This window comes from Castor canadensis, chromosome 7, assembly GCF_047511655.1.
Source record: "Castor canadensis chromosome 7, mCasCan1.hap1v2, whole genome shotgun sequence".
NCBI lineage: Eukaryota > Metazoa > Chordata > Mammalia > Rodentia > Castoridae > Castor > Castor canadensis.
Genome location: NC_133392.1, coordinates 137,217,854 through 137,288,871, shown reverse-complemented (window position 1 = coordinate 137,288,871; position 71,018 = coordinate 137,217,854). Strand labels below are relative to the sequence as shown.

The following is a 71,018-nucleotide window of genomic DNA, read 5'->3' as shown; positions in this document are numbered from 1 at the left end:
TTGGAGATTACAATATTTGAGGGAGACAGGAAATAAGCAAGTAAAGTACTATTACTTCAGGAAGTGTTAAGTGATAAGTGAATGAAAGAGAAATAGCGTGAAGAGATTAGAAAATGTGGGAGGAGTGGTTTAGATGAGGTGATCAAGGAGGGCCTGCTGAAAAGGTAGAATTGCCTCTTGGTGGGGGGGATGAGCCATCCAACATCTGTGCAAAGGCCCAGAGGTAGGAATAGACTTGGTGTATTCTGGAAATAACCAAAATGCAGCATGGCAGGAGCAGCGTGGGCAGGAAGAGGGTGCCAGATGGGGTCAGGATAGACAGGTCAGTTTACATAGTGACACCTCTGTTGACAATGGTAAGGAGTTTGACTTTTGTTCTAAGTGTGATATGATGTCATCTTGAAACCATTGCCTTCTCCAAGATAAAGCAAATGGGCCACAGGGAGGTGAAGGGCTTGTCCAAGAAGGAAGGTGTTCCATGGTAAAACTGTCTTTGGGGCCGCCCTTGTTTTCTTTCTTCCACCTCATGTGCTTTTTTCTAGCTAACTTTGGAAAATGAGAGGGGGCAAGGAGAGAAACTGAGCAGCAGTTGGTGACCTTTGCTTCCCCTGTGGGGTGGACAGTTGGCCTTCTAAGAGGGATAGGGAGGAAGGTGTGGCAGAGGACAGGAAGGGCTGTGGCCCACTGCACAAGTGAACAGGAAGTGTAAGAGCCAGGAGTAGCTCTTACACTTCCATCCTGCTGATGGAAGAGCTGTGAGTTTATAATGAAGTGGGTCAGTGATGTACTGGGAGGACAGTCAGCCTGGGAAGGGAGCAGAGGAAGAAAAGTCCTGTAAGAAGAGGTGGGAGGTTCAGGGGGCACTGCAGGGTGCCAGGAGGATGAGGGGGAAATGATTGCACACATGCCCAATCACCTATTTTGTTTTTCCTAGAGAAGGTCCAGTATAATGCTATTTTTAATTTTCAGCAAAGGTGGTTATTTATGTGTTTAATTCATAGAGATTTAAATTGTACAGGCTCTTACTTCCAGGTAACATCACTTTTATGGGCTGAGTTGTGTCCCTCCAAAATTTACATGTTGAAGTCTTAACACCCAGCACTGAATGTGACTGTTTGGGGATGGAGTCTTAAAAGAGGCCATTAGATAGGCTACAGTCCAATCTGACTGATGTCCTTGTAAGGAGAGGAAATTCAGACACCAAGAGAAACACCCAGACTACTCATGCACAGATGGACAACCACAAGAAGAGGCAGCAAGGGAGTTGCCAGCTGCAAGCAAAGGAGAGAGACCCCAAAGGAGACCACCCCTGCCAGCACCTCCATCTTGGACTTCCAACTTCCAGAATCATGAGAAAGCCCTTATCTCTTGCTTAAGCTGTCCAGTCTGTGGTGTTTTGTTATGGCAGCCATAGCAGACTAATATGATCATGATTAAAATATTTCCTTTTTGGTCACGCTATAACCTAACGCAGCCTATGACACTAACTCAGGACTGGGCCTTGCCCAACCTGGCCTGTACTCACCTTTCCATCATGGCGGCTCTTCCTCTCCTGCTCTACTCATGTTCAGCGTTCTAGCCATGCTGCCCTTACATTTCTTTCTTGTCTCCAGGTTCACTCATATTCTGTTCCCTTTGTCAAGAACATTCTTCCTCCCCTTTCTTGATCTAGATAGGTCCTTATTCCTCAGATTTAAGCGCCAATGTGCCATGTTTTGTTAGAAAAGTGTTCTGGGACCACACACACTGACTTTTCCCATGCCCCTTGGATATGTTGTCTTAGGTGGGTCCTGTGGGTGATAGATCCCGAGGCAGGAAGTTCATTGGGAAACATTCATGGGAGCCATTCCCTGTTGGTGGGGGGTGGGGGAGGTGGGCATAGGAATGGATAGATGGAGTTGTGGAAATTTGATAATGTCACAACAAAGTACAAAGTCAACCCCATAAGGAGCTATGAAGCTGGGACTGCAGGGACCCATTATTAGAAATAAGATGTCACAGAGATGGGCCCTGACCATTGCTGGGTGGTTGAGGGCAATTCCTGGGGAACTCAGGTGAGAGCCATCAACACCCATCCTCATGACACTGGGAGAACAAACACCTCAGTTCTGAGGGGGGCTCGGGGTACACAGCATCTGCTATCTGTGTTCCCCTTCCCTTCACAGCACTCAGCGCCAGTTGCAAGAACAGAGTTCTGTGGTTAGTTTCTTAATTTTGCCTGCCCTGCTAGGTTTAGAAAAGAGGGAAATCCATGGTGATAGCAGCTGCTCCACTGGGCATAGAGCAGCATGGTGGATGCATAGATGGAGAATAGCTTAACCAGGAAAGGAAGAGCAGGGACATCAGGAAGGTCTAGGAGGAAATGCTTATGCAGCCAGAAAAGTCTTGTCATTGGTCATTATTGAGGGAGAAGGGAACAGAGTGTGAGGGGAATCGAAGTTCATTTGCTGCCTGCTATGTGCTAGGCGCGTTCCTATTTAATTCTTATCACAACCCTGGGACCGAGGATTGTTGCAGCTTTAAAAAGGTTGATGAGAGGTCGGACATGTCTTAGAGGAGGCTGAGTAGTTGGCTGCTAAGAGGCCCCTGAGCCTGGCATGAAGTTTGTGATTTTATTGCAGAATAAATATGGCCAAGGCTGGCTGCTTGGGCTCCAGGCCAGGCATCCTCTCTTCTGTTCATGAAGGCTTTTGCCAGTTAATTAGATTTCTGCTACTCAGCTGCCATCTCCCCACAGTCTTGCCTTCCTGTGACCATAGCCGAAGTACCATGACTGACAATTGGGGTCTTCCCACATGCTTTGGGAAGCATCACATTTCAGGCCATCTCTTGGTTTATGCCAACAGATGGCATATCTCAAGGGTCTATGTGGATTTTACTAACCTAACTCTCAGAAAGGAGCCTAACTTCCAGGGTGGACCATCACTTCCACATGTGGCTGACAGGTCAGGTTCTCACTGCTCTTCAGATGAAGGGCTGAAGCTTGGAGACTTCAGTCACTGCTTCAGTTGAGCTGAGGTGTGATACAGGGATTCTGGCTCCCCGGGAAGGGAGCAGAGGGACAGGTAAGGGCAGGAAGGTCTAAACTGAACAACCGTGGGTAACGAGGAATTCTAGACAGAGCATATTTTGTGATCTTGTTCTTAGGGTCTCCCAGGCCTTGGTGGAGATCACTGTCAGTTCAGTCCAGAGACACTGGATTATCTGAGTCCTGTGCCTGTCTGGTTAGAGCTGAGCCGCTGCTCCAGGGACCTCTGCGAGCTGAGGCTACTATGGTGTCCCCAGTAGGAGCTGGCTAGTGCTGCTGCCTATGATTGGGTAGGTTGAGTCTAGGGGTTGAGATGGGCTGAAATACAACCCATTTCCACTCACCCATCTTGGCACCCTGGTTTGGGCCAGTCATTGCCTGGAGGAAGGAACACCCCCTATGGGAGAGAGCAGTGGTGTGTAATTCTACCAACTTGATAGGGAGCATTTTCCTAGTTCCTACAAACCTCCCTATGTGCTAGGGGCTGTCCGGTTGTCCTTGTTCCTTAGCTCATGTCAGCTGACTTTCTGAAATGTATATATACATTCAAATACTTGGCCCTGGCCCCTGCAGGGGTCAACAGAAGCCATCTGGGTACATCTGTTGGCCCAGGGGTGAACAGCAACCTGGCCTAGAAGTCAGATGAGTGGGTTGTGTACAGAAGGATTTGAGCTCTGCAGACCCCTCTCAGGTCCCCAGCTTTCTGGAAAGCCCTCTAGGCAGCCAGCACAAGGTCAAATGCTTCTGTGCAGCAGATCCCTGCAGGGGGATTTGTTCTGGGAAGGGAATTACATTTCAATTTGATTTAATTCAATGAGAATGACACCAAATTGATCAGCTGGTAAAATGCTGTTTGATGGGCAGATCTGCTCTTTCCAAGTCAATAGGAACCACCAGAAAAAATCAGTCTTTCTTTTTCAGACAGAACCAAAAGTTTCAGCCATTTCCTTTGCCTTTTAAAAAGGGTTCCAGCTCCCCGAAGGTGGAAAGCCTTTTCCTGATAACTGTGGAGGCCTGAGCAAGTTGATTACCCACCAGGCACCCTTGGTACAAAATGCAACTTCACTGTTGGGGTGTGTGGGTGCATGGGTGTGAATACTCGTTTCTTGTATGTGTGTGTATGACGATATGCATGTACACATAACCAAATAATATAATCACTCATTTTGTGCCAGACTTTTGTGTGATCTTTGGCTAGCTCTCAGATTTTTCTATCTGTAAAACTGACATGTAGCTTCCTTGGTCCATTGGCCACTCCCTTTGAGATAGCAATAGGAACAACCATGGTAGCCTATGACCACTGTGCCACTGGTTCAACAGACAATATTCTCATCATTTCTTTAACAGTTACTATATGCTAGACCATATTTTTTTGGCAGTACTGGGGTTTGAACTCAGGGCCCCATTCTTGCTAGGCAGCTGCTCTACAAATTGAGCCACTCCACCCGCCCTAGGCCATATACTATTGAATTTACACTATACCATATGTTATTGAAAACATCATATGCATCAAATCTCATAATCTTTGTAGTAATTCCAGCAGTGATTCCAGCGATAAAACAATGCCTTGCCCACACTAAGAATTCACCAGATTTTGTTAAATGTGTAAAAGAAATGGCCAAGCAGTGATGGCTCACACCTGTAATCCTAGCTACTTAGGAAGCTGAGATTGGGAGGATTGCTATTCAAGCCCAAGCAAACAGTTCATGAGAACTATTTCCAAAATAACCAGAGAAAAATGAATTGGAATTATGGCTCAAGTGGTAGAGTGTCTGCTCTGCAAACATGAAGCCCTGAGTTCAAACCCCATTCCCACCAAAAAAAAGAGGTAGAAAAGGCTGAAATGTCTGTCAAGGCAATTTCTATTCTACAATATCTCTAGCACTTACCCTAGAAATGTATAAAACTCAAATCTCAATGAGCTAAAAATGTAAATAATCATCTTTGTTGAAAATGAGAAATAATATTTGATTGGGCCTGGAAACAATTAATTACTCCCATCCTCACATCTCAGGTCTAGCATGTGATGGAAACCACAGACTCATGTGACCCCTGCCCTAGGGCTTGACTCAGGGCAGAGCCACATGGCCTGGTCTGAACCAATCAGCATCCTTCCCTGGGATATTTCAAACTGCAAGCCAGGAAGAGTGGCCAGAGAAACAAACCCGAGACTGGAAGCAGCTGCTGGCCCTTCCTCCATGCATGAAAGAGTGATTCCCAATGCCCTGTCAACACAGCCTGCCTGTAACATGAGCACCTTAGCACTGTAGTCCTGTCATGGCATGGTCGTGATAAGTAAATCCATGTGTGTCTGAGTCTGGGTTGAAGCAGATGCACAAGTACTGTTTGTTTCTTTGCACCACCCCTTGAAGCTTCTTCCTTCTCTGCCTCCTCCCTTGTCATCTCAGATACAGGTGTCCCTCCTCCTGTCCAAAAGCCATCTCCACCCCCTTCCCTCCCTACTCAGGACCTTGCTTCCTCACTCCTCAGCTGGAGAAGGGAAGGCTGTGCTCACCTTTAGCAGGGGATTCGGAGCTCTGACAGGCTCATCCCCCACCCCTCCATGCAGTCACACAGCTTGTGCCCAAATGCCTGTCACAGAGGCAGAGGCTGAGCTGAATACAATGAAGCCTCTGGCGCCTTATAAACTGAAGAGGGCTCCATAAAATGTGTAAAAGGGAAAGGGCTGTCTGCATGTAAGGGATTGTGATTGTGGTTTTATTAGCCAAATAGATAACCCTCATCATGAAAGGAGCCTTTCTGAATGATGGATGGCTCTGAGGCCCCAGAGGGACATGGGGATTTCTCAAGGCCGCCAGTCAAAGAAGTTAACCATATAACATTTCTCTCTCCATAGCAACCAGCCTGGCCTCCTCCGCCTGGCCCCAGCCCTGCGCCTCTGGAAGTCCCTCAGCTCTAGTGGCTGCTGCCTGCTGCAGCCCGCCATCTCTAGGCTGGCTTATTGGCAAGCCCCAGTTGTCAGAAAGGACGGGAGGGGTGTGTGGCAAGAACCTATAGTCCAGGGCCTCTGGCTCCCGAATCATTCTGCTCAGCACTGCCTGGCTTCTCTCAGCCTCTAGCAGTCACCCAGGAGTGAGTGCCCCCAGGGGGCCTAAGGAGAGGAGAAGGAAGCTAAAGCAGGGTCCTAGATACCAGGTACTGGACAAGTTCGTTGTCACAATGATCCAGAGGCAGGGAAGCACACCCCCATGGTAGAGATGAGAAAATGGAGAGGGTCAATGAGGTGAAGAGACCCACCCAAGGTCACACATCTAACACGTGGCAGAGTCACCCCGATGGTCTTGACTCCCCAGCCTGCTCCCCACACCATCACTAACATAGCCAGAAGGGAAACAGAGCGGGGAAGATCCTGCAAGGAGGGGGTGGTCTCAGCAGGCAGGTCCCTCAGAAGGCCTTGCGTGGCCTCCCATGCCCCCAGTTCCATCAGGATGGCCATCAGTCTGGGAACACAGACACCCTCATCCCTGCTCCACACAGCAGACAATAGGGATGGCAGCTATAGACAGCTCCTTCCAGATGTCTGGCATGAACAAAGAGAGGAAGGTTGGGAGAATGTAGACACACACACACACTGGCCCAGAGAAAAAGCAGTGCATGGAAATGAAGAGGGACAGTCAACTCACAGCATGAGCTCCTAGAGAGGGGGAGGTAGGAAGGCCTAAGACCCACAGCAGGGTTCCTCGAACTTTCTCCATACAGGACCAAGGGGAAACATTCTCAGTTCCCAGTCCCTACGACAACCAGCCAGCTGACCCCACCACAGTACAAAAGCATCCTCAGACAATGTGTTCACACAGGCCTTGGCTGTGTCCCAATAAAAACTTTATTTATACAGCAGGGTGCAGACTGGATTTGGCCCATGGACTGTAGATGACCAAGTCATCTACATATGCTCAGATGCTCAGATACTTTGGGAGGAGCCATGGAAGGGGGTGACAAACTTTGGAGAGAAGGGAGATCTCATCATCAGAACTGCCCACTGTGTGGTCACAGAGTAGGTACGCACTGAACACCCACCTGAACTCCTGGACTCTGACACAGAAGGAAAGAAGGCTTTGGTAAATTTGCAGAGAAATGTTGAGATAGGGAGCTTAGGGCAGGTGGTCTTCGCCCTCTGGAGAGAAAAGAAAGAATGAATCAGGTGATGTAGCAGAATCACATCCTAGCAATACCAAAAGCAGGGTCCAATGGGGTTCATTAATGCCCCCCACTCCAGAAAAAGAAGGTCTCTACTAGTGAGTGGAACTCGGAGATGGAAGGCAGCTTTGAACTCTGTTGATAACACACAGCCAAGTTAGTTACAAATGTGTAAAACAGTCCTGAGCTCTGAGCCAAAACTTTGCAGACAGAAGCCAACTGGCTTTCCAGCCCAGCACTTTCAAATCACTGGACAGGCAGTGCACCCAGAAAGGGCCACCAGGGATAGGTACCTGTGTGACAGATGGCATTTTCTCCACCACATGTGCATCTCTGTCTAGGGTGAGAGCTGTGTGCTGTACCCCCTCTCTGGTTTCCTTGGACCCCTTGTGCCTGAGTGCTGAAGCTGAGACAATAGCTGGGCTTCCTACTTCTGTGTGCTTTGAAATTCCCTTAGCTCCTGCCAGTTTCCAAGTTGGTCCTCTAGCTGAGGCCACCATGGTGGCCATGAGGCTCCATGCAACTCCATAGGACAACCAACCAAGGGCCACAATAGACACAGTCTTTATAACCACCCATCCTTAAGAGATGGATTTTTGGTTTTGGCTGGTTGGTTGATTTGGTTTGGTACTGCAGTACTGCAGGTTGAACCCAGGGCCAAGCACATGCTAGGCAAACACTCTACCATTGATCTACACCCCCAGCCCCTTTTATATTTCATTTTGATGCAAGATCTCGTTAAGTTACAGTGACTGCTTCAAACTCATGACCCTCCTGCTCCAACCTCCTGAATTACAGACATGTCCCACCCACCCCAAGCTGGTAACCCCCTATTCTTATGGCAGTTTTATAGAAGAGGGACTTGAAGCACTGAGAGGTTACACAAGGGCTGAGCAACCCAATTCCTGACCCAGAACCCCTCTATGTCACACCAGGATGATGAACTCAAATGCCCCCAGGGCCCAGATCTGTAAGGTAAGCAGGCCAAGGGTGGGCATAAGTGCCCAGGCACATGCTGTGTAAGTGGTAGAGGCCATGGCAAATGGAAGGGATATCTGTGTGAGGGGACAATCCTTAGAGGTTCACCATATTGCTAACCCGGGCAAGAAGCCAGGAAAATAAGCTTGATATGGCCAAATCTTCTAGTTCTTCAAGAAAAAACAGGACCCACAGAGAGACCCAGAAGAATCCAGACAGACCTTGCTGGATCCCCCTTTAATCCCATACAGTGTATCAGACCTTTTTGTCCAATCATTTCTGCACAGTTGTCCATTTTTCATTGAATCTAAGAATAAAAATGCATTGTATTTTTCTGGGTCTTTGGATCTTCATTTCTAAAAGCTCCCTTGTCACATAAAACTTTGATTAAATAAATTAATTTTGCTTTCAAAAAATAAAAAAGAGGAATCAAAATCCAGGGTATTAAGTGAAATCTCTTAATTTTTGAAAACTGTCTTAAATTTTTTAAATGTTATGAGACCAAGCAAAACACACTTCCTCGCACACTCCCCCTCCCCCATCCCTTTATACCATCTCTATCTCATCTCATGAAATTCATAGGCCAGCACCTAACAGGTAGATAAAACTCATCCCATTTAACAGATGAGGTCACTGAGACTAAGAGAAGAAGGGGACTTGCCTTGACCTTGTGGAGTCACTGAGACTAAGAGAAGAAGGGGACTTGCCTTGACCTTGTGGAGTCAGTGCTTTCTCTGAATCCTGAACGCCCCCATCAGTGCCAGTCTACTGCCCAGATGGACAAACCCCAGGATGCATAATCTCTCATATGTATCCCTGGTGTCTGTCCCCCAGCACTGTGTGTGGGGTGAGGACTGGACTCTGATGCAGCACTGAGAGGAGCTAGGCCCTAGCTAGGTCCCTTCAGTGTCAGGCATCATTCCTACTTGGGCTCAGCTGGTATTGTCAGCTACTTCCCAGGGGCTGTCACTGACTGATGGGGGGACAGTAACCCCAGGAAGCCTGGGTCATTGAGATAGCAGTCAGCAGACCAGGTGGCCAAGTGCCCCAGTTAAAATAGAAACAACAGGAGCCCAACTGACCATCCAGAACCTGCGCTTCTGCTTCTGAGGATGGTTCCTCTTGACTGAGCCTGGATGTCGAAACCATCTGGTCCGACTTTGTTTTGTGAACTTTATTATAAACATACAAGAGGATGTGAGCCGAATGCTGGTTCAATTAGGAGAATCTGTAACTGGCCAAACCCAGCAAGTGTTTATAAACCTAGAAGAAGGTCTCTGGTGGCCTGCCACGGGATTCTGGCCTCAACTTTGACCTGCACAACATTTTTATTAATGATAATGACTTAGTTGAAAACATAATAGGCCTGTTTACAAAATCTGTAGTTGATTCTAAAAGGGGAAAGAAAAAAAAAAGGATAGCAGATTACAAAAACATCGACAGGATCCAGATGGCTCTAGACAGGCTGGGCAGATGGGCTGAATTTAACAAGATAAAATGAAACAAAGACAAATGTCAGGTCCTGAATTTGGCTTCAAAACAATAACTGCTCGAGGACAGGATTGAAGTGGTGGGATGACCATGAGTCTTAGCAGCAGCTCTGACACTGAAAAGTAAATCCAGGATGTTCATCACAGTATTATTTATAGTAGCATAACACTGGAAGCAATCTACATGTCTAGTAGACATGGTTCATCTGGACACTTGACAACTATAAACCTGTTAAAAACAATAATGCATAAGAATATGTTTAATGCCATGGGAGAATATTAGCAATGAAATATAAGTAGCTTATAAAGTAGTATGTATAGTGAGAGCCAATTTTTATCTTTAAAAAAAGATTGAATAGGTTTATTAAATATATGAGGCACCTCTGCCCTGTAGCCCAATTACATAAATCCAATCATCTATAGGAAGGTGAAACTGCTGATCCGTTATTTCAAAGACTTGTAAGCTAGCAAGGAATGATTTGTTCTGGATTAAGAAAATGTGGTATCTATACACAATGGAATTCTATGCAGCCATGAAGAACGAAATGTTATCATTCGCTGGTAAATGGATGGAATTGGAGAACATCATTCTGAGTGAGGTTAGCCTGGCCCAAAAGACCAAAAATCATATGTTCTCCCTTATATGTGGACACTAGATCAAGGGCAAACACAACAAGGGGATTGGACTATGAGCACATGATAAAAGCGAGAGCACACAAGGAAGGGGTGAGGATAGGTAAGACACCTAAAAAACTAGCTAGCATTTGTTGCCCTTAACGCAGAGAAACTAAAGCAGATACCTTAAAGCAACTGAGGCCAATAGGAAAAGGGGAACAGGTACTAGAGAAAAGGTTAGATCAAAAAGAATTAACCTAGAAGGTAACACCCACGCACAGGAAATCAATGTGAGTCAATGCCCTGTATAGCTATCCTTATCTCAACCAGCAAAAACCCTTGTTCCTTCCTATTATTGCTTATACTCTCTACAACAAAATTAGAAATAAGGGCAAAATAGTTTCTGCTGGGTATTGAGGGGCGGGGGGAGAGGGAGGGGGTGGAGTGGGTGGTAAGGGAGGGGGTGGGGGCAGGGGGGAGAAATGAACCAAGCCTTGTATGCACATATGAATAATAAAAGAAAAATGAAAAAAAAAAAGGAATGATTTGTTCTGACTAGAGATATGGTCTACTATAACTAAAGAGATTTTTATTTTAAAAGTCATAGCACTTGTAACATAAAAAACCATTTGTAACATTGGATATAAAGAGATTTTAAGTATTTAAATTATTGTAGCCATTTGACCATAAATGAAGTAGACTGCAAAGTAGACTTGGTCTTTGACCATTGAAGGTGTAACTGCTGTGTTTTCTAAGACTGATTTTAGGCAATTTATGTACTGTGTACCAATGATACATAAAATAAAGCACTTTTTCCACTATATACACAAAAAAGAAAGAGATTAAAAAAAGGGTATGGGAAGATATATACCAAAATGTGAACCTGAAATTCTCTAGGTAGTGCTAGGGGTAACCTGGGGATAGGGGAGGTCGCAGTAAGTCTGTAAAGTGTATGAAGGTTTTAGAAATCTAATGCAATCCTTAAACATCTAAAACCCTAGTGTCCAAGGAGTTGACAAAAGAAATTCTGCTATACCTTGGTACATTCAGGACTTGAGTCTTGAGTCTAGTTCCAGGAGGCTCCCTTTGCAACTTGGTAATAGATGGTGAAAGCAAACATTCTAAGTGATTACAGTGTGCCATGCAGTGTGCAGCTCTTTAAATCAGTTAACTCACTCAGTAGATATAATGTCTCATGGCTATCCATGATATGGATACCAGTGCTTCACAGACAGATACCTCCACTTTACAGAGAAAGTTCAGAGAAGCCAAGAAACATGCCAAGACCACACAGTTAGTGAACAGAAGTACCAAGATTTGCTGGAGACATTACACTCGGAAAAAGAGACAGCTTCCTTATAAATATTGTGCTGCCAGGCATGAAGCATTACCCACAGGCCCAAGCAGGAAATCCTCTGTGTTAGGAGGGTCACCAGGGGTTCTAATTGACTAAGGGTTTCCAGGCTTCTTGGAGAAATTGGGAAGGCACCATTGGGATAGAATGTTGGACCCATAGGGACTGAAGTCCATCCCTGAATTCTGGAATTGTGACCCTCTCTCATAGAAGGTGAAGAAGGTTCTGGCTCTCAGGTTTGGGGAAGTCAAAGAACATAAGATTGGGGTGGGGGAGAAAAGTTAGGGATGTGATCTCAAAACAAAAATTAGTCATGGGCTGGAGGTATGGCTTACATGATAGAGTACCTGCCTAACAAGTCTAAGAAGGAGTTCAAACCCCAATACCAAAAAAAAAAAAAAAAAAACTCATATCCTCCCCACCTCAACCCTGCCCAGCCTCTAGGGAACTTGGTTTCAGCTACTTCCATCAAGAACTGAACAATCTAAAATATGTGTCACTCCTTGGTAGCCAGACCATATCAGATCAATCAAAGGGTTCGATAAGTTAGGCAAATCACCACTGGTGGGGGGGTGCTGTTTTCTTACCGCCCCCCCGCCTTGTTAGAGCAAGCTTTTTCTCTCGCTCCTGGTTATTATCAAACCTAAATGGGCTTAACTGGGGGTGACTGGAGATTCAGAAAAGACATAGGATAGACAGACAGACAGAAAGTGGAGTCAGGTGTGTTGGGTGCTCGCGTGGAGATGCCCAACCCTTATTGCTTCTTTTCTCTGTCCTTTAAGGCCTTACTCCTTGCAGTTCTTTAAAACCTTGCTTCTAAAGTCTTCTTTAAAACCTTACTTAAAACCTCTTTCCTTAAACTCACACTCTCCCATGTTTTCTCTTATCTGTTCCTTAGCTTAATCACTCTTAAAGACTTTTCCCTCTAGGAAACAGTCTCGGCCCTGTGTCTTGCACTGTCCCATGTTCTCTTTGGCTTTTCTTTAGCTTGGCTTTTCTAAGGTATATGTATAACATTCTTTCTTCAGCTTAGCTTTCTAAAGCCTATGTTAAAGTTCTTTCTTTAGGTTAGTTTTTCTAAGGCCTATGTTAAAGTTCTTTCTTTAGCTTTCTTTTTTCTAAGGCCCTTGTTAAAGTTCTTGGTGCAGACTTTCTATCAACTCCTCTTTAGCAATTCTTTTCCCTTCAGTAATTCTTTTCCCTTCCAAAAGCTTCCCACACCAGAAAGCCCAAAGCAAAAGCAAAAGCCAAAGTCCAAACAACCAAAGGCAAAAAGCAAAAGCCTCCTGCCCTCCTTCATCGGGCCTCATACCCAGTGGTAAACAGGGTGGAGCTGCGGTTCTCGGGGAGGGGTGTGACATTGTAACAGGAGAAAACTGCATTCCTGCTTCTCTGAACATAGACAATTTAGGAGATACAGCTATTCTTTTCCGTTTGTGGCTGGGGCTGTGCCTATCTTGCCCTACAGATAAAAGCAATTAAGCTGCATCTCACCTTGCTTGTGTCCAGTTCTCTTAGGCTTTCCATAATCTGCTCTCCACACACTGGGGTGGAAAGCCTGGGAACTCAGGGAGTAGATCAGGAGACCAAGGCATCTGCAGTCCTGGTAGAGGGAGTGGCAGTTTGGAGCACACCATTCCTCCTGGGTGACCATAGCCAAGTACTGAGGCTGACACTTTTTCTTCTTTTTTGGGGGATGGGGAGTGGGTGGTAGGACTGGGATTTGAACACAGGGCTTCACACTTACAAAGCAGGCACTCTACCACTTGAGCCATAACTCCAGTCCATTTTGTGCTGGTTATTTGGAGATGAGATCTCATGAACTATTTGCCCAGGCTGGCCTCGAAACTCAATCCACCTGATTTCAACCTCCCTTGCAGGAAGGAATACAGGCATGAGCCACCAGTGCCCAGCTTAGGACTGGCACTTTTAAGTACTTTCTCCCATCTTGGAAGCACCTCGGTTTAATCTAAAGGAGGAAGAGATCTGTTCATTGTGAGTCCAGAGGACAAGGATAGCTCTGTTGTGGAAGGAACGAGAGCAGTACCTTTCAGGTCCCAGCTGGTGACACCCACATTGGAGGGGCATGGGCCTCAGAGAGCAGAGTGCCAGCAGATGTTGGATGGTCACTTATCATCAAAAGCAATGTAGAAGGTATTTCCACCCTAAACCTTGAAGGCAATGACAGTCAGGACTTTCCATTATTTCCCCAGGTTTTTGGCACATATGTGGATTACAGTGAGTGCTCAGAAAAATTACCAATTGAATTTATGATTGATGAGTTAGACCAAAATACCACTAAGCACCCTTATGGAACTAAGTCTATGATCTTGGTGAATATTTATAACTAATGTCTGTATTTTTTTCTTTTTAGACAAGGACTCTCTATGTAACCCAAGGTGGCCTCAAACTTGTGATCCTCCTGCCTCAGCCTCCAGAGTGCTGGGATTACAGGCACACATTATCATGCCCAATAAAACATCTATTTTCATAACTCATTTCTTCCAATGTCTGTTCCTTCATTTATCCCAGCTGCAGTCTCACTGGGCAGGTCACTCAGTGCCCCTTCCACCATCTCACTCTACTTGCCTCACCTCAAGGTCCCATACGGCACCTCTGATGCCTCTGTGTGGCTTAGCAAAGCCCCAGAAGTTGCGTGTTCAGTTGTTTCAGATGTTTTACATTTACAAAGCATGCAGCTATGCACATGGCTATGGAAATATTTGTTCTCTTGGCTATTTCTTTGGAGTCCACTTTGCAAAAGAAAATCATTGGATGTCTTCTCCCAATCAGTGACTATCTACTCTTTTTTTTTAATTTTTATTTTAAATAAAATAAAAATTAAAAGCATGCGCAGGGGCCATGCTAATCTTCTCTGTATTGTTCCAATTTTAGTATATGTGCTGCCGAAGCGAGCACGACTATCTACTCTTAAACTCAAGCTTTTCCAGCTTCTGTGGGTTGTATGATGGTGCAGTCCCACTGTGAGCAGACAATGGACCAAGAAACTTCCAACTCAGATGCTTAGCTGTACTAAAACATTCCTAAGGCCACTGAGGATGGCAAATCCACAGGACTGCTCTTCAATTCGTTTATATCATCCTTGAGTCAGAAAAGCCAGGATAAATATGCTCTCCTTCGCATTGCCTTCCAGAAGCCCCCAGCTGCAACACCTGCAGTCTGGAAAATAGGTCCCCAGAGAATAGCTCCTGCCACAAAATGGTCCTCACGAAACTCATTATTTCCTTTCTTCTTAGATGTTATCATGGTGGCTTGGGGGTGTGGGAAGACTGCAAAATAAGTCACACAGGCATTGGGGCATCTGTAAGAGTGCTCACTTCAGATAGTAAGGTTTGCCTCAGACACATGGTCATGAAAACTGTCATGGCTGGGCCTCCTGACCCAGTATGAATGGTCACAGAGCAGCCTGGCCAGAAATCAAAATGGTTTCCTGACACTTACTGCCCATAAATTTGCACCCTTTGGAAAGATGGATTGCTCTCTAGCCTCAACAGCAGGATGCAAATGCAAGCCCCTTCCTATCAGTCCAAAGTCAGCTCTTAGCATGGCCATCCCTTCTTACTAGTTGAATGGCTACATGACAGGACTCAGGAGGTGCTGGAATGTGCTGAGTCCATGTGGGGATGGAGTGTGAGTATTTCCCATAAGGTGGGATGGTTCCACATTGACACTGATTCCCCATGCTGAGACAGTAAGCACGCTGGTGTGCTGCCGGTCCCCTGCATTTCCCATGATGACACCTTCCTCGGGTTTTTGCTTCATTACTATTTGTGGTGCAGAAGGCTTTTCTTGCAGTATATTCCAGGCTAATTTTAGAAATTTGTTTTCACCTTCCGACATTGATTCCTGGGGCAGCTTGCAGGCTGCCTGGAATGAAAAATCAATGGTGACAGATTCAGAGTGGGCTCCAGTTCCTCATTAGTCCAGAGCTCTGAGCAGCCCCTGTCCTATCTCCTCCCTCAAGGCCAGCCCTGGGCAAAAATGGGCAGTTGGGAAGTTTGCTTTTGGTGCCCTCAGCCTTTCTATCCTGAGCCCTTTCAGTCTCCTTGCTGTCTCCTTCTCCTTGGTGGATAATGTGAAGATGGGGTGGGAGAGAGGAGGTGGACAAGACTCACTGAGCACCTGCCCATATGCCAGCCACTAAGCTAGGCAGTTTACATGCAGGGTCCCATTTAGGTCTGTCAGTGATTCACAGAGACTGGGACTGCCCCTGTTCCACAGAAGAGGAAACTGAGGCACCAGGGGCTCAAAAAACAAGCCTAGTAAGGTGGAGCTAGAATCAGAACCTCTCCAGCTCCACAGCCCATGTTCTCACCAGTGCACGCCATTACACAGGTAACCACTACAGTGCAGAAATCTAAGAGCAGGTGTTTAGCATCCCCCAGGGACACTCAAAGTGTTCTTGGCCCTGCACCGAGCCACCCCTGCTCAGCTGAAGGATCTGCTGAGTTCTAATGAAGTCTCCAGGGACTGTGCTCCTGAGTCTTTTCTCCACCCATGGGAGGCAGCAGAACGAGTCAAGGAAGTTCTAATTGAGAATTCTCAGATCCCCAGAGCAGAATCATAGTCCTCCGGCCAAAGGTCACTCCCAAGATGTGCAGAGCAAAAAGTGGATGCTGGTGATCTTTAAAATGTTCTAAAGAGAGCAAAGCAGATTCCAGAATGGAGAAGGAGGTGAAGCCAGAGGAGTCTACAGCATCCTGGCAAAAGAGAAATGCAATGCAAGCCACATGTCATGTTAAATTATCTAGCAACTACATCAAAAAGTTAAAAGAAACAGGTGAAATTAATATTAATAATATATTCATTTAGCCCAATGTATCTCAAATAGTATTTCAACATGTAATCAATATAAAAATTTAAAAGCCAGGTGCAGTGGTACACATACCTGTGGTCCCAACTACTCAGAGGCTGAGACAGTGGGATCACTTAAGCCCAGGAGTTCGAGACCAGCCTTGGGCATCATAGGGAGATGATTTTACATTCTTTTGTGGTAATTTGTACCAAAAAAAGGCTGAGTTCTTTGAGGTCCTCACAACACATTTCACTTTAGGCTGGCCAAATTCAGTGGTTCAATAGCCACCCATGGCTAGTAGCTACTATATTGGACAGTACAGGGATCGATCCAAGTTGTATTCCATGTCACTCAACCTTCCTTGGAAGTGTTCCAAGAGTTTCCTAAGTTTTTGGTTCTAATTTCATTTGTAGTGGGTTTTTTCTATTCAAAAACTAATGTAAAAAAAAATCACACTTAAAGATATCCCATCCCAAATTTTATCACTTTGAAGACAATCAGTAGGAAGACTTGTGTTCATATTTGAGAGGAAATATTATTTAATTTATCCTCTTACAAGATAAGCTTATACTAATAAAACATCTCTGAACCTATTTTAAATATAGTAACTTATATTGGATTTCAACTAAATAATAAAATAACCATCACCATTTTATTGTAAATTTACCATGTGCTGAGTACTTTTTGAGCGTCATTTCATCAAACTCTCAAAGAAACATTAAGGCAACATTAGTCTCTTCATTTGCAGAGGAAGATACCAACCAAAGTAGCAGATCTTGATTCAAAGCCAACTCAGTCTATCTTCTAATCTGAAGCTCTTGAACACTTAAAAACAGAACAAACAACCAGACCAGTATGAACTCTGAGCCTTACAAACCTCAGGCTACCTTGCATTGATACCTCCCTATATTTTGGACTCACAACCTCAGTTATCTACTCTCTTGCCAGGTCCTTAAATCCACATGCCATACCACACATGTATTAAACAGAACTTATGTATTAGACAGTATTAAACAGAACTTAATTTTAGCTGTGGTCCCTTTGCAGCCAGAATAAAGCATTTGAAATCCTACTTAGTCCCCCACCACCTGGGGAGAGGCTAGATTTTACCCTTTAAATGATATGAAGCCAATGAAGGGTTCCAGCTATAAGGCAGTGACAAGAAAGATCAGATTTGCATTTTAGAAAGCTCATTCTGGAAACAGCAGGGAGGATAGTTTGGAGATCGTTGGACTGGGAGAAAGGAAACCAATTTAGAAGCCATTAGAGAGGTGACAGCAGGTATGAGAGGGGGCCACAAATGATAAAATTACTGGGTCTTGGTGATTGAGTAATCACTGAGTGGGGGCAACAGAGAGAAAGTTGAGGATGACTGGTTTCTGGTTTAAGTAGTTGAGTTAATGGTGGGACTATTTAACTGAAATAGAAAATATAGGAGGAAATCTGAGTTGAGTGAAATGAGTAGACATGATGAGTTTAGATTTTAGTATCGAAGTTGACATTGTAATTGATTGCCCAGCATCCATTCAACCCCTCTGCCAACTGTCACAGAAATGCAATCTAGTTCCAGGGTGGGCCCTGACTCATATAACCCAATTATGGTAACCCAGTCCATGTCAGTGACTGGTTTGGAGCAGAAGCCTAAGCCAACTAGTGCATACTATTCCCCTTAGGATTTCACTGGTGTAGAGCCATTCGGACCAAAGGAATACATCTGTCTCCAGTTGTAGAGAGGACTTCTCTCCTGATGAGAACGCTATCTTGATTGCTACTGACAGCAATCCTCCAACCCAAGAGGCTCGGGATAAGGCAATTCTGGAACTAGACTGCAATGGAGAGATAGAAAATTTAGCCCTTGCTGACTTCACTGAACCACTGGATCAAGAAACCCAGAAGGTCAGCCTATCCTCTTATATAAGCCAATAAATTTCCTCTTTGTCACTCTTTTGCAGTGCTAGGGATCAACCTCAGGACATTGTGCATGCTAGGCGAGAGCTCTACCACCAAACTGTTCCCCAGTCCCAATGTCCTTATTGTTTAAGCCCCTTTGAGTTGAGACTTTGCTACATACAGCCCCAGTATCCTAACTGACCCAGATGTGTTGACCTGAAGTGACACAGTACATGGAGCCTCCTGGAGCTGTGCAATGAAGTTCTAGAGTAACCTGCGGGACACAAAAAAGTAATGCCTATAAGACACATGGCTCTTAAGTTGAAGATCAGGGAGGAGGCCAAGCTGGAGTCACAGATCTGGTCCTCAGGTGGGATTTAAGCTGAAGAGGTAGATGAGACTGACCCAGGAAAGCACAGAGACTGGAGACAGGAAGAAGTGATTCCCAGTCCTGAGAATCGCTAGCACTGGGAGGGCAAATTACTCTATAGAAGATAAAGGAATAAAAAGAAGTGAAGGGGGAGTACTGGATGTGGGATGGGAAGTAAAAGATGGTGACCATGGAAATAGAGAGAGAACAAGAAGGGAATAAATTAGAGAGCAGGGATGGAGCTAAGTGGTGAAGGAACACTGAGGACAGAGACACTGATAGAAAGGATATTAACTAATGTGCAGGTCAAGATGCTTTAACAAGATCCATAAAGAGAGTGGCTTAAACAAAATAGAAACTTCTTTCTATCCTACACAATGGTCCAAAGTGAGACGTAGTCCAGAGCAGTGGGTGTCAAGGGTCCTTCTGTTCCATGGCTCAGCTGTCCCATAGGGTCTTGTCTTGGCCCATCATTGGCACTTCCAATTTCAAGCTCATAGAAAGGGGAAAGTAGACAATGTTCCCTGCAAACCACTTCCATGTAAGGATGTGATCTAGAAGTTATGTACTTTCTTTTGACAAGAACTGAGGCATGGCCATACCCAACTGCAAAGGAGTTTGGGAAATGTGGTCCCAAGGTAAGTGGCTGTGTTCTTCTCTAAAACTGAGGGGGGCCTTGACTGAAAAGAGAGGATGGACATTTGGAGACAGAAAGCTCAGCTCCTGGGTTCTAGGTAGGTGTGGTAGGCAACTAGGTATCCCCTCTTTTCAAGTGTATCATCTAGGCTTATCTGCATTAATTCCTTACCCCAGAGAAATGATCATCTTAGAAGGCCCAGAAGAATTTCAGGCTCTCCAACTACAACACATCAGCTGCCACTTCTTGTCCACTCAGGAGATGATCATGCGGCCCAGTTAGTGCTTTGAGACCTGTTGGCTGTGCCCACCCCTCCTCTCCTCCCTGTTTCCTGGGCAGCCTATTAACTCAACTCTGGAAATTTATACCAGGACCAAGCAGAAAGGAAGAACACATCCCATTTAGGGGCCTTGCATTATGTAGGTCATGATTCCCCTTTTTATTTTTAACCACTGACTTTCTCCTCAGAATGCTGTCTCTTGGCCTGGCCTCCACATAAAGCCATCTCTTTTTTCCTCCTCTTCCCATCACCAATACAACCTCTGCCTTGTTCCCCAAACCCAGTAGTTTGGCATCTGCCCCATCACTCAGCTGAAACTCTGGCACTGAAGTCATTAAATTTAATGGTCTCTTTCCGGCCCTCTTCCTCCTCCACATGGCTGGGTCTTGTTAGACACACTTGACGCCCCTTCCTTGAATCCCCACCTGCCTGCTCTGCTGTGATGTGCCACTCTGCACACCTGCCCTCCTCTGCATGCTCCTGCCTTCCCTATTTTCTAGCCCTGGTCTCAGTCTTTTGTCTCCTCAGGAGACAAAGGCCAATGCAAAATCTGCACAGGATCAGTCATCCTGCAAGCCTGGTAGGTTGGAAAAGACTAACTTGAACTCAAATCCAGATTTTTTTTCTTACTTGCTATGCAACCTTAGAAGGTTACTTAGTCTCTCTGAGTCCATGAAAAGCAATGATACAAATACTTCTCTTTCAGGCTTGTATTATCAGGCTATGTAACTGCCTAATAAACAACCCCCCAAATCTCAGTAGCTTGACATATTATAGTCTAATGAAAGTGAACAGAGACTAGGGACAATTACCTAAGATTATACAGAAATATGATTCAGGGTCCTCCATTAGATTTTTTGCTTCAGCATCCAAAGAGAAAAAAAGAATGAGCAGCATGTGTGTAGAAGATTGCATAGGATATTCTTGAAGAGCCAGACACACAAGTAGCATCTTTTACTCCTACCCATATTCCATTGACCAGAGCTATCACATGACTCAACCTGATTGCAAGGGATGCTGGGAAATGTAGTTCCAGGTGAAAGAAGAAAGGGGACTTGATGAACACATAGTATCCTCTCTACCACAAGGTTGTTGTGTAAATGGATATCATAGAAGTAAATGACTTTTCTGAAACAGAGTAGTTGCTATATGAATAATGACCATTAGGGTTTTTTTAAATCTTTTCTCTTTTTTTCCCTCACAGTTTGTCAACTTTTCCAAGTGTTGGTCTGTGTAGACCCAGTCTAAGATAAATAAGGAGACTGAAGAAACAAAGAAGGAAACAACTGGATAGACAGAAACAAAAACTGAAGTTCGGGCCAGGTTTGGTGGCTCAGGGGTAGTTGTAGAGCAGACACAGTGTGGCCAGGGCTGGGAAGGAATGGGGAACTCAGGGGAACCTGAGCCATAAGGGGCTTAGACAGATCTGAGTTTCCTTGGAAACCATTTCTCTGGCCCTCTCTGCACGTTATCAGCCAAGCTGGTTGTAATCAAACCCCCACGGGGCAGAGAATGAGCTCTCAAACTGCTGTCCTGGGGTTCCATCCAAATTGCTTGAGTTTCCTATTTAAATTGGTAATTTCCCCACAAGTGCTCCCCCTACCCATCCAGAGATTGCTTGGGAAGGAGAAGTTCTGGTCATATACCCCCTCATCAAGCCCAGGGTCCCTGGGAGGGCCTCCAACCAGGTCTGGGTACTCGGTCAGCACTGAAGACCTCTGCAGACTGGGGCCTCAGAAGCATTCATACCAGGCCAGGATCCCTGCCTCAGCCTCTGCCCCAGAGCAGGCATGAGCAGTAAGGAGAAAGACCAACACAGGCCACAGTGGTGACTCCAGAATGGTGGGCATCACTGTCCAGATTGAATGGAGTGGAGGGGCTTTCTCTTACACCTTTTGCAAGGACATACTTTCCAAATAAAGAGATGGTGGTTGGGCCAGGCACCAGATAGTCTTGAGGTACTCAGAGCTGAAGCCCCAGGACTAGGGGACAGCAGGGAAAAGCCCAGAGCATGCAGCAGGGAGATTCCAGGATTCAGTAGGCCCTCACTTCAGTTCCATCGGTCACAAGCCAGCTCAGTCCCTAATAGGACTACAAATAAGGGAGACTGGTCTTTATCCTTTCCTTACAGAATAAGCAGAAGGCCCATCTTAGATGGCATGTATACACATGTATGGACACGTGCATACATGCATATTAGAGGGATTTGTACATGTGTATAGGTAAATGGACACATCTGTGTCCTTGATGACCTATAAAGCCATGTTTAGTAATGCCCTGCAGGCACACCAGGTATGTTCAGGAGGGATGTAGGCAGGTTCACAAACATACACAGGAATCAGACAGAGCACAGGGCGCACATCCTCAGTGAACACACAAGTCCCAGCCACCATTACAGCATGGTCACTGACCAGCACACAGGCTCAGGCACACAGATCTGAGACTGAGGAAGAGGCTGGATCAGGAAATGGACCTTGCTTACAGGTGGCTAGGCAGGGCCAGCATGGATTCCACATTGCTACATAGAACCAAGGAGAAGTGGCCAAACTGGGTGTAATCTGAGCTTGTACTTGGAATGAAGCATGGACAAGAATGCAAAGCAGAATGTGGAGCATCTCTGTGGGCTGAGGGTGTACCTTATGGGTGAAGCAGGTCCCCAGACTGCAATGAAGAACTGAGACCAGGAGGAGCCCCTGCGGGGAGGCCTTGCTCCCACAGGTCAAGCTGAATGTCAAGGATTCATCCCAGGGCAGAAGGGGTCAAACCAGGATCCTGCCATTTGGCCCAGGTACCTGCAGGGAGAGAAGGACTGCGCTCATGAGTTGTAGGTGTCCAGGGCTCCCAGTTCTCAGATCCTGTGTTCAGGGAAGCACAAGTGGTACCAGCCCAGCCCCTCTATGCTGCTATTCACCAAAAGCTAGGCTAGGGCAAGGTAGGTTCAAGGTCTTGGTGAGAAGAGCTTGTACACGAGGGGACTCCTGGTGTCTATTGCTAGGGCCTGAGAAAAGATAGGCCAGGCACCCCCAGTTCCTGAGGCAATCAGACTCCAAACTTCAACTCCCCCTGCTGCCAGCAAGACACCTGGAAACTCCCCCCACTTCAGACCCCCTCCACCAGGGCCTTCCCACCACAGCTCTAAGGTCTCAGGCAGGCATGCTCTAGTGCAAGAAGGCCTGTCTTACCTCCCCCTGCAGGGACATTGAGAATGGAACAGTGCCACTGAGAGGGATGGGGAGTGAGTGTCAGATTCCAATGTCCAGAGCAACTGTCCCCACCATTTCACCTCCTGCCCCAGCACTAAGAAGAATCCCACAGGGCTTCACAGTCCACCTGCTCCTTTCTAACAGACAGGTGTGAGGGAAGAAATGAGAACACCAGCAGGGCAGGTGCAACCAGCTGTCTGCAGCTGTGACTTTCCAAAGCTTCTGGCAGAGGCTATAGGACAGACAAGCAGGATGAAATTTCTGAACATCGGAGTTTCTCTACTAGCCAGAATCCGATATCTCTCTCCTCTCTCCACTTCTGCTGTATATGCATGATGTCCTTCCACCTCCTTGTCTCCTGGAAGACTTTTATTTAACCTTTAAAATCCTGTTAAGGTATCTCCTCTACTATGAAATCATTCTCTAGCATTCTGATGTCTGGGGAATTATTCCCTTCATCCACCAGGATACTTGCATTCTATGTGTTATGATTATCAACTCATATTGGGACTAGGATCCCCTCAAGGGAAGAGCTCGGTGGCACTTGTCTCTGTGGCCCCACACCATCCCAGGGTCTGAGGGAACATGTTCAAGAGAGGCCATATAATACACAGTTAAAAGTGGGCTCTGGAATGAGTCAGATCTAAGTTTGAATCACAGCTTGCCTCTTCAAGCTGTGGACTTGAACAAGTTGTTTCAACTGTCTAAGCCTCAGTTGGCCAAATGTGAAATGGGAATAATAATGATAGTCATATCTCATGAATTATCAATGACATAATGAATATAGAGAAGCTAGCCAGCAATGGGCACTATAATTATCCTGATTATTTTTTTAGGAGTTTTTAAGCTGCCGATTAGCCAATTCCCTACCTTCTCCTAGAAATCTCACCAGAAGATGAATAATTCCAATTATTGGGAATCCCCCCCCCCAAAAAAAAGAGCCACTAACTTTGTAGCCATGTGATCTATTAGTTAATTTCATTGACTTTGCTATCAAAAAGTCCAAGTTCAAATCTTATCTCACACAGTGCCTAGCTGTGTAAATTTAGGCAAGTTATGTAAACTCTTAGCAACTGTGGAATACAAATGGAAATTTAATAAAACAACTATACAAATTACAATAAAATTCATCAGGGGATGAGCAAAGAAGTCCTCCCTGACCAAGTGACATTAGGAACGAATTGAACTTTTCCAGGTAAAAAGGAGAAGCAGGCACATTGCCTGCAGAAGGGACAGTCAATAAATCAGGAGCTGATGAATCAAGGGACAGTAAAAAGTTTAATGATCCAAGTTCCTCACGTCTGCAGGGAAAGTGGCAGAAGAGGACCCATGAAGTGACATAAGGGCCAGATGAGGGAAAGAAGACCTGGAACACCATGCTGAGTGTTTCCTGGTAACACTTCTGAGAACCCAAGTCCTTCTCCTGAAAGTGCCTGGTACATAAATAAATATGTGTAAGCAAAACCAAGGAGCAACACCAAGACCCTGACCCATGACCCATCCCCCCCCAAAAAAATACACAGCTGGGTTTCCACTTCTGCCATGAATTAGGTGAAAGGTGTGGGGCAAGTCACATGACCTTTCTGAGCCTCATTTCTTCATCTGAAAAATGGAAAGAGGGCTCTTTGTCCCCTTAGGAGGACATAGCAGCAAGGTGCCATCTGGGAAACACAGAGAGACAGCCCTCACCAGGCACTGAACCTACCTGTGCCTTGATCTTGGACTTCCCAGCCCCCAGAACTGTGAGCAATACATGTTTCTGTTGTTTACAAATGACCCAGTCTCTGGAATTTTGCTATAGCATCATAAACAGACGAAGACAGGTGGGAACCCCAGTTGGTAAAACAATGAGACCAGAACTTCTCTTCTACTGAAGCAGGAGTCCCAGACATTCCCTGCCCACTTTCCCCCTTAGCCCTACTCATGTACCCAGCCACCCACCCCCACTGACCCCTGAGGCTTTCAGGAGCCCAGGCCAGAGCTCCAGCACTTCTTTCCCTCCTGCCCAAGACTCATGGCCAAGAAACTTACCTAGAAGTTATATCCACCAATGGGCCTGACATCAGAAGGACAACTCCTGAGCTCTGTGGTAAACAGAACAAAAATGTATTCCTTCTGATCCTTAGCCAGTCTCCTGATAAGCCCAGGCTTCCATGTCTTAATATTCTCTCTGCCAAGATGTCTGTAGGTCCCTCAGACGTCTGCTTGCCGCCTGCTAGCCTTTGAACTTGAGACATAGTAAGCATCTAATAGTTGACTTCATAATTTCGGGAAACTTGAAAGGCAATACAAGCGCTGGTCAGTCCAGCTTACCTGCACAGCAAGTTTGGATGGCCTGACTGTTCTCCCTAAGGGCTACTCTCCAGGGAAGCCTGCTTGAATCAAAGAGTTAAGGAGCATGGCAAATTCATTTGCAGCCACAACAGGATCCTGTTAGCAGGCTGTCCTGGGGATGGGGTGGAGGGAGCTCACCTACGTCTCTATCAGAAGCTGAGTCCTTAGATAGGTAATAAGCTGCTCCGTTTGACTGAGCACTATCAGAGCCTGGAATTGTGCTTCCATCTCAAGGTCCTAGAGTCTCAAAACTGTGCAAAGACAGGCCAACTCCCTGGCCCCCTGGCTGAAGACAAACCACAGCCACTCAAACTTCAGTCAGTCCCTATTGCCCCAATGGCCCTGCTGTGACCCAGCCTCCCTTCCTGAAAATACCGGGAAGCCAGAGATGGGCTTATCTGCTTCTCTCTCCCCAGGCCCCATACTCCACTCCATTTCATAGGGATAGAGTCCCTCCTCTGCCCTAGGTCGGCCCTGCAGCCCACTTCCATCATCTATACCCCCTCACAAAGCTGTACCCGAACTCCTTCTCTGTCCCCAGCAAGTAACTGGCTCAACATCCCTCTGAGCTTAAGCTGGCTTTCTCAGGGTGGCCTTAGTACTGAACCAGATAAATCAGATTCAAGTTTAGGGTCTGTCATTTACCAGCTGTGTGACCTTGAGCCAGCCCTCTCATTCCTGTCTCAGCTTCCGTATCTGCAAAGTAGAAATGCCAGTCCCTACTACAGAGGCAGGAAAACTGTGAAATGAGGTGGTGGTGTCTGGAAGGGCTTAGCGTGTGCCTGCCCTGACCTACTCAAGGAAATGTAGACATCATCACAAGTATTGGCAAACTCTCCTATCAAGCAAATACCCTGCCTCTCTTCTTCCCTTCACTACCTGACTTCTTGTTTTTCTAAAACCTTCAATCCTCCTTATCCCATTTCAAACCTTACCCTTTCCTCATGCCTCTCACCTAATCATCTGTTGACCTTCATGTACTAATTCAGTGACTTCTTCCCAGCTTCCAACCAGGACGGTCATCATTGATTCCCACTTGTTGTGTCCCTCAGATTCCCCACCTCCCTTCAGGAACATACTTCTCTGTACCCCTGACTGTCCTAATCAGTGGTCACACATTGGAATCACATGGACCTTAAAGCAGGTAATACCCACATACTCCCTGCAGTGAGTCTCTATCAGCTGGTCTTGGGAATACTAGAGCATTCTAAAATGCAGCTGGGTTTGAGATCCAGTCTCGGATGAGGAATATGCCCTTAGCCTTTGTGTTTATTAAGATTAAATTCAGCTGCATAGAAAAAGAAACAAGTTGCTGGTGCAGTGGCTCAAGTGGTAGAGTGCCTGCCTAGCAAGCATGAGGACCTCAGTTCAAACCCCAGTACTTCCAAAAAAGAAAAAGAAACAAGTTGAAAGGAAGCATGCATGACATCTAGAGGAGTACTAGAAACATGGAAGACAGCCAATGAGTGGTATTAACAGTGCACAACCTTAACCATCACTTGTAGTTACCAGAGTCAGAGCTTCATCACCAGCACATATGACCCAGTGGCAACACAGAATGGGCCTCAGGTGTGGCTTCTGTCTAGTTCTCAGTTCAGTGGAAGGAAGGGTGATCAAACACAGGAGTGACCAATGAAGAGAGGTGATTACAGACAGGGAGCTGAGTCCAGATATAAGGACAGACAAACCCGAATAGGTTTGAGGAATAAGGAAGAGGAACAGGAGATACTCAAAAGAGAAATGGGGATGTAAGGGCGATCTGGCTGCGATATCTGTCACCCCATTGATCACCAGGGTTGATTCGGCTGATATGGCTTGCTAGGCAGGTGTTCCCTTCCTCCCTCACTCCATGTGCGTCCCTCCCGAAGCTACACGCTCGGTCAAAGAGGATGACCATCCCCGATAGAGGAGTAGCTGCGGTCCCCTGGTAGAACCTCCAAGCAAGCTCTCAAAAGAGAAATGGATGATGCAGACCAGCAAGATGAAGAGGCTAGCACTAGATCTTGAAGGTCAAGCTGAGAAATTTGAATTTTATGCCAAAGGCAATAGGAAACACTGATTTTAGACAGGATGTAGAAGGTAGCATCAAGTGCAGGCAGAGGGTAAACTAGGGCCGTCTGCAGTGGTGAAAAGGAGAGAATGGATGCAGACACGTGGCTGGGATGGAGCACAGAGAATTTGGTGGCCAGTCGGGCATGAGAAGGAAGAAGTGGTAGACCAACTGGACAATAACAATGGTGGTATCAGTGAATAACGAGGTCACTCAGAGATGGCAGTGCTTACAAGTGGAAATTTTTGTATTTGAACCCCATTCCTTAACCCGTCTGTATATCTTGAGTATCAATGCTAAGCACCACATGCCAAACTGAGAGTTCCTGCTCTCACGGGAGGTGACAGAAATCCAGCAGAGTGTCTAGGGGACATCCAGTAGACAATTCAGGGAGGAATCAGGGCTGGAGATGATTTGTGAGTCTTTTTTTTTTCTTTCAGTACTGGGGTTTGAACTTAGGGCCTACACCTTGAGCCACTCCACCAGCCCTTTTTTATGATGGGTTTTTTTCAAGATAGGGTCTCACGAACTATTTGCCCAGGCTAGCTTCAAACCACAATCCTCCTGATCCGTGCCTCCTGAGTAGCTAGGGATCACAGGCACGAGTCACTGGCACCTGGCTTGTGAGTCATTCTTGCAGCTACCCTGGGCGCTCATTTCAGAAGGTGTCACAAGCAGAAGAAATCTTTAGCTGCCTTCTTCAGAAGGCTTTAACCCTGCATTTCCCACTATTACCTAGCTGCAGGCCTTGCTTCAAGGCAGGTGTGGCAGAGGCAGCTCACTTGGAGATGGATACCTGACCCAGTGAATGGGGCTCTGCCTCTTGATTATCTGCTGGTGGGGAGTCTCATGACTGTGGCATCTGATCAGGGATTCATGCTCTCCGTAGAGCTGAGCGAAGACACAGGCCAAAGCATCTTAGTCAGGTAGGGTAGGTCTTAGCTATACTGTTATCCAGTGACCTTGGATACCCAGGCCTTTGCCCCACACTGCCTGCCTTCCTGTGCATCCTATCCCCTTGCACGCCTCCAGAACCCCCAATGTGCCAAATGGCCCCCACTTCCTCCACATTTAGACTCTTACCTCCCTGTCATCTACCCTCCCTCTGGCTCTTAATTCCATCCCCCCCCCACAACTTGTGCACACCTGGCTCTTGTAAGCCCAGTGAAGCCAGCAAACCCACAGTTAATACCAAGCTCTTAGAGAAAGGATACATCATTTGAAAGTAAATTGCATGCATGATACTATAGAATTATACCTATGCCTGCTATAATTGTGTGGGTTCCCTTCATAATTCACTGAGGCTGTTCTGTGGCAAATGGGCAATAAATATTTATATCTCTTTTATAGAATGTTGCAGAAGTTGAAGGCCATCTCTTTGACTGACATAGACATAGACATACAGTCCCCTGGTGCTCATTCCTTGGGCAGGAAGTGGTCCCCAGGTAACAACTCTCCAGTACAGATAGTTGGTCTTCTCTACTGCTGTTTGCTCTGTGATGCAGTTTCCAGGAATACGCTATGGGAGGGACTCCCTTTCTTTCAAAGCCTACTCCTCTAGCAATTTTGCCAGCCTGGCCCAAAAGCCTAAAATACACACATTTTCTTTGACTCTCTAATTCTACTTCCAGAAACTTATTCTAAGGAAAATGTGTCTATAAGGATGTTTGTGGAGCACTGTTTAAAATAGCTGCACATAAAAATGGAAAGAGCCTAGACATAATAATGCATGGATGGTGTGCAGGTTATTTGCCCAGCATCTCTCAGCACAAATTCATCCTTTGGCAGACTAGTCTGCTGTTGCTGGGGCCAGGACTCTGCACAAGATGCTTCCCAGTTTCCAGAACCAGCTGCTTTCCTGTTAGGCTCCAGCAATAGGATGATCTTCAGGAAGATTGGAATGCAAGATGAGGACAGAAGGACTTAGTTCCTGTTTCTTCCTGCCAGCATCACTCCAGCAGCAACAGTTGGCTCCAGCCTACAGTTCCCCTTCTGCACTCCCCACCCAGCCTCATCCCACTCCCTCCATGAGCCAGCAGCAGCTGGCCAGCCCTCCCTTTCCAAGGTCTGAGTGTTGGTTATGCATGATCTGAACTCTGAACTGGGCCCTTCTATCCACAAATCTTACCTCGTGTTCCTTTAGCCCTAAGGGTGATACCTGCTCCCTGCCGTCATTATCTCTTCTTGCTCTATCCATTTCCCAACACGTATGCAGCCTATTCCCTGCATTGAATTCCATCTGTCTGAAATACCTTGCGTGGTGTCTGGTTTCCTAACTCAGTTCTTAATAACACAGATGCCATTTCACACCCATGAGATGGGAAAAACATACATAAATGTGACAATTCCAGGGTTGGTTAGAATGCAAAGCAACAAGAAATTTTATACATTGCTGATGGAATTGTAAATTGCCATTTGGAGAACAATTTGACAGGTAATAGCTACTAAAGTTCAATCTTATACCCTACAACTCTGGTCCTAGGCATGATTTCTAAAGAAATGCTGACTGATTGCACAAGAAAGCATCATTCTTCATTTTTCCTAGCAGTAGGAAATGGGTGAGCCCATTGCAAATACTCATTTAATGGGACACTACACAGTGGTTAAAAATGGATAAATGAAAGTTACATATAGCAATATAGATAAAACCTAAGAGCATAATTTTGAGTGAAGAAAGCAATCTACAAAAAGAGCATATAGTGACACAAACGTAAAATTTTAAAGTCTACAAAGCAATGCTACATGTTGTTAATGGTTCCACTTGGATGTCAAAAAGTATATACCATGCTTCGCAAATTAAATTATTTAGAAGCACTAACTCTACAATAATGGTTACTCAGAGGGCAGGAAAGGAAAGGGAATGAGGAAAGGGAACATTTGACTTTATATCTGAGGCTTAGTGGTGGGTACCATTAAAATGGAGGGGGCGGGGAAGACAGAGACTTAGAGAGGGGATAACCGGCTGGAGGATCTGTGGGCCAGTTAGGTGCATGCATAGGCAAACATTAAATTATTATATGAAAATATGACTTATTGATAAAGAGTTGTTATAATATTAAGTAAAAATTAAGGGTCCAACATGGTATATATTTCATTGCCCCTTTTTAAAAATACAGCATGTACCTATGGATAAGGAAAACTGACTACAAAAAATAGATCTCTGACTAAGTATAGGGGACTTTTCCTAACTTCTTTATATTTGTCTGTATTCTCTATTGTTTCTAAAAACAAATATGAAATTCTTCTATAATAAAATCCTAAGGATATTTTTTAAATTTACTCCTATGGAAAATCCTCCCTCATGCACTGCTGTGATCTCAATATCTCACCAAGAGGCTTCCTCAAATGTGGTAGATAAGAGGATTTCAGGTGATGTAATACAGATTCAGTAATTTTTATTTTCTATTCTAATGTATTTTACAAAAATAAATTTGCATATCAAATTCAGGATTCAATGGATACTCTAAAATTTCTTAAATAGAATTCCTGAAGGTACAAGGGGAAATACATAGTGCCGAGCCTGGGGACAGCAATATGCTGGAAAATGTGAGTTAGACCCCTACCTCACTACACACAAAAATCAGTTCCAAGTATCTTAAACATTAAAGATAAAACAATAAATATTCTAGATGATAAACACAGGAGAATCTCTTTGGGACTTTGAGGTGCAAAGAGTTGTTCAACAGAACAAAAAATTACTAATCCCATAGGAAAAGATTGGGAAACCAGACCTCTTTAAAATTAAGAATTTCTACTTCTCAAAGGACACCACTGAGAGAGTAAAATAAAACCCACAAAAGAGCAGACAGTTGCAATATTTATACTCAGCAGTAGACTCACAGCCAGAATATAAAAAGAAGCCATAGAAACCAATTGTAAAAAAGATGGACAACACCAATGAAAACTGAGCCAACAACTCAAATAGACATTTCACAAAAGAAAACACCCCACCAGCTCATAAACTTATGTGTGTGACACGTGAGAGGGACTTGTGGAGCCTGGGCAATGTCTCTTTCTTAAACTGAGAGGTGATTAGGCAGATACATTCACTCTTAGAGTTTCCAGATTTTCAGATCACACAGCTGCACACTGAAGATTCGTGTACTTTTTAGTGTATACATTATACTGCAATAAGAAGATAATCTTTAAAAGGAAGTTTGAGTAAGGAAAAGTAAATAATACTTTGTCACTTTTATTGATTGAAAGGCAGCTTAGGAAGATGACAATGGATTATGTAACTTTCAAAAGAAACAATAAAAAGAGAAACCAAACATAAATAGAAATGATTACCTTTGGGAGAAGGGGTGATAATGCAAAGAGAATAGGAATAAAAACTTAACTTCTCTGGTTGTGTATTTTTAATAGTCTTGATCACAGCCATGTAAGTAACTAATATAATTTCAAAAAAAATTAATTTTTAGGAAATATTAATTTAATGGGGAGACAGATCAAGAGTATCGCAATTTGCAGCCAGCTTGGGCAAAAAGTTAATGAGACCCCATTTCAATCAACAAGCTCACCTATTACCTCATCTACCCTGGAGACTATAGGTAAGATTGCAGTCGCCTGAGGTCAGCCTGGGCAAAAACTCAACACCCTACCTGAAAAATAACTAAAGCAAAAAGGGCTAGAGGTGTGGTGCCAGTGGTTCGAGAGCGCCTGCCTAGCAAGTACAAGGTCCCAAGTTCAAACCGCACTACTGCCAGAAAAAATTAAGCAAAAATTAAATTAATAATCCAATAGGTGTATGGATTTGGCAAAAATTGTGAATTTGGCAAAAAAAGCTAAAGCCATGACCTGAGAACATACGACTTCCATGTGATTGGGAGTTGATGAGTCAGGTCACTACCGATGTCCTAGCTCCTTCCCTCAGAACCCAGATTCCACCTTAGAATCCAACCAGCACAGTGCACCAGGTGACACTGGTCCAGATGTTGACAGACACTTGTCATCCCTACCCTGTGACAGCAGGACTCCAAGAAGGAAGCCGAGGCCATCACAATCTCCCCAGGTCTCCTAAACTGTCATTTTACTAATAAGAAAACTGAAACCAAGAGAGGAGTGGCTTGTCCGAGGACACATCAGGAGTTTAATTTTCCCTCTGGTACACCACTGCCCAGGCCCTAGCATCCCAGCCTAGAGAAAGACCCCTTGCTGTCCCACCAACCACACACAGTTAGCTGTGACCACCAGAGAGCATTACCACTCCCTTGCATTGACCCTGAACCTCAGGGCAGAGTCACAGCCAGACCATGTTCTCCCCTAAGCACCATGACAAAGGGTCTTCTGAATCGCAGTGGTGACGCTGCCACTCTCCTGCTCACAAATTTGCCTTGGCTACCTACTTCTGCAGTCATGATCTTTAACCTGGTATTCTAGTTTGTGATCAGATCTCAAACTACCTGTTCTTCTAAGACCAGCTTTCTGCCTCTTGTGAACTCCCTCTCAAGTCCCTCCTGAGGCTCTTTGTCCACCCTGTTCCCACCACCAGTATTTTCACTGAGTCCCAGAGAGTGACTCCCCAGGGACTTTAAAGTCTTCCTCCCATGCTCTGGGATGAATCTGACCCACTGGGTGTGGTGAAGAGGGTCCATCAGGAAAGGGAAAAAAAAGGCTCCTGGAGCTGGAAGACAGCAGAAACTTTTTCTGGAGCATGTGCCAACTGTCTAGATAGAGAACCTGATTAAAACAATGGACTCCATTCCTGTTTAAATACACTGAAACAGGACTGGTGGAGTGTCTCAAGCAGTAAGAGCACCTGTCTAATAAGTGCGAGACACTGAGTTCAAATCCCAGTGCCACCAAAAAAAAGTAAAAAATAAATACACTGAAACACAACATTTCCATTAAATGTCAAGGGCAGGAGAAAAAGCCCAGCTAAGAATCCCTGCTCCATGATGCTAGGACGACAATCCCCAGCTCTTTCATGTCCACCATGTGTCAGGACCATGCTAAGCCCCATGGGCACACAGTCTCATTTAACCCCTGCACACCACCATGAAGTCAGATCTAGGACTGCGTGCCTTTTACAGAGAAGGAACAAAGGCACAGAAAGATGGTAGCCACTGAATCAGAATTCAAATTGAAATCTTTCTGCCCCCACAGCTTTCACTTTTAAATAATTCACCAAAGTTTCATATTAGATAGTAAATATGGTCAGAATTTTCTAGAATGTTCATTTTAAAATGCTGATTCCCCAGCCCTCCTACTAAGTCTCATGAATCTGTAGGTGGGGTCCAGGAATCTACATCCATCATGAGAGCCCCAAATGATTCTCAGGTACCCTAAGATTAAAAATGACCATTCTTTATTGGACATCTTCCATAGCAATCAGTGGCTAAATGCCCCAGCTAGTAGGGTTGTACCACAAAAATGCAATGATGTGAAAAAAACAATAATTTTATTTTGCTCCCAAATGTGTGGTTCTGGAATTGGGGAAGGGCATGACTTCTACCAGGTTCTAGAGGAAGCGAATCAGCTCTACCTCTTGCTGGGGCCCTGCAAGGTCCCACTGCACAGAGCATTGGGGATGGGAGCTATTGTTGCAGCCATCTTTGAAAAGGGCAATTTGTCACTCGAAGCCTCTGCTTGCATGAAAAAGTTGGTAAAATCAACCTAGCTCCTTTAGTCTGCAGCCTGGAGAGAACAAATCTTAACATTCATCAAAGTCACTTTTCAACTGGCTTCCTCATGCTTCATGGTATATCCTTTCTGCTTCAGGAAGACAATGGGGGCTGAACTGCACACCTCAATGGCCATACTCAGGAAAGTTCCCTCACTGGCAATGCTCTCTGGGCAGATTGTGAGCCCATGGACTGATTGAAAAATTATGTGTTCACCCAGCCTCCTCTGGATTCAGGTGACCTCATGTCAGGGCATGGGATAGACCTAATGGGAGACACAGAATCAAAATGGAAAAGGCTCAACAAGAAGACATTGTTGGTAGAGGACAAAGAGACTATAAATTGTCACAACCTTTCCAAAGGGCAGCTTGACCATATACATCAAAGCATAAAATGTGCACACTCTTTGACCCAGCATTCCCTCTTCTAGAATTTATCCCAAGGAGATAGTCCAAACGCCAGAAGACATGTGTATAACATATGCCCATAAGGTTGTTTATAACAGTGAGAAGTTGAAGACAGTCTTCATGCCCACAAGTTGGTGAGAGATTGGGTTAATAAATTATAGCTCATTAATTTCAAAGAGTGAAGTAGATCTATGTGGGACCGATAGGGGGAATCTCCAAGATATATGGTTAAGTGGGGGAAAAAAGTAGCTGAACAATAACATATATTATAAAAACCATATTTTCATAAAACTATGTGTGCTTCAGCCCAAAGAGACATCTAGAAGAAGGTTCCTTGCATGGTAGTCTTTGGTATGAACTTTGCTTATTTCTGTATTTAACGATCATAGTGATGAGGATGCCTATGGTATGCCTACTATGTGCTGGGGATTGCTGTAAATTTCTTGCATGTGTTAACTCATCTTATTCTCCATGAAATGGTGAATAGTTCAGGATGAGAATGCTAAGGCACACAGAAGTCAGACAGCTCGCCCACAGTCACATAGCCAGCAAACAGCAAAGACAGGAGTCAAACCCAGGCAGTCGGCTCCAGAAACCACAATCACAGCCACTAAGGCCACTTCATAGTGATTAGACAGAGTAATTTTATCAAAACACTAAAACCATTTTCTTAAAGAGAAAAAAAGGGAATCAAGTTGGCATAAAGCTTCCAGAGGAGCAACCACTCACTGGGGATTTTCCCGCCCTTTCATCCTGTTGGATACATAGAGGAAATTCAAGCCCCAGAGATGTGACAAGGTCTGGTCCAGGAAGCCCCACAGTGAAATGGAATATTAAGGAGACTCGGATAGGAGGCTTACCCCTTGGTTAAATATGGGGTCCTTAAAGTCTGTAACTGAACAAAAGTCAAGACCCACACCACTTCTGCCCTAGGCTCAGCTCACACCCAATGCAAGGCTAGAAACAGTGATGATAAACAACTGCTTCAAACTAGACCCCAGTGACTAGGAATGAGAGCATCAGACAGGTGGCCTGCATTAATGAATGCAGAGATCCCGGCCAAAGAGCCCAATTTCTGAGCATCCTTGGACTCCAGCATGTCTGCAGGAGGGCAAGACAGGCCCTCCAGGAGCCGTTGTCATGAAACACAAAGGAAAATTCCCAGAGAAAATATCACAAGTGAAGGGAGAACCGAAGTGCACGGTGTGGTCCAAAGATGAGAGTAGGAGAGGTTCTAAGCCCAGCTCTGCTGTTTCGCTCAGTGACTCAGCCCAATACCAACAGTCTCATGTCAGAAACCTGGTCCAAGGGGCCCCTGAAAACATAAGTTGAAGTTTGAGTAGCTGTTTCTCTCCTAGCTCCATGGTCCCCACAAACAGCTGGGTAGCAGCAGCCCTCAGGGCCCTCAGACACCCTGACAAGCAAGAAGCATTGCCCCTTCTTTTCAAGGGACACAGCGGACATGCACTAAGTACAGTAGACAATATCACAGAGACCTGGAGTGGAATCCAAGGGAAGTGGTAAACACTCACAGTTGCCAAGAGCACATAGAGAGAGCTGGGGGATACCTGGGCAGGGATTTATGGTATTGGGAGGTGACTTGAACACTCAGGAGCCACGTGCAAACCCTTAGGCAGACAAGAAGAAAAGACAGAGGCAAAGGAAATTGGATCTTCCCTGTCCTAGGCCTGCTCCAGTGAGGAGAGCATGTGGTTTCTTCCCACCTTGTCCTTCCTATCACCACCCCAGCCTCCACACTCCTCCCTTACCACACTCCTCACCACTTTCAATGTCCCATCCACACTGTTTTGGATCCCACATCTGGGTCCACCTTCGATCTACATCCAAGAGAATCAAGTAGAACTGCCAGACTGGAGGCAAAGGGCCCTCACTCTGGAAACTTTCTTTTTAAAGCAGAGCAAGAAACAAATGGCTCTGCAATCCACCGGGATCGCCTTGGGTTGGAAATTTAAAATGCATTAAGGTTGAGAAACCTATAAACATGTCATAACATGCTCTGCAAGCTGCTGCCTCTGTGACTTGCAGGCACAGGAACCCCAGAGGGCACAGGCAGGCACGTTCAGTGCACACAGGTGGGTACACACACCCATACATACCCATCCCCAGAACACTCTCTTTCCACACCTGGGGACAGACCTGTGCTCATGATCCCCCAAGGAAGTATGCATACACAGACCCTACTCAAACACTCACAAAGGAGGGTTCATGCAACAATATGCAACCCCACCCTTGTGCATAAATCTAAGTGTTTTCTGCACCTATTTATGCACACAGATTTGCACATGGTCACCTCACAAACATGTACCCAGTCTCACCCTGCATGCGCACGCACACACACACAAACACACACACACACACTCATCTCCTCATTTACATATATCTCATAGAGATAAATAGCCCCAGGCTTAGCCTGGATCAGAGGTAGACATTCTCACCCCACTGAAGAACACACAGATGGTCATGCTCACACACGGATCCCACCCACAGCTACACGGGTGTGTGTACACATTCATACATGCTCATCCAAAATATAGACATTCATATGTACACACACTCATCCCACAGCAGATGTATGCATTGACTTTCCCCAAAGCAAAGATGTGCACAACCATCATTGCATACTCGCCCACATGGAGTGGAGTGTGCGCAGATACTCAGCCCACAGAGATACAACGTAATCAACAGACACCCGGCATTCCTCTGACTTCAGCAACCATCTGGATGGCCATCCAACAGTCGGCATTAATTTTTTTCATCTTTTTTTTATTAGGATATATTTGTAATATGGGGGGGATTCATTGTGACAATTCCAGATAGGCTTATTTTGTACATTGGTTAGATCACCCCCACTGCATTCATTTTTGTAACATTCCCTTCTTTTAAAATGGTGCTGCCATTTGCCGGGTAGTTCAGGCCACCATTCTGCACACCACCCTTGATTCCATCATTGTCCTTGCCCTCCATATCCAGGCTCTCTGCAAAGCCTGACAATTTTTTGCCTCCAAAATATGTATTGAATGCAATCACATTTTCAAAGCCATCATTCCACAACCATGCCACCAACCCCCTGCCTGGAACCTTGCTTCAGTCCCTCCCTGATTCTTCACTGCCACTATAGCCACTGAGAACCCACTGTCCACAGGGCAGTCAAAGCAAAAGACCCTTCCATGGTTTTGCTGCACTTTGATGAATGCAAACTCCTTACCCAAGCCTACAGAGAGGAGACCCATGCTCCTCTCTGTCCACTACTGGCTCCATACTGACTTCTCCCTGTCTCAGACATAACCCTCCCTCTCCACACACTCACTGTTCCCTCAGCCTGAGATGCTATGTCCACATTCATCCTCCAGGTTGCTTGAATTGTCACCTCCTCGGAGAGGTCTTCCCTGATTACCCAATTCAAATAGGACTCTCTCCATTACTCTTATGTATATATATCTTGTTTCCGGCATAGCACTTATCACCATAGCATTTCTAAGTTTCTGGTTTGGGGGGGTTTTCTTTGGTGGTACTGGGATTCGAACCTCAGAGCCTTGCACTTAAAAATAGACAGGCACTCTACCATTTGAGCCATGCCCCCAGTCCACCATAATCATTTATGCTTATTTTCTATCTTCTCTCTAAACATGGAGTGTTCAATAGAGTAGCCACTAGCCATGTGTAGCTATTTAAATTGAATAAAATTAACTAAAACTAAGAATTCAGTCCTATAGCTGCTCTAGCCACATTTCAAGGGGACACACGTGGCTGGTGATTACTCTCAGGCAGTACAATCATTTCCATCTTCCAGAAAGTTCTCTGAGACAATGCTGTTCCACATTGTATCTTAGAAAGGTGAGATAATATCTCTTCTATTCACCAACGTGGACTCTGGGCCCAGCATGGTATCTGGCACACAGTAGTGGTTCAGAAAATATTTGTTGAATAAACTCATACATGTGCACACAGTCATAAAAGGAGATGTGCCCTTCCATGTGGCTTCTTGAAGCCATCTCGTCATGCTCTTTTCCCCTTTCTCCCAGTCATGTCTGTGCCTCTGGGACAGGCAGGCCCTTAGTGGCCACAGACCTGAGTCCACTGCAGACTGTTTCACCCACCTTGGCCATGAGAGGCAGAGGACAGGAGGAATGTTAGGGGCCATATCTTCAGCATGTCCTCACCACCTCGATCCATCACTTTGAAGGCAGCAAAGCCAATACATGAAAAGCACAAACCCTGGACACCAGAAATCCCAGCTTCCCACCCCATCTCCATTTCTTATTAGATGTCACTCTGGGCCTCCCTGAGCCTCAGCGTCCTCATCTGTCAGATGCACGTGCTTCAGAGAACTGCTGTCAGGAGTGGAAGGAGTGATGCACGTCCAAGATGCTGTGCAGTGTTCCCTGTGGCAGTGTCCCTGCCTTAGCAGGAGTGAGACTCATTTACATGACAGTCTTGTGTGCAAACCTCAACTTGTTCTCAATTCATTCCAAAGGTGTCTGAAAGTCCTTATACATGGTATCGCCAGTCACTGCCCAGATGGTCCAAGGATTGACTAGGCTCTGGTTCTGCCCTTGTGGCTGCAATTCTATAGCAAAACAATCAATGGTTGTATTTCAGTCATTAGTTTACTTGATAACAAAATGTAACATATTGTTAAAAGCTGGCTATGATCAGCACTGAACCACACAAGTCCATGGTCAAAACTGAGCTTCCTCCACCCTCCTGGCTGCAGTATCTCAAGGTAGGATGAGAGGGAAAGAAATGGTCTGATGGAAGGAGCAGGAAGGAGATGGTTCTACAGGAAGAAGAAGGGAAAAGTAGGAAGAATTTAGCCACCAGGCAAAATGCAACATTGTGCTATGGGAAACTCACAATGGGATCTGATGCCAAAGTGCCTGGGTCCAATCCCAGCTGTGTGACCTTGAGCAAGTTTTTCATCCTCTCTGTGCCCTTATGTTTGAAACAGAGGTAATGATAGCACCCCCTTCAATGAGTTACTCTGGGGAATAAATTCATTAGTATTTATAAAGTTCTTAGGATGGTGAGCGGCACATCCTGTGGGTTTATGTAATGAATTGGTAAAGAGATTGGAGAATGACTGGGGACTCTCCTATACCTTGACCCCTTCTTCTAAGTCCCCTCACCAAACCTCCTTCCCATTTTCTTTAAAGTCCTCCCTGATTCTAGGCAGATCCCAACAGAGATTCACAAAACTCTAAAGGAGATACCAGTGACAAACACAGGAAAGACACGCTCCCGCTCATCCTCATTATTACCTAGGGTGTGGGAATTAAAGCCACAGTGAGAAACCTCAGAAGGTCTCGCAGAGGACCAAAATGTACTCAAGAATGCTTTCCAAACCAGAGCGCTTTTGCTCAACTGGAAATCTTAATGCAGCATAGAGCTCTCTGGGTGGACCTCAGACACCCTTGTTTCAGATCCTCTTTAAACACAGAAATAACACATACATTCACAAAAATTGCCAGTGTCTCAGTATTTAACAACAATGCAGTGTACCAGAACACCAGGATATTGCATTTTTAAAAGTTGCAGAATCCTCTTCTCACTCCCAGATCTCATGGTTAAGAACTATGTAGACAGAGAAGCCATGGGCCATTAAGGCGCCCCCTGGATGTTAGGAAGCCTGTGAGGGCATGGGGCAGTGGGGAGGAGGAAGGCAGTAGGCAGAGAGTAAATCACTGAGAAGGATCGATGGGCAGCAGATCTGTAGTAGGCAGAGTAACAGTTGTCCTCCCCCCCACAACACAACACACTCACACACACGCACACACACACACACACACACACACACACACACGATGCCAATGTTTTAATCCCTGGAATTTCTGAGTCTTCCCTTATAAAGCTTTCCAAAAGAGGCCTTGCAGATGGGATTAAGTTAAGGATCTTGCAAAGGGGGAGGTTACTCTGTGCCACCTGGGTGACCTAATGTCATCACACAGAGACATCATAAGAGAAAGGCAGGGGCCCAGAGTCAAAGAAGATATTATGGCAGATGCAGAAGTCAGAGTGAGGCAGGACCACAATCCAAGGAATGTGGGAAGCTTCTACAAGCTAGCAATATCAAGACGGCAGAAGGAACTCAGCCTGCTGGCCCATCTTAGGTCTCTGACATACAGAACTGTAAGATAATAAGGGTGTTACCGCTTTAAACCACGTTTGTGATCATTTGTTACAACACCAATAGGAAACTAATGCAGGACCCAAAACAGATGTGAGGGTGATGAGCCCAACAAATAGTTTTTAAGGCCTACTTTGTGCAGGTGCCTCTCTGGCCCTGGGGAGCAGCAGGGAACAGGCAGACAGGCCTCTCCTCTGGAAGGTTCATTTCGATGGGAAGAGACAGATAATAAATGAGTTAGACAGAAAGGATAATTTCAAACACTTAAAAGTAAGAGAGGGTGACATGCTAAGAAGTTGCTAGCCACAGGGAAGGATTCCCTTAGATTGGGTGGTCGGGGAAGGTAAGGGGGTGACTAGATGGATGACAAGCGAGCAGGCAAAGATGGGAGGCAAGGGCATCAGACTATGTGGATGAACCTTGTCTGCATAACAAACCACCCACAAGCCTACTGCCTTAAAACAACCATTTATCTGCTCTCAATTTTGTTGTTTGGGCAGAGGTTGGTGGGCATCAGTTGAGACGGCTCAGCTGAGACAGGAGAATGCACTTCCAACAAGGCCCACTCACATGATCTTCCAGTTGATCCAACTGGCAGCTGGGAACTCACCTGGACCATCAGCTTAGAGGGTCAGCCAACCTCTATAAGGACGTCCACGGGGCTGCGTGAGCTTCCTCACAGTGTGGCAACTGAGTTGCAAAAGGCAGGAAACAGAAGCTGCCAGTCCACAGCATCACTTCTCCCACTTGGTATTGGTTCAATCGATCGTAGGCCAGCCCAGAATCCAGAGGGCAGAGAAATGGACTCCACCTCTGTGAAAAGAGAGGCAAGTAATCAGTGGTCAGCTTTTGTCCACCATATACACCAAAGGCACTACAATTGCAAAGTCCTGGGGTGGGAATGACCTTGATCAGCTTGCAAATGGAAGCATGGCTGGAGAAGAGTGAGAAGTGAGCAGAGAGGAGAAGGGTAGAAGATAAGGGTGGGATGGAGAGCAGCGACCAGATCATCTGGTGTGTGAACCATGCTAATGGCCTTAGACATCACTCCAAGTCATGGGAAGCCACTGGAGCAGGCAAGTGACATAATTTCATAACAGTTTTTCAAATATAGCTCTTGATACAGAGCAGAACAAGTATGGAGGAGTTACTGGGATAGGATCGTTCATTGAGACAGGGAGCAAAAAGAGGCATGGGGCTGGGCGTTTACTCTTCACTTTTTCATTTGGGGCAGGCTAGTAATGGAACAAAGGGGAGCCGAGAGGATGGTAAGTCAAGTTTAAGCTAGCAGAGTTTGGAGGTCAAGAGCAAGTAGTAGTTTAAGGCAGGGGCCTTGGCATTGGCGCTACCACTGCTAACTTGTGACCTTGAGCAGATACTTTTCCTTTCTTACCTTTAGTTTTCATAAAATGAGAATAAAAACACCTATCTTATAAAGTTACTGGGGAAAATTAAATGAGGTCATTAATTCATTCAACAAGTGTGTATTGAATGCAACTATGTGCATGAAAAAGACAAGAAGTGACTATCTCCATGGAGCTTATAGCCAAATGCAGAATATTGATCTATAAGTAATTTAGTGCCTGACGCATAAAAACCACTCAGAAGCTATTTTTATGATTGCATTTGAGGGACCTTGGCACCCTCAGGTGGAGAGTTTCAATCATCAGTTAGGCATTCAGCCTGGCTATCACAGGAGTGGCTCGACTGGCATTTTATTAAACACCTACTATGTGCCAGACACTCCACAAGGCTCATTCACATATGTGAGCCTCCTGCAACTGCCCATCTCTCTAGCACTATTGAGAATTGGGGGCCTCTGGGTCTGGAGATATAGCTTAGCAGTAGGGCACTTGCTTATCTGGATCCCAGGTTCCAGCCCAACACAATAAAAAGAGGGTGGGGGGTGAGGCTCAGATGCCAGAATGGATGGATAATTTATATCAGGCACCCAAAGAGCTGCAAGGAGCCTTTGATGTGTTACAGACTCAAGTGGGATCAAAGCACTTTGTCGCCCAGCTGCTTCTATAACTTAGGTTGGCACGGGTGTTTCCTGCAGGCCAGGCACCGTTCTAAACATTCCAAATTGGTTGTCTCTCTATATCCTCACAAGAGGTTTTTTGTTGTCATCCCACATTAAAGACAGGAACACTGAGGCCTAGGCAGGGTCACAAAGCTAGTGATTGGAAGAGGTGAAATTTGTGCCCAAGCAGGCGGACTGTAGGGACCACTAGGTTCTGCTCCCATACTGCCATCCCTTGTAATCCCCTGTGCCCTGCCCTCTCATGCTGGCCTCTTTGGAGACAGGGTCCCAGGTGAGGCTGCCACTAGCCACAGGCAGTCAGATGCCATGGGAGGAAACCAGCTTGGGTGTGGCATCAACACCGGGCCCAGGCCCACCTCTACCACTTAGCCACAGACCTTAGGGAGGAACCTCGGCTTCCTGTTGATAAAACACAGATCTTACCCACTGATTTAATAAATAAATATTGACAGTCTTTGGGGGTACCAAGGTTTGAACTCAGGGCTTCACACTCACTAAGCAGGCGCTCTACCACTTGAGCCACACCCTCAGCCTTCTTTTGCTTGCCCTGACTAATCTTCCTACTTAGCAAAGCTGGGATTACAGGCGTGTACCTCTACGACAGGCATATATTGAGAGTCTTTTATGTGCTAGGAAGTGTTCTACAAGTGAGACACACACTGTCCCCTGTCCTCAGGCATCTGATGCTCTGGCTGGGAAAACAGATGACAAAGCAAGTGAACAGACAAAATAATTATGAACCACAAGGGGCACCATGACAGGAAGCAGCAAGGGGCAGGGGGAAGAAGCAGGGCGGGACCTATGTTGAATAGCAAGAGTGGTCACCTGAAGGCTGAGAAGGACGGAGCCAGAGCCTTTGGGACAGATGGAAGACGTGCTGTCATCGTGGGTGCGTGCAGTGAAGGGACCGTCTTAGGACTTGCCAGTCTCTCTCCCCAGCCTGTCGAGAGCGTGAGGGAGGCTGCGAGTGTGACTCGGCAGATGCGATGCCTGACATGTGATAGACACTTGATAATGTGGGCGCTCCGTCCCCTCCCCTGGCTGGGTGCCACGATGCCAGAGAAGGGCTCGTTCCAGGGCCAGCGCCCCTGGCGTCTCAGCCAGCAGGCCCTAGGGACTCCTCGGGGTCTCCACGCTCTAGACCCGTCTCTGCCACCACCAAAGTGCGCACTCTCTCCCTTTGTCTAATTAATCGTAATTGGAAGAAAAATTGTTTGGCAAATCCGCTGGCTTCTCCTGGGCCCCGGTGTCCTAGCAACCCGACTCTGGGGAGGGTGACACGGGAGAGGAGATGCTTTGCCACCTCCACTCTGCACCGAGCCAGGAAGGGCGGACACGCCAGCTACACCCCCAGACTGACGGCTCCCTCGGTTTGTCGCGGCGGCTGCACCCCGTCCACGCGCAGGCACACAGGAGCATACATCTGTCTGTCTGTCTGTCTGTGTGCACACGCTCTGCGGAGGCCACCCGCGCTCGCCCTGCCTCAAACTAACCTCAGCCTTTCTGGAAAGCAGAAGGTGTCTCAGAAATAGATTTCTAATTTTCCAGCCACCTGCTCGGCTGAAAGATATTCTGGAGTTTATAATTACTTTTCAGGCACTTAACTAGAATCTAGTTTCTAGGGCAACCTGATGCATCTCTTAATGTGTTTATGGGTAAATTTCACCTTCCTGCTCAGCCAGGTCCCAGAGGAGGGCACTGCCTGTCAAGCCCAGGATTTTTAAGGATAGTAATACCAGCCGGGGGTGCTAGGGAAAGGAGTGAGAAAATGTGGGTACGACCCCTGGCACAGAACTCGGTCAGCAATGGTGTGAGGTTCTCACGCAAACAGAGAGCATGGCCTCCACCTTCTGGGAGCACGCAGGTTCTGGGGCCCAGCCTCAGAGGCAGAAATTCTCTCCAACGCACACTAACTAGAGTTTGGTGATCAGATCAGGGTTCAAATACCAGCCACACCAGGTAACTGGCTGTGTGATAACACACAAGTTATGCACTATCTCTTTGCCTCGGTCTCCCCACCTGGAAAGCAGAGACGATGGTGGTTCCCACCTCAGAGGAGTATTAAGGCACTTGAAAGAGTCAGTTCATGTAAGGCTCTTGGCATGAGGCCCACCTCATAATGAGTGCTGTGTAAATATAACCCGCAAGCTGCTGCCCCTGGCACAAGGGACAAGGAGACAAGAGGTGGCTCAGGAAGCTGAGCAAATAGAGCAGAGGTCTCCCAGCAAAGGAAAATATATCCACGTTCTAAATTCTGTTTGTATTTTTATCTCACCCTTTTAAATTTTAATTTTTTTGTTTATTTTCTCACTCAAAAAAGTTTCATATGACCAGGGAATGTGATTCCAAAACAGGGCAGGAGAGAGGGAGTTAAAGAAATTATTTGGAATGAAAAAAAACTTAAGGCTCATTCACCATTCCCATCCATTTTACATGCAAGGGGACACTGAGAGCCAAAAGGGGACCACATTTAACCCAAAATCATACTGAGAACCATGAGCCAAAGCCCTGAGAAATCCGCAGAAAGCCTGAGAAGCTGGAGCCACCATGGGTGAAATAACCCAGAAGCTTTCCTGGAGGAAGTGACAGGGCCTAACCTTTGAACCAAAGAGCAAAGTCCCATCTTAGCGAAACCCAGGCCAGCAAAGAGGAGTCACTGCTTACAAAGCCACCATACAGTAGCTCCCAAAGGCTTGACATGGGCTAATACTCACACTGGGGCCAAGTTCAGACCCCAAGGGTTTCACAACTTGCTGGCAGATTTCCTGAATATTTAGCAATCAAGTAGATAACACCAGTGCTGGCACCCCTGGAGGGGACCATCTGTCCCCTCATCCTCCACTCCTTGTATTCACTCTGAATTTCCACCTGCCTGTCTATTCTCTACTCTCTTTCTCGGTATTTCTGATGCCTGCCCATCTTCTTTGAGCCAGCCTTTGTCTTTCCTGAGGTTCCTGGAAGGTGTCACTGTCTCTGTCCCTTGGTGGACTCTTCCTTGGATCTGAATTTGGGGTCCCTGTCTCTCTCCAGCTCCTTTCTCCTCAGTAACTTTATCTCAGAGAATGAACTGTGGGTTCACATGACCATCTGTCATCTCCCTGGGCATGTGTCTCTGTCCCTCTTTCTCTGGCTTGAAGCATGCGTGAGTAGAGACGGTGCATGTCTGGGCTGCCTCCTTCTCTCTGGGCCTCCCTCTAAGTCATTGTTTCTCAAAGTGCAATCCCAGGGGCCAGGATCACTGCCTAGGGATTTGTTACAATTGCACATTTCTCAGCACACCCCAGACAGGCTGAGACAGAAACTCCAGGGTTGGGGGGGGAGGGTGCGGGGGTGGGGAGGGGTGAACACCGTTTCAATAAGCCCTCCTCCCAGGGGCTTTTGAGCTTCTGATGCAGCTCAAACTTGAGCTGCAATAAAACAACCTCTCTTTCTGGATCTGTTCAGGCAGGGAAGAGAGATAGCAGTGTCCCTCGGTGCTGATCAGCTTGTCTATCCCTGTCATTCTCTCTGTGGGTCTGTGTCTGTCTATCATACCTAAGCCCACTGGGCCTAAAGCAGCCACATCCCCTGGTGCACTGTGCTGGCACCCTGTCCCTGACAGCTGGAACTCAGGCAAAGAGCAGACAGAAGAGGGAAGTGGTTCAGTTGAAAGCACAAGGGCCTGGGGGGCCTGTCGTGGGTCAGTTGGGAGACAGGCACCGCTTCCTCAGCTGAGCCAATCCTAAGGCTGAGGTCTGGTCACTTTGAAGGGCCATCTTCTCTCTGCCCCTGCACAGTCTCCTGAGCACTTCCCAAGTGTCCTGGGAGCTGGGGATATTCTCCAGGTGCCTGATTCATGGATGTTTTAAACACTACCCAGGTGATGGCAATGAGCAGACAGCAAAGTCCTAATAGATCCTTATCAGCCCCTTAAAGATGGTGAAACTGAGGCTCAGAGAGGGAAGGACTTGACCAAAGTCACACAACTAAAAATGGCAGAGCCGGGATTTGAACCCAGATCTGTGAGATACCTTCTTTATTCCTCTCTGGGCTTGTCTGCACATACATTGCAGAGCCCTCTTACTTCTGGTCTTTCAGAGCGTTGTGTCTTGCCTACCCCTCCATCTCAGTTCCCTGTAACTCTGAAGGCCATGGTCTGGAGCAGCATGTCCTGGAACCCTCCAGGGAGTAAACACACCCTGGCTCCTAAAACTGTTTTTGTTATTTCCTGATGCCTCATCTCCAATGCTCCCTGCATCCCACACTGCCATGAAAGCAGTCCGTCCTGCAGGCCCTGCCCAGAGTCCGGCCAGCAAACTTCTCATTATCTATAGTGAGCAGGCACTACCTTCTCCCTGAGCCCAGCCAGCACCCAGGGTTTTGCAGCCCCATCACCAACAGCACTGCAATTGCCTGACAAGATCTCCTCAGACCTTCCCCCAGAAGGTCCCTAACCCACAGGAGTGGCCTCGTCACCCCCTCAGACCAGGTCAGAACTCCAGAGTTGAGGCCCCCACAATCTGTATTTCAACAAACCCTCCCTGGGCCACAAGCCTGCATGCCAGGTGGTCTGGCTCCCTTAGGATGCAAATGTCTTTGAAGCCTCCTCTTATCTCTTTAATAGTCAGGCAAACTGATGTGTCAGGGTTTGTTTCAATATAAAAATAATGCCTATTGATTGAGTTTTGACAAGGAACATGTATTACTTTTGTAATGTAAAATATTCAACTAATAAGTGAATATAACATTTCTAATTCCTTACTATCTAATAAAATTGACGATCCAGAAAGATGCCAGGTTCACTCTGTGGCTTTATGAATTCCCAACACATAGGGTGTCCCCAAGGGCATCCACAATTCATTCAACCTTCCTTTCTCTCATTCAACAAATATTTTTGGAATGCCTACAGTGTCCCAGGCAGGGGACTGGAGTCTGGAAATACGAGGAGTAAACTATATACATGCCCTGCCTTCAGGAAGTTTCTAGTCCACCCAGGGGGTTGAAATACTAACATACAAACAAACAGTCGGGAACAGTGGTACATGCTTGTAATCCCAGCTACTTGGGAGGCAGAGATAGGAAGACAGAGTTTCAAGGCCAGCCCAGGGAAAAAGCACAACACCCTGTCTGGAAAATAACTAAAGCAAGAAAGGGCTGGAGGTGTGGTTCAAGTGACAGAGCACCTGCCTAGCAAGCGCAAAGCCCTGAGTTCAAATCCCAACCATGCCACTGATTTTAAAAAGTACACACAAAATACATGCAAACACACACCATAAAAGTGTGATGACAAGTAGTAATAAATACACTGCAGAAAAAGCAAAGGGCACTTTGAGCAAGAATAATGGGGCTTCTAAAATTGTTCCCAAGGAAGTGACATTTAAACTGAGACATGAAAATGAGAAGGAAGCCAGCAACATTTGTTGCTCAAGACCCAGGTAGCAGCCCTTGCGAACAAGGAGAGGCGCCCAGACCCAAACACTTCCAGAGGCTCTGCAGTGGATCCTCCATCTGCAACCAGAGCTCAGAGGCCCAAAGCAGGAGCACCCCCTTCCCAAGCCCTGAGAGGCAGCCAGGCACTCTGCTAGACCCAGCCCAACTACGGTGTCTGGGCACAAGGCCACTGGGATTGCACAACCAGCTTCCAGCTTGACACCAGACTAAAGGAGGACTTGAAGTCGGTTGGGGCGAGGGCTGGTGGCAGGTGCAGAGGCTGGTGAGGCCCTAGGGCAGCCCCAGGTGGGAAAGCAGAGAGCCCAGTCAGGCTAAACCCAGTCCTCTAAGGCTTCCCCTCATCTTTCTTCCCTAAGGTCTGGTGACAGCACTGTTGGGGCCCCTGGGCCTTGGGGGACTGCCTTAGGTACACAGAGCCCGTTGCCCTTCTGAGCCCCCATCTGGTCAGAGATTTCACGTGGGCCAACACTCATTTGTGCTGTAGTTATGGGGCCCTGGTCCCTGCTCCTGACTTACAACCCTGACATCCTTCCTAACAAGCCATCCATCTACGAGCAGGGTCCATCCCCTCGTTCTGCTGCCACCCCCATGAGCGGAATCCTTGCCTGAACTCCAAACCCATCTGGGCTGAGCCCTGCATCCTGAGCCCTCTGCTATCGTGGTAGTGGTCTGCTCCCTCTGGGGCCTGGCACCACCCCCACCATGCTGCTCCCCAGGATGCCTTCTCCCCCTGCAGGACCTCTCTGGTATCCACCATTCACCTAGAATCCAGCTCCTGCCGGAACCTCCCAAACCTGCCAGAGCTGGTGGCAGAGGGCAGAACAAGCCCTAGACCCTGCTGGCTGAGGATACAAGGACAGAGCTGCAGCCAAGCCTAGGCAGTGGCTGCCACCCAGAGGCTGAGTGGGGCAGCACAGGTGGGTGAGCCAGCAGCCCAGGTCCCCAGTACTCATCACACAGAGTCACACACTCATCCACAACACGCACCCACACGTTCATACTCACAAACTCACACACATTCCCACGCCCTGAAGCCCAGACCGTAGGGTGAATCCTTCACCCAGCATGGTGCACAGGTGAGGCACTGAGTGAGCCCCAAGCTGGCTGGGCGGTGTAGACCCATCCATCCTTCCTGGCCCCTCTCCAGCTCCTGCTGAGCGGACACCATGTTCCGTGACTGCAATCATAACAACAGATTCTGTGAACAGAGGCTTAGGTGTGTCCAAGCCCTACACAGATACATTCACACGGCGGGGTTGTGGGACACCTCTCCCTCCAGTGACGTAAGCTGAGAGCACAGACATAAAGTCACCTGCCTCGGGCCACACAGGGAAAGCAAGATTCACACCCGAGCAATTCATGAACTGAGTCCAAGCTGGTGACTGAGCCATGCTACCTGCATGTGCTGCCTGACCAGGCCTCGGCTGCCAAGACAGGGTGGCCAGTCCACAGGAGGAGAGCTGGGCTGGGGGCACTTGGTAGTGACCAGCAGGAGCACCTGAGAGTAGCACAGAGCAGCCTGTGGGCCGAGTGTAAGGGAGGACAGGCAGTAGAGAAGAGCCCAGCTGGGATGAACCAGCTTTGCCAGAGGGGCTGGAAGCCAGTCTCCTGCCTGCTGGTGGCAGAGCTCCAGGCAGCAAAGGACTGTGGTCCAGTGGTTCTTACCCTGGGGGCCCTGGAAGCCCTGCTGCATCTACAGTAATTCCCCTTTGGGGGACAAGCTGTAAAAAAGTATCCACTCCCGGCTATCAGGAGAGCCCTGGCCAGACTATATTGTGTGACCCTCGGCAAGTTAGTTACCTCTCTCAGCCCCAGACTCCTCCGTGAAGTGGGATTTTGTTACTTTATACACATGTATGAAAATAGAACAATGAAACCTGCTGAAATTGTTTAAGAAGGGGAGCGATAAGGGGGTGAATTTAATCGGGGCATACTGTATGCAGGAAATGTCACACTGAAACCCCTGGATCACTAATATATTATCCTAACAAAAACAGAAATGGACTTTTGTGCAAACTCAAATCAATGCTATAGGTGAAACAGCTTAGGAGGTTCACCAGTATGTAACAGAACACACAGCTTCACTGCTGTGTGACTCCAAGCAGATGACTTAACCTCTCTGAACTCCAGTTTCCCTGCTCTTTCTGCCAGACAGACTCTGCCTGTGTATAGTTCATCTCTCCTCAGCCTCTCACAGCCTTGGCCCTTCCCCCACCCCAAATCCCTCGAAGTCCCATTAGTTGTGAGAGGCTGTCGATGTGGATTGCTCCCTGGCCCAGTCTGGGTACTCATGAGTTATGTAATTATCCACTTGGAGCAGAGGGGAAGCTATACCCATTTCTCCCCCCTCCTTCCCTCTTGCCTCCCTCTCCTCCATTTCGCTTAAACCCTCCAGGGAAGCCAATTTCGGAGGGACCCACTGGGTAAGCAAGGGTAGGATCTCACCACCTTGTAGGATGGCAGAGAGAGGGGAGGTGGGGAAGAACCCTCAACGTCCACCAAATACGGAGGCCACGGCATGGCGGATACCTCACAGGCCTTCTGTGCAGGGCCTCAGAGCCTGACCAACTGGATCACTTTCTCCAGCTGGAAACTTCCTCCTGGGTGCCAGCCTTGCAGGGCCAGCTCCTCCTCCCAGATGTCCACCAGGCCCTCAAACCCAGGCCTGCTTCCCTGCCCCCAAACTCGTCTCCCAAAGCACCAGCAGCCTGGCTAATCAGATGCCAAGTCCCCCTGACATCTTCAGCCGTGACCACCCAGGGCTGTTGTTCCAGGACACCAGGGCCAGCCCCCAGGTCCTATCAGGTACCTGGATTGGACCCTTTGCCTAGACAGCTGTGGGCCCTTCATTCTGATGGATCGTCACCCCCACCTCCACCCCAATTCTCCCCACCTCTGCCCACCACACTACACCCCCTTGCTAATCATGAACACCAGTCTTCTCCCCCTCCTCCCCTGCCCCACAGACAGCCACACAGGAAAAGCGAGTCACCATCCCAGCTCCGCCATTCCCTGACCACTGGCCCTGAGGCAGACACTGCTCTCTGAGCCTCAGTCTCAACATCTGTAAAATGGGACTCCATGTGCCCACATGGCCGGGCAGTCAGGAAGATCCGTCACACATGTCCAGCATTACAGTCTCAAACGACTACGGGGCCAGGCAAGCTGCAGACACGAGTGAGGGCCTGGCAGGGTTCTTTAGCACAAACCCAAACAAAGCATCCAGCGCGGGGTCTCCAGTCTGGACTGTCTGATGTATGGGGCACACTGGGCCCCACGTGTGTGACACAGCCGTCAATAAACATCAGTCACCTTCTCCAACTTCTTGTTGATTCTCTCAAAGAAAAACAAGTCCCTCGAGCCACACCCCCAACTCCACTCACCACTGTCACCATCTTCACGCAGGTGGGTTCCTGAGTCCCTTGTTCAACAGCCTCCTTTGCTGGCTTCCTCCCTAGCCACCAGGTAGAATGGAGCCCTTTGCCTGGGTGCTAGGTGTCCCCCCAAGTTCAAGTGCTGGACACTTAATCCAGGAGAAAGCTAATCTGCACGGGCCAGCCTCAGACCCAGAACTAAGATCAGCCCAGGATGCCAGGGTGCCTCAGGAGAAGCAGGTCACCTGTGAATAAAGCCCTCCTTGGGGCTGGGCCCTGCTCTTCCCCTGAACCTGTGTGACCAGGTCACCCCCATGGACTCCAGGGTGAAAGCATGACATTCTGTGTACTTTCCATGATGGTGGAGGATTGGATTGCTCAGGTCATGTGGCTGTGACCTTTCCTCCCGTTTCCCAGCAAAGCTGACACAGGCACGTCCAAAACCACCACCAAATACCAAGGGAATGAAGATGGAAAGCAAGGACAACTCAGAGTCCCTCCCAGAGACTGGTCCTGGCCAAGAATAAAAACAGCTGGCGTTTATTGGGTGTTTATTCTGATCCAGGCGTACATGGTTAACATATTTCCATTCATCCTCTCCTCATAATAACTCTTTGGGGGGAACTACAGTGGCCCCCATGTTCCCAATGAAGAAACTAAGGCCCAGAGAGGCTAAGGAACTTGCCTGGGGTTGCACAGCCAAAGAAAGCAAAGATGTGATTTGAATTTAGGTAGCCAGACTCCAGAGTCCATGCTCTTAAAACAATAAGGCGTCAACACCTTTGTGCCCAAGGATTTGACAATGGTCTTACCTTCTTTTCACTTGATAAACAGAATCATTCACTCGCTCATCATCAAATATCCATTAGCAGCTACTATGTGCTCCTGAGAGAGATGGTAGAGCAGTAAGTGGGATTCCAACTCTTTCAAGATCACAGTCTTGACTAGAAGTGTGAAGCCCTGAGTCCAAACCCCAGTTCCATCAAAAAAAAAAAAAGAAAGATCACAGTCTCACCAGATGTTCAGGGTTTCCTCTCTCCCCTGACAACCAGGTTTCTCTATCTCAGATCATCCTTTGATCATCATCTCTTTCTCTACCTGCTTACTAAAATGCCAGGGCTCCCCAAAGCTCCACTTGGCCCCTCTCCTATCCTGTGGCTACCGCCACCACTGCTGCCACCTGCTGGTCATGGACAGCCTCCGTCATTCCCACTGAGCACAGGTAAAACAGAGAACTCACTAATTCTGGGAACAGCTGTGCCAAACCTGGGCGTGGTGGTGCAAGCCTGTCATCTCAGCTATTCAGGAGGCAGGAGGATCGAAGAGTTCGAGGCCAGCCCAGGCAGAGATAGTGTATAAGAACTCATCTACCATGCTTATTTGTGACAGGGGTTGTTTATGACTCCTGTGTCCACTCCTGAGCTCCAGTCCCATGTGAGCTGCTGACACATGGCGTCTTGGAAGTTAATTAGACCCATAGACTGTGTCACAGACAAATGAGACGTCCTCCCCATGCATTCCGTGCCCCTCACTTGCCTCCCCTGTGGCTCCTGCCTGAATGGGGGTTGACCTTTTTAACCCAAAGACAGCCATCCATCTCAAAGAGATTTTTCTCCTGTGAGCATGTCTCTCCCTCCCTTTTCCTCTGCCCTCCCCACATCTCAGAAAGAAAATGCGGCCAGTGGCTCACACCTGTAATTTAGCTACTCAGGAGGCAGAGATCAGGAAGATTGCAACTCAAAGCCAGCCCCAGGCAAATATTTCTCTAGACCCTATCTCAAAAAAACCCATCACATTTAGAAAAGGGCTGGTGAAGTGGTTCAAGATACAGGCCCTGAGTTCAAACTCCAGCACCACAAAAAAAAAAAAAAAGAAGAAGAAGAAGAAAGAAAAGAAAAAAAAGAAGAAAATGCCAAGGGATAAGGAAAAAAGACAGGAAGTAACTTTGAGCACCCAATATGTCAGGCCTGTGGTGGGCAGGGCACATCCACTGTAGGCAACGTAGAAAGGGCTTCTGTGTTGGAGCCTGACGCTGTTCCAAACACTGATCTCTAAGACCAGGTGAATGGCACATCTGCACCCTGACGGAGGTGCACAATTTCCCCATTTCACAGACAAAAACCCAAGGCAGTACGCAGCATGGAGGTGGATTATGGAGAGCCAGGATTATGGCCCCCAGTCTGCACTGCCTGGCCAGATGCCAACTCAGGATGCCCTCCACCCCAGACAGCAGGAAGGCTGCTGTGCAAAGGAAGGGCAGGGAAATCGCCCCATCAAAAACTGGAAGGGGTGAGATTCCAGACACAAGGGAAAGGGGCCTGGATGTGGGGGGTTGGGGTTCAGAGGCAGGAGTGTGGGACCCAGATGTAGAGGTACGGGGCCCAGACTCCAGGGTGTGGGGTCTGGATGTAGGGGTGTGGAGTTCAGGTGCAGGGATGTGGGGACCAAATGCAGGACATGGGATCCAGGTTCAACTCCCCACCTTTTTTAGGATGGGTCGGTAGGAGAAAGGCCTGAGAAGGGTGTCCTGTGGGGCTGCTGGAGAGAGAAAACATCTGGGCGAAGAATTTGGGATGGCCTGGGTGTCCCAAGGCAGCTAGAGCCAGAGGTGAGAATGAAGGGCCACGTGGGAGCAACCAGAGACCGAGTACTCAGACAGCAGCCCCAGGAAACTGAGTCCTAAGTGTTAGCAACTGAGGACTTGGGAAGAGAATTGAGAAGGCAGGACAGGCGAGGGCTCCTCCCACACGGGCCCAGGGACAGGAGAAAGAGCAGGGAGTCAGAGTGGACCTGTGGCTGTCCCTAAGAAGATGCTCAGCACCTTGGAAGAAGGAAACCCCTAAGTTTCCAAAGCCTCGTGGAAAGCAGTCTGGGGAGGCTGGGACCCAGCCAATGGCAGTGAGGACCGTGGCTGCTCCTCCTCCCCAGGCCGGCCTGCCACACCCAGGTTGCTCTGCTCAGCAGCCTCTGCCTCAGGAATGAGCTTCCCCAGACCTTGTCTGGTTCCGACATGAATTCCACTGCTTACTAAATTCCACTGCTGGCTCAGGAACGGGACCGGGAGGCCTGAGGACTAGCCACTCAGGTAAATGCATCTGTGTCCAGATGTGCCCTGACCTTGGCACACCTGGCTGAGAAATTTCTCTGGAGGAAAATGGGGGGAGATGGCCTTAGGACACATGGGCCACCCTGGGTCCCGAGGGTGGAGGGAAAAGCTCCTCCCTATTTGCTCTGGACACTTCCTTCTCTCCCCAATGGAGCCAAGGTAGGAGTGGAAGCTGACTGGGAGAGTGGCTGAGAGCGTTGAAACTTTGCAGCTGTGCTGGGACCTGCGCAGCCCCACCCCACGCAGAGCTGGCTAGAGAGAGCCCTGAGGCCTGAGGGTTGGGCCTCCCAGGGTGTTCCAGTTCCACCCACCTGAGGCAGGACTGAGCAGAGAAGCTGGTGACTCATAGCAGGGGCTGTGCATCAAGTGATGGGTGGTGAAGAGAGGCAGGGTAGGGAGTAGATACATCCCAAGCCCCCTCGCTCAGATCCACAAGGTGAGAGGAAGTGCACATGGACTCACCCACAGGCAGCTCACTGGACTTGAGCAAAGAGGTCCAGCACAAGACTGGGTGGTTCCCAGAAGATGGGCTCTGAACCAGCCTGCCTGGGTTCAAATCCCAGCTCTGCCACTTACTAGCTGTATAGCAGCGAGCAAATCGATTAACATTTCTGACCTCCACTCCTCCTCATCCGTAAATTGAGAGTAAAAATCCCCTTAAGGTTGCGGTGAAGAACAATGATGGACTTACACAAAGTGCTGTTAAGCAAAGTGCTTACAGCAATGCCTATCCTGGCATAAACACCCAATCAGCTTGGCGGTTAGCACATCCTGTTTGGCCGGGGGCAGGACTACTGGGGTCGCATCAGCACTTGGAGGGGGATCTTGACTCCATAGAGCCTGTGCATATAGGCTCCCTGGGCATCCAGAGTGCACAGCAGGGTAAGACCACAGTGCCACCCCCACAGGAATGAGATAGAGGACTTGAGTGAGGTGGTCACCCTGTCCCATTCCTCCCACCCCTCGCCACACACACACACACACACACACACACACACACACACACACAAAGTAGTCCTGTTCCTTAAATTGAGGTGAATTTGCTTCTATGGGTTCCTCAGGCCAAGGTCACCAACCAAAGTGACCAGAGCAGCAGTTCCTATGTTACTGTCGTCACTAGGCTGGTCACAACATGATCAAAGACAAGCCAGCCGGGTGCCAGAGCTCACACCTATAATCCTAACTACTCAGGAGGCAGAGATCGGAAGGATTGTAGTTCAAGGCCAACTAGAGCAATAAAAGCCAGACCTTATCTCGAAAATACCCAACATAAAAAAGAGCTGGCAGAGTGGCAGTTGTACAGCGGCTGCCTAGCAAGTGTGAGGCCCTGAATTCAAACCCCAGTACTAAAAAAAACAAAAAAGACGTGCCAGAGGGCAAAGGAATTCTGTGGTCAACAGAGCACAGCTGAGTAAGGAACCCAGGACTCATCAACTTTTCTCTCACTACTTCTAAGGCAGGTCCATGGACCAGGGTTCTCTGGAACACTGGTTTGGGAACCACTGATGACCAGCCCACTCTAGGAAGCCTGTTGTGTGAAGAGAATTGTGGCTCCCCACTTTGTCTTTGCCATTGGCCTGACTTCAGGTGAGTTGTACCTCGATATTGATTTATAGAGGGTTAAGACTAGATGGGGGCCTGGGGACAAGGTTCCAGCCCCATCCCCCAAGCCAGCAAAGGACAGAAAGCAAGTTTCCCTTGGGAGGGACTGCCTGAGGCTAGACAGCAATGCTCAGAAAGGAGTGAAGTCACCCCAACGCTCAGCATCTGGGGAGAGGGCAGAGTTGGAACAGAGGAAGAAGGTACAAAGGCCCAACCCATAAGTCTTCACACAGCAGGACTCCTGCAAGGAATGGCAGCTCCCTGTATCCACCCTCACCCACTTTTATGGATAGAGTTGGGTTCTGACTTAATTACCTGTGCTCAACCCCCAGCTCTGCACTTAATAGTTGCGTAAGCTCGTATACTGCCTCTAAACCTCAGGTTGCCTCATCTGTAAAGTGGGGATGATGCTAGAACCTAGTCCTAGTGGTTGTGGGGATTAAATATGACGCCACATTTCTACAAAGCGCTCAGAGTGTTGTACGATGTGAGCAATGACAATTATCTTTTCCCTGCAGTAGCAGCAGACACTTGGGTCCACCATGAACTGGGGGATCTTTGAGGGACTCTTAAGTGGAGTCAACAAGTACTCCACAGCCTTTGGGCGCATCTGGCTGTCTCTGGTCTTCATCTTCCGAGTCCTGGTGTACCTAGTGACAGCTGAGCACGTGTGGAGTGATGACCACAAGGATTTCGACTGCAACACCAAGCAACCAGGCTGCTCCAATGTCTGCTTTGACGAGTTCTTCCCCGTGTCCCACGTGCGCCTCTGGGCCCTGCAGCTCATCCTGGTCACGTGCCCCTCGCTGCTTGTAGTCATGCATGTGGCCTACCGCAAGGCTCGGGAGCAGAGACACCAAGAGGCAGTGGGCCAGGGTGGTGGGCACCTCTACCTGAACCCCGGCAAGAAGCGGGGTGGTCTGTGGTGGACGTATATCTGCAGCCTGTTGTTCAAGGCCATTGTGGATGCTGCCTTCCTTTATGTGTTCCACTCATTGTACCCCCAATACACCCTCCCTCCTGTGGTTGCATGCCACGTGGCTCCGTGTCCCCACACGGTGGACTGCTTCATCGCCAGGCCCTCGGAAAAGAACACCTTCACTCTGTTCATGGTGGTCACATCTGCCATCTGCATCCTGCTTAACCTTGTGGAGCTGGCCTACCTCGTGAGCAAGCGGTGTCTTGAGTGCCAGGCAGCGAGGAGAGCCTTTGCCACACACATGGGACATCACATGGGCTATGTCACCTCTTCCTACAAACAGGATGACCTCCTCTCGGGTGACCTCATCTTTCTGAACTTGGAAACTCATCCCCCTCTCTTGCCAGACCGCCCTCAAGACCACATGAAGAAAACCATCCTGTGATTGGACTGGTGGGGCAGGCCTGGGTTGGAAGGTTCCAGCATCTCTCATGAGTGCAGCTGTGGGGAGAGGAGCTGAGTCAGCTGGAGGCCGGAAGAAGAAAGAATTCACACAGCCTGGGATCCAGTCACCTGCCCCAGCTGTGGGGCCTTGGGCACAATTCCTGTCTGCTTGATGCCTCAGTTTCCTTTTCTGTAAATGGAGATGATGAAGGCCACCTTTCAGGGTCATTGAAAGAGGATTTAATAAAAGAGCAGGTGGGCAAGCACCTTCCATGTGTGCAGCCCACAGTCAGGACTTATTAAAGACCCATGCATTTGCTGATTCAAGGTGTCCTTTGGTCATTTGGCTTTTGTGACTCTCCTCAGGTCACTGTGTTGATCTCTGCCCCTGTGAAGGGCTGTGCTTGATCCTGTCAGTTAAGGAGCCCGCCTAGCTCAAGGCAAGCCCTTTGCCACTTGGAAGTTTAGGCCCATGAGCTATCTGCAGGGTAAAGTAGCTGGGTTCACACAGAGCCACGCGTGACGGTGGAAAGTGTGTAGACTCTGGAGTCAGCACGCTGCATTCAAACCCAAGAGCCACTGGGACTGTGGGAAAGTGACTTCAGCTTTTCTCCAAAATAGGTTACTGGCCTGTAAGATCACTGAAACGATGGCTATCACAGGGCTAGCCGGCTGTAAAAAGCCACATAAATGTCAGTCATTGCTGTTGGGAAGAGTTTCATAAACGCTTGTGGGAAATGAGGCAGAGGCCCCTTCCTTGCTACACCATCCCTGCCAGTCCTGACTACCGACTCCTCTGGAGCCCCTGCTGGGTCACAGCACAGTGTCCCTGGAGGCCTTCCCCAGAAGCACAGAGGCCCAGGACCACAGCGGACAGACATGGAGGTTGTGCCAGTTGACATGTTCCATGCTGCCAACCTGCATTCCTTGTCTCCATCAGGGCAGCAGAGGCCCTGGTCTTGAAAAGCTGTACATAGTCAGCCCATCTTGTCCCCTGTCTAACCAGAGAGCAGCCCAAAATCCAGTCCTCAGAAATACACCCAGCCCAGGTTGAACCAAGGTTACCATTCCCATAGATGTGAGCTGCTGAGGACCTCAGAGCCAGCTGCCAGTGGAGAGGGCAGGAAAGAGGCCTGGGGACCAGAGGACCGCTGGTGCTGTCCTGGGCTTTGGAATGATGACACCAGGATGCTGCACCCCCCCCCCGCCCCTCTCTCTCTCACACATACACACACACACACACACACACACACACACACACACACACACACTGCAGTTTCACCCACATACCTGCCAGCCCAGCCAGGCTGGAGGGAAGGCGTGGGCCAGGGGACAAGAGCTGCAGGTGTTTGCTCTGAATATGTGCCCGGAGAAGTCCCGCCTGGCCTGCCCTGCCCACCCACCCCATCACTCTCTCGCTTGGCTCATTGGCTCAGAAAGCCCCACCCCACTGGGAAGTGAGGAACAAAAGCTTCCTCCAGGAGGCCCTCGGGCAGACGGGCAGACGGAGAGCCCCAAGGACAGGAGAGAGTGGCTGCTGGACCGAAGAAGGGTGAGGAGGAAATAGGGCAGGTGAGGGGGCTGGGAAGAAGGGACCAGGGGGCTAAGGATACCCAGGCTTCAGGGAGTGGGCCAGAGGGGACATGGGGTCAAAGTCTCTGAAGGAATCCCAAGCACATTTCAGGAGGGGAAGGAATTTCCTGTTAGATCAAAAAGAGGCCAGAGGACCAGAGAAGAGTCAAAAAGGAGACATCAGGAAGAATGGGGCATCTGTTTACTTTGCCAAACATCTGAGTCAGGCCCAGAGCTGGGTCCTGGGGAGAAAGGACTGAATGGGACGTAGAGTGGGCCTCCAGCACCTCTGGCAGGTGAACCGACCTCTTGGGTACAGGTGATGTTCTCTGCCACAGAAGACAGAAGGGGTTCAGCATGTATCAGAAACGGCTGAGGGCTGAGTCAGCAATGGCAGAGGCAGAGCTTGGGGTAGAACATGATGGTCACTCCAGAAAGAAGGCATGGAGGAAACACAGGACAGGGACCAGAATGGAAACAATGGGAGATGTGGCTAGCAAGCAACCACTAAGCAGATAAGGGGGTGACCCTGAGAGAGTCCATGGCAGGGTACAGACCATGCCGGTCTTTGTCCCTTCCCAGGTCCCTCTCCAAAGCCGGAATGGCTGGATTCCAGAAGAACCCACTGGGGTCAAGACAGTCAGTCCTCTGGTCCCAGTGCCAACACCTGTGGGTGGCAGGAATGATGCCAAGCCACTGTGGTTCCCAAGAGCTCTGTTCAGTTCAGGAGGGAATGTCGGGGATGCTTCCTAGAGCCAGAGAACAGTGAGGTTAAAGATTGTTCTGGAATATACCTAGGGGCCGGTGTGGATGTACCCAGCACAGAATCCGGCTCCTGTCAGCCTTCAGTAAGATTTGAAGCTGACAACCAACTAATAAAAACACCCTCCCACCTCTTCCTGCCCTGGCCCAGCACTGGCAGCTGACACAGACCTGATTATCCAATCTCTTTTGAAGTCATGGGGCACCTGCAGCTGAACTGTGGGGTAGATGAGGCTGGCTGCCATGTCCATGCAGGATAATTATCTTCACATGTGTTTATTACTTTGTAGAATAAAATAGACCCTGATTTTGGAACCTGAAGACCAAGGTTCAAGACCAGCTCTGCTACTTCCAGTTGTGGGGCTTTGGGCGGGTGCCTCTAGGCCTTAGCTTACCTCCCTGTGAAATGAGGACAAGGGCAATCCCTCCTGCTCCAAGCCATTTTGAGTGAGGACATGATGGCCCAGTGTTTGTGAAATGGTTCTGCCAACCCCACCATCATTAAGGATGCCCATTTCCAGGTTCTCCCAGGCCTGAGTGGGTGGCACCCAGGTGTAGACGTCCATATCCACATCAGACACCAAGAACCCAGCCAGAATGAACTGGGCATTTCTGCAGGGCATCCTGAGCGGTGTGAACAAGTACTCCACGGCGCTGGGGCGCATCTGGCTGTCAGTGGTCTTCATCTTCCGCGTGTTGGTGTATGTGGTGGCCGCCGAGGACGTGTGGGATGATGAGCAGAAGGACTTTATCTGCAACACCAAGCAGCCGGGCTGCCCCAATGTGTGCTACGATGAATTCTTCCCCGTGTCCCACGTGCGCCTCTGGGCCCTGCAGCTCATCCTGGTCACATGCCCCTCACTGCTCGTGGTCATGCATGTGGCCTACCGTGAAGACCGGGAGCGGAAACACCGTAAAAAACATGGACCCAATGCCCCGTCATTGTACGACAACCTAGGCAAGAAGCGGGGTGGGCTGTGGTGGACATACTTGCTGAGTCTCATCTTCAAGGCTGCAGTGGACTCGGGCTTCCTCTACATCTTCCACCGCCTCTACCGTGATTATGACATGCCACGCGTGGTGGCCTGCTCCGTGGATCCCTGTCCCCACACTGTGGACTGCTACATCTCCAGGCCCACAGAGAAGAAGGTCTTCACCTACTTCATGGTGGCTACAGCGGTCCTCTGCATCCTGCTTAACCTCAGTGAGGTCACCTACCTGGTGGGCAAGAGATGCTTGGAGATAGTAGGTCCCCGGTGCCAAAAGTCTCAGAGGGGGCGCCATCTATCCAATACCTGCCCGCCTTATGTGCTTTCCCAGGGAGGCCATCCCCAAGAAGGGAACTCTGTCCTAATAAAGGCGGGGTCAGCCACAATGGATGCAGGTGGGTATCCTTAACCTGCCATCAGCAGGCAGGATCACAAGGTCCCCACCCTGCCTTTTGAGGCCGCCCAACAGGTGAATGTAGTGGCTCTCCAGCAGAGCAAGTGGAGAGGAGGCTGTGGGGACTCAGGAACTCACCCAGGGACCAGTTTGCAGTGGAGGTCACAGTTCAGTCCCTGGGTCCTGAGACTTGTATGTGGCAAGAAAGTACATCAAAACCTCTAATAAACATGATTTTCCAAGTTCTTCGCAGACCAGGTGGTGAGTGGTGGGTAGGGAAATATGGGACGGGTTCTGATGGGCCTCAGATAGGAGGCCAAGTCACTCAGTGGGTGTCTGAGCCATCCAGCACCCCCTGCAGACACACAAACACACATAGAGCGTACTGACGGGATGCAGAGCAAAATGCTCAAATGCTGGACCTTTGCCAGGGCCTCACAGCCCTGAAGCCAGCCAGTGAAGGCAGGAGGACAGGGAGCCATGGAGACCCTGTCCCCAGGAGCAAGTCCCCAGGCAACATCTGTCAGATGAACGCAATGTATTTGGTTCAAGGGGCCACTGCCTCCCACCATCCCAGCTTCCCCGACCCATCCAACATAGGTCCCAGAAAGGAAAGTCCCTGAGGGTGGGTGAGGACCATGCTCAGAGCAGGTTGGGGATGGGGTTTCCCAGGGTATCTAGAAAGTATGTCCCCACACGGATCCTCACACCTGTGGAATTTCCCAGTTGTTCACTGATAATGCATTCCGCAAGCAATCTCATTCTCCCCTACCATTACCACCATTCAGACTTGATAATCTTCAAACCATGCCTCCAGCCTGGACCTGCCTCTGAGGCCCACCAGCTGTCACTGGGCAACACTCTGGGTAATCCACAGGCATCTCACACCCAGCAGCTCCCAAGTGACCCCATCGCCTTCCCCTAAACCTGTCCTCCTCTCTCATAGGTGCTAATGCACACATGCAAACACTCACAAAGGGCACTGCCACCCCCACCTATCCAAGCCAGAAGTTGACTCACCACCCTTGTCCCCTCCCCGCTCTCAGCCCCTCATACCTCACATCCAAACCTCAATGATTCCAGTCTCTAAGGGTCCCTCAAGTCTGCCACCCACAGCTTTTCATCGATTCTCTTACTGGTCTCTCCAACATTCCCTCCACCAGGGAATGAGGTGATTAATCTGTACAGAAGTCTGACCACATCATTCTTCCTTCCCCTGCCTCAACAAGTATGAGGCCCTGAGTTCAAATTCCAGGACCACCAAAAAAAAATCTTCCAGCACCCCTACCTCAAACTCTGTAGTCCCCAACCTGACCCTACCAACCTCTCAACCTCATCTCTGGCTCTCTCCCTCCTTTTACCACCTATAACACCTAGGGGCTTGTGATTCCCCAAGCAGACACACCATACTGTGGCATGCCTCTGGCTTCTGTCATGCTGTCCCTCCTGGAGCCTGGAATGTCCTTCCTCCTCTATGACCTGTCCTTAAAACACAAGGGCAGCTTTCCCCATCTCTCCATTGCTAGCTTAGCTGTGCTTCTCTTCTGCCAAATTGGAACAGCTGGTTCCCCTGAGTGTCTTCCCATCAGCCTCTGAGCGCCTCTGAGCCCGTCAAGAAGCAGGACACTGAGTCACCAGGTCCTGGTAGTCATGAGCTGCCTGGGGGGAAGAAGGGGCTATATCCTGTTTATGGGAATCTAATGCCACACCTAGCCCAAGAGGTCAGCAAAGTGTTTTTTCCTTTGTTTGATTTGATGTTGCTAACTTAATCCATCCTAAAATCTGGTGAAGGAAACGTGCAGGCCCACAGGAATACTTCATGGCCACCCTGATTACAGGATGGGATCATAGAATTGCCTGTATCAGGTCAAATTCCCTGGAAGCAGAGCCAAAGGCAGGAATTTGGTGCCTGTGAAGGATGGAGCAGGGAGCAGGACAGGCAAGGCTGAGCTGAACTGGGTGTGTATTCTGGGAACTGGAGCTCGGCTTGATCTCTGTAGGGGAGGGGCTTTGAATCATAAATCCCACAAGAAGGTGGTCCCCTCTTGTAGACATGGGCACTAGGCCTTTGAACTCTCCTATCAGCCATTGGGTTCAAGTCACCACCTCCCTATGGCAGGAGGGCTAGCAGGAAGGAGAAAGTAGGTGGCTTCAGTCTAGTCAAGGTCATTTCTCCAGGAAGAGCTACTGTCCATGAGCTAATATTCAGAGGAAATGGTGTCCCCAGTAAAGGGGACATGGTCAGGGCACATGTACCACATACTGAACTCTGGACCCCAGGAAACAAGGATGGTTCTTACCCCGAGTCCAGACCACAGCTGTGACCACCCAACCCAGGAAAACAGGTTGGCACTCTTGATTGAACCGGATGGCCCCATACTGCTCAAAGGCAGTTCCCAAGTCCTGGCCAGGGCACCAGCCACAACCAATGCCCTCCAGGAGCTGCTGGGTATAGCATACAGTGAGCTCATACCAGGACCTGACCACTCTCACAGTGTCCTCTCTAAGGAGGATGTTCCAGTCCTGAGCCATGAACCAGATGGAGGCCAATTCCATCTGACCAGCCCAAGGCCTCCAGAGGGGACTGAAACTAATCTTGCAGGCTGTGCTTCAGCCATCTCACTGTGGCATCCTCAGCTCCCCATATTCTCAAGCCCTCCATTCTGCTCTCTCCACCACTCAGACCTCTCCACCTCCACCTCCTTGGGAAATCCCCAGTTGCTCCAGCTTCCTCTTCTGCCCTCTTTCCTGTTCCCATGGATACTACCTACCTCTCCTTATGCATTCAGAACTGAGCCCACAGGCAAGGGTATGCTCCTGGTGGTGTTTTCCCATGACCTGGGTCCACCTGTGCATCACCCTGTCCTTTGCATTCCATGACCTGCTTCTCCTCCTCAATGTCTAGCTACCTACACATAGGACATGCCAGACCTTGTCATTACCCACAACTGCTCCGCCTCTAGAGTCTTCTATTGGATTCAAGTCAACAAGTGTTGGTTGCTTATTGTGTTATTGCTTGTTTTTTGGTATGGAGGAGGTTTTTTTAAATCTTTTTGAAAAGTGTTAACCATCTATGTCTAGATTCAGGGAAGATTCCATGAAATACCTCCATTCTCTACCTTTTCTTGTTTGTTTGTTTTTAAGACAACCTGTGTAGCACAGGCTGGCATTGAAGTTGTAATCCTCCTACGTCAGCTTCCTGAGTGCTGGGATTACAGGCAAGTGCCCCTAAATCCAGCTCGATTGCTTTATTTTTGTGTGAAATCTCAGTGCTAGGTGCCAGGAAGAGTCAGACTTGGTCTTTGGCCTCACAGAGCTTGCATTCTAGAGAAGACAGCTCCACACTCATGCCATTCTGGGAAAGCCCAAGGTGCTGAAAGAGATCAGATGGAGTATCTGACGTTCAGATCCCGGAAAGGGATCCCTGAGACCTCTTACACTGAAACCTAGAGAAACAGGAGGATTTTGTCCAGCAAGGGGGGTGGGATTCCACATAGATGGGACAGTATATGCAAAGGTTGGACAAATCCGAGAGAAGAAACCCAGAACAGCTGAGTCAGGTGAGGGTCTGGTAAGTTGGAGTCAGGCTGAAGTGGACAGGGCCCAGCTCATATAATGCTCTCTTTGTAAGTCTCTGGTTAATGATTTGGGACTTGATCCTACAGACAATGGCAAGTCCATGGAGAGATTTAGCACAGAGGTGACACCTGTGGTTGCAGGGTGGAGGGATTGAGGCAGGGCTACATGTTTGGAATCTGATGCAATAGTCATGGCCCAAACTGGGTGTGTGGAGCAGGAATGGGGAAAAATAAAAGTAGCTGGATTTAAGAAATGTTTACAAGATAGAGTCAGAAGATTTGGTGATTTGGTTGGGCCTGGGGACCAAGTAGAGGGAGGAATCAGTGCCACCCAGGTTTCTGGCTCCAGGTCGTGGTGCCATTTACTGACTCGGGAATCCTGGTAGAGGAGCAGGTTTGAGGGAGATGCAGTGATTTCAACTTCAGGCATATTAAATTTGAGATACAAAGAAGATATTCTGCTTATTCCCTCTCCTTCATAGACCATTTTAAGCCCTAGCTCCCTGGCTTTCTTCTACTACTTCTGTTGTTTTTGGTGACTTCCCAGCCTACAACCTATTCTCTTGGTTCCTTGACCCTCCTTGCTTTCAACAAGCTTTTTCTCCACCCATCAAACCTCTCACACAGATCTCACACCCTAGACTTGTCTGTACCAAGCTGGATCATCTCCCATCCATTAGCTCACTCATCCGCCTTCCCACTCCTTCCTTCCGCATCTGTTGACCCGCCACTCTTTATTACCCATCATCCCCCTCACAACCTCCCTCCCCTCCTTTCCAGTTTAGACTCCACAGGCCCCCCAGGTAATCACTGACTTGTAGACATCCTCCACCCTGTGCCTTTGGATGTCTCTCTAGTACTCACCTGGCAGGACCCTCTCCATGTAGCACTTGTTCCTGCACCTTTGGAAACTTGTGCAGCTGGACTGACTAGTCTCAACTTAAACTTTTGACCACAAACCTCAAGGGGGCACTCCACAGCTCTAAGGAATTCTACCTTTTCCTAAGACTAGCTTGATTCTCCATAATGACTATATCATACCTTCTCTCTCCTCACACCTCTAGCCTACATTCTCCAATCCTCTATTTCAGCTGATAACCAAGTATCCAGTGTCCCCTGGGGAACAGGAGCAAGAATCAAGTACAAACTCAGCCCCTCACACCACATGTGTCACCTTCCTGGCATGAACACCCGTCCCCTCTGCCTTCTTGCCTATAACATGGATGAAATGGCCCAGATCCAAGACACCCCCCCACAGTGGGACAAGAGACCCCGTCACCTTCCACCTAGTTTAGACAGTGCTCCACAATTGGTTCCTCTCTCTCCTGCCTCACAATTTCCCTTTCTACAAATACATATCATATTTTCATTTCTTTCTTTTTTTTCAAATTCTCTCTTGACACCACATCCTTCTCCAGATACCTACCATATTGTCACACCAAACCCCTCTAGAAGGTGTGTACAGTTGTCTCCACCTCTTCATCAGTGCATGCCAGACAGGGCCTCCAAATTGCCAAATGCAATGGTCACTTCTTCCATCTCACCTCACTCCCTCCCTGGACCCTGTTTTATCTTGGCCTCCATGCAGCACCCTCTCCTGTCTTCCTCCCACCTCATCACTGGGTCTCTCTTGATCTCATAAGTGCCCCATTTTCCTCTTCCTATCCTCTAGATGCAAGATGTCTAGGGCCTAATTCTCTACATTCTTTTCTCTTCTGCATACATTTTCCCCTTAGTGATCTTGTCCAGTACCTTCTATAAAGCCCTCTATAAGCAGATGAAGACTACCTCATATCTGTGTTCGGACCTAACCTCTTCCATGAGTGTCAGACTCATGTACACGCCTTCCTACTGGTCTTTAAATTAGAACTCCGGGAGGGGGCGGGGGCAGGGGGGAGAAATGAACCAAGCCTTGTATGCACATATGAATAATAAAAGAAAAAAATAAATAAATAAGAACTCCTATTGCCCGTAAGCGAGGACAGATTTACGTTCCCTCCAGGTTTTCCCCACCTTAGAAGATGATTTCACCATCCACCCAGCTGTCCAACTCAAAAACTTAGGAGCCTCTTTCCTCATAATAACATCCATGCCATTGGCAAATCATGTTGGCTATAATTCAAAATTATTTTCAAGTTCCAATCACTTCCCCTCCTCTCCAGGTGTTTCAATCTCAGGCCAAGCCACCTCTTTTCAATACTTCTCTCACTGCCTCCACCCTCACTCTTCCACATAGCAGCCTGAAAGATCTTTCTAGCATGGAAGTCAGGTCAGTTGAGTCACTCTCTTGCTTAAAACCCAAGTGGCTTCCCATTGTGGCCAGAAAAATTAAAATAAATTTTGTTTCTAGTGGTACTAGGGTTTGAACTCAGGGCTTTGCACTTGTGAGGCAGGTACTCTACCATTTGAACCACATTCCCAGCCTACAAACCAACCTCTTTATCATGGCCTGTATACCTCTCCAAGACCAGCTCCCTCAGCTCTCCCCTCCTCCTGCTCACACCCCACCCAGGCTGTTCTCCAGCTCAGGGTCTTTGTGCCTGCTTCTGCTGGCAGACTCCTTACCCTGGAGCATCATACTTGTCCCCTCACATCTCAACTCAAACATCCCAATCCAGGAGGCTCCTTCTGACCCACTTTCCCCAGAAACACATGACACAGCTCACTGTACCACATGACTTCATTTTATCTTCTTTATAGCATTTACTGGCATATGAAATGTTCTCAATTCTTTGCATATTTGTTCACGGCATGACCCCTGAGATGAGCTGGAGAACAGGGACTCTGTCCTACTTACCCCTTGGCCCTCCAGCTCCTAGAACAGTGCCCACACAGTAGGCACTCAACATAAATGGGGCAAATAACTGACTGGCACCTGGGAGAGACATCTAGTAGGCTGTTAATGTAAGGGGGGAGGGACTAACCAAGAGATGTAGATTAAAGAGTCATCAGCATGAATGCCTAAATAGAACACAAAATCACCTCTCAGGTAGGAAGGGCTGATCTTATAATAGAGTCCTTATGAAATCTCCTGCATTGTGGGGCATGTTCTCAGTTATTGTGTTTTGAACGACAAAATGCTCTTTGGGGAAAACTCATTAGCCTGAAATAACCTCAATCAATACTGTTTAGGGCGTTCATGGAGGTCAGTTGGCAGAACCAGAAAAAAAAAATCAGAAGCAAAGACATTTCATATAGATTTAATCATTATTCCTGGGGGTAAGACCTTACAATTACAGGCATTGTCTTTTTACCCAAGTCCTTTAAAAAATACTTTAGAAACAATAAAGGAATGTGGAGCTGACAAATGCACAGCCAGTAAGACAGTGTCCAGTAGGATATTTTTTAATTTATGCAGCAGGCTTTGTGGCGAAGAATAAAAATTCCAGCTTCTTATACAGATTTGAAAAGTTCTATGTTGTCAGGCTCAGTGCAATACATCTGTAATCCCAGCACTTGAGAGACAAAGGCAGGAGGCTCATGAGTTTGAGACCAGCCTTGGTACATAGCAAGACCCTGTCCCAAAATTTAAAAAAAAAAAAAAAATTCATTTAAGCCCGGTGAAGTGGCTCAAGTGATAGAGCACCTGCTTAGCAAGCTAGCAAGCATGAGGCCCTGAGTTCAAGCCCCAGTGTAACCAAAAAAAATTAATTTTAAAAAGCATTATGTCACAGACAACTTAGGCAGAAGAAAAGTTTTTTTGTTTGTGTTTCATTGAGGGGTGGGCATTGAGACTGGGTCCCACTAAGTAGCCCAGGCTGGTCTCATCAATTCTCTAGCCTTGGCCCAGCTAGAAATTTTTTTTTTGGGTGGTACTGAGGTTTGAACTCAGGGCTTTATGCTTGCTCAGCAGGTGCTTTACCACTTGAGCCCCACCTCCAGCACTTTTTGCTCTGGTTATTTTGGAGACGGGGTCTCGCTTTTTGCCCAGGACAGCCTGGACCTCAATTCTTCTATTTTAGACCTCCCACCGTAATTGGGAGGACAGGCATGTGCCACCATGCCCAGCTTTTTCTATTGAGATGAGATATTGCAAACTTTCTTGCCTAGGCTGGCCTAGAACTGCAATCCTCCTGATCTCAGCATCCTGCATTTCTAGGATGACAGGCATGTGTCACTGCACTCAGCTATTGGTTGTGATGAGGTCTCAATAACTCTTTTCCCAGGCTGTCCTTGAACCACAGTCCTTGCTCTCTGAGTACTTCAGTGTTCTCAGTTCTGTCCCATCCAGAAAGCAAAAGACAAACCTTGCCTTGACCCCATGTCCTCTGCAGCTACTTCATCCCACCTGGCTTCTCCAACTTCTCCTTCCTCACCTCCCACTCCCTCGCCCACCAACTATAATCTATCTTGGCCCCAGCACAGCATTCAACTGCCCTGTGTCAATTTGCCAACTCAGCCCAGTGGGTGCTCTCCAGACCTGGTCTTGCACAATGAGGCATTTAAGGATTCACGGCTGGAAGTTCTTCCCCATATCGTGATGCTTTGTTCTGTCCACTCAGCACTTCTCTCCCTCTAAACTGGGCTTCTAAAGGTGACTGCCAGCCATGTATCCTAGCTCCCTCAAGATTCGCTCATATTGCAGCATGTGTCAGAACTCCATTCCTCTTTACTGTTGAATACAATTCCATTGTGTTGTCCTCAGAGTGGATACTGCTCCAGGAGAGACCAGACAGGGCTCTTGTTTTTTTCCCTTGTTTCTAAGGAAAGCATATAGTGGCAGAACTCGGGGAAGGTGTGAGCTCAGAGTTGCTAGTCACCTTATGTGAAAGTCTCATGCAAAAACCCATTATACCAGAAAGAAAGGAGCCAAAAATCAGAGAGAAGCAGAGGCCAGCAAAGAGGAGAGAGGTCCTCAACACTCTCCAGACTGGACACCAGGTACTGCTGGCATCCTGCCCTTCCTGTGTTCTACACAATAAATTACCATTCTTGCCCAAGCTAATTTAAGTTTCATTTCCATTGTTTGCAATTAAAAGTCTTGACAAGGGATGGTGGAGGAGTGGCTCAAGCAGTAGTGTACCTGCCTAGCAAGCACAAGGCCCTGGGTTCAATCGCTAGTACCACAAAAAAAGGTCTTAACAGTACACCAGGCTTCTTTCTGCAACACCACTCTTCAAGTTTTCCTGCCACCACGCTCTCCACCTCTGTGAGCCCACCCTGAACTGGACAGGTCCTGGGTGCTCTCCCCAGTCTCAGCACCCTCCCTGGGTGATCCCTTCCTCTTCTGTGGCCTTGACTCCCATCAGGACACTGTTGACTCCCAAATTCATAATTCCATCTCTCTTTCTCTATTTCTTAAATCTTTCATTGTGATAGAATATACCTGACAAAAATTACCATCTTAACCATTTTAAGTGTGCAATGTAGTACCATTAATTACATTCACAGTGGTGTGCAAACATCTCCACTACTCAACTCTAAGACTTTCTCATCATCCCTACAAAAACCCTGTACCCCTGAAGCACTAAGCCCCACTCACGCCTCAGCCCAGCACCTCGTCACTTCTAACCTATGTTCTGTATCTATGAGTTTGCCTATTCTTGATATTTCACAAAAGTGGAATCGTACAGTATCTGCCTTTTTGTATTGTTTAAAATCCATCCACATTGTAGCATGTACCAGAACCCAATTCCTTTTTACTGTTGAATAGAACTCCATTGCAGGATGAGGCCCCGTTTTATTTATCATTGATCTTTAGACATTTAGGCTGGCTCCACCTTTTGGCTATTGTAAATACATTCACATACAGGTACAGGTTTGAACCCCTGTGTTCCATTCCCTTGGGTACAGACGTAGAAGTGGACTTCATAGTCCACTTCTTGCTAGCTCCTGAACCCTCAGTCTCTCCTTCTCTCCTCACTCTCTGAGCACTTCAGTGTTCTCAGATCTGTCTCATCCAGAAAGCAAAAGACAATCCCTGCCTTGACACCATATCCTTTACCTCATCTCTCCTGGCTTTCCCAACCTCTTCTCCTTCCTCACTTCTGCCCACCAACTATGATCGGTCTTGGTCCCAGTATGCTATTCAACTGTCCTTCCTGTGTCAACTTCACCTATGACTTCTTTGTCACTCAGCTCACTGGGTGTTCTCCAGGCCTTGTCTGGTCTAGGTCAGAGGAAAGTTTGTGTTTAACTTTCCAAGGAGCTGCCAAACTTTTCTTCAAAGACTGCACCCTTTTTCCATTCCTACCAGCAATGTGTGAGGGCTCCAATTCCTTCCTCTTTCCTGAGGTCTGTTCCCACACATGCAACTGCTTCATCCCTACATTTGTGTTCCACGGGGAGGTCAGACCCAGCCACAGCTGGGCATTTGGATCCAGAGAGTGATTTGGCTGTGTGAAAACAGCCAGTCCTGAGCCCCACCCAGTGTCTGAGGATCCGGAATGGGCTACGTGTTAGGGATTAGGTGAGGCTCAGAGATGA

The 71,018-nt window shown here is 47.8% G+C and overlaps 2 protein-coding genes, 1 long non-coding RNA gene and 1 other non-coding gene across 9 annotated transcripts; 2 read left to right on the top strand and 2 right to left on the bottom strand.

Moving 5' to 3' along the window:
* Positions 1 to 14,435: 14,435 nt before the first annotated feature.
* LOC141425208 (U6 spliceosomal RNA) lies at positions 14,436 to 14,542 on the bottom strand. The gene has a single exon (XR_012450297.1). It is a non-coding gene; the product is annotated as a U6 spliceosomal RNA (small nuclear RNA).
* Positions 14,543 to 37,016: 22,474 nt separating this feature from the next.
* LOC109683655 (uncharacterized) lies at positions 37,017 to 58,660 on the bottom strand. 2 transcript variants are annotated; one of them, XR_012449981.1, is made up of 3 exons: positions 58,588 to 58,660; positions 40,989 to 41,191; positions 37,017 to 38,821 (listed from the first exon to the last, which is right to left on the bottom strand). It is a non-coding gene; the product is annotated as an uncharacterized lncRNA (long non-coding RNA). The 2 variants fall into 2 exon arrangements; XR_012449982.1 differs by lacking the exon at positions 58,588 to 58,660 and adding an exon at positions 43,248 to 43,448.
* On the top strand, positions 54,159 to 57,619 carry Gjb5 (gap junction protein beta 5). Of its 2 annotated transcripts, none has more exons than XM_020159624.2 (3): positions 54,159 to 54,311; positions 55,789 to 55,919; positions 56,453 to 57,619. In XM_020159624.2, exon 3 carries the CDS (start codon positions 56,477 to 56,479, stop codon positions 57,296 to 57,298), a length of 822 nt encoding a protein of 273 aa, XP_020015213.1. In that variant the 5' UTR covers positions 54,159 to 54,311; positions 55,789 to 55,919; positions 56,453 to 56,476; the 3' UTR covers positions 57,299 to 57,619. The 2 variants fall into 2 exon arrangements, with proteins under 2 accessions (XP_020015213.1, XP_073936735.1); XM_074080634.1 differs by having other exon boundaries at positions 54,161 to 54,311; positions 55,793 to 55,919.
* Positions 58,661 to 58,747: 87 nt separating the features above from the next.
* Positions 58,748 to 61,259, top strand: Gjb4 (gap junction protein beta 4). Of its 4 annotated transcripts, none has more exons than XM_074080631.1 (2): positions 58,748 to 58,849; positions 59,922 to 61,259. In XM_074080631.1, exon 2 carries the CDS (start codon positions 60,229 to 60,231, stop codon positions 61,027 to 61,029), a length of 801 nt encoding a protein of 266 aa, XP_073936732.1. In that variant the 5' UTR covers positions 58,748 to 58,849; positions 59,922 to 60,228; the 3' UTR covers positions 61,030 to 61,259. The 4 variants fall into 4 exon arrangements, with proteins under 4 accessions (XP_073936732.1, XP_020015212.1, XP_073936734.1 ...); XM_020159623.2 differs by having other exon boundaries at positions 58,784 to 58,849; positions 60,153 to 61,259; XM_074080633.1 differs by having other exon boundaries at positions 58,786 to 58,869; positions 60,153 to 61,259.
* Positions 61,260 to 71,018: the final 9,759 nt, after the last annotated feature.

Coding starts and splice junctions, on each gene's coding strand:
- Gjb5 (XM_020159624.2), top strand. CDS start 56,477: ATGAACTGGGGGATCTTTGAGGGACTCTTAAGTGGAGTCAACAAGTAC.
- Gjb4 (XM_074080631.1), top strand. CDS start 60,229: ATGAACTGGGCATTTCTGCAGGGCATCCTGAGCGGTGTGAACAAGTAC.